The sequence below is a fragment of the Chlorocebus sabaeus genome, chromosome 9, assembly GCF_047675955.1.
Source record: "Chlorocebus sabaeus isolate Y175 chromosome 9, mChlSab1.0.hap1, whole genome shotgun sequence".
Lineage (NCBI taxonomy): Eukaryota > Metazoa > Chordata > Mammalia > Primates > Cercopithecidae > Chlorocebus > Chlorocebus sabaeus.
The window spans coordinates 62,029,673-62,101,761 of NC_132912.1; the positions used below are offsets into that span (position 1 = coordinate 62,029,673).

General features: G+C 45.2%; 1 long non-coding RNA gene across 1 annotated transcript; it reads right to left on the minus strand.

Annotated features, from left to right (window-relative positions):
* Positions 1 to 28,776: 28,776 nt before the first annotated feature.
* Positions 28,777 to 34,803, minus strand: LOC103215942 (uncharacterized). The gene is made up of 2 exons (XR_490373.3): positions 34,100 to 34,803; positions 28,777 to 30,088 (listed from the first exon to the last, which is right to left on the minus strand). It is a non-coding gene; the product is annotated as an uncharacterized lncRNA (long non-coding RNA).
* Positions 34,804 to 72,089: the final 37,286 nt, after the last annotated feature.

A 72,089-nucleotide genomic window follows, 5' to 3' on the forward strand; every position in this document is an offset into this window, starting at 1 on the left:
AGGGCTGTTCCTGAATGCCATGGCAAGGGCAGCCCAGTCTGCTGGGTCACTTGGGTTTGAGTATTAGCCATCCCCCACAGAAGTCCTCGTGGCCACATGCCTCTGAAGTCCCCCAGTGCTATCATGCTGCTCACCTCTGTTCCTTGGGATTATCCTCCCAGGCCTCTCTTCTCAGGATCCTCCAGGACTCCTGCAATTCAGCAGTCTTGCTAGCTGCTCAGGCCCAAGGGCAGCCTCTCCAGCCAGAATCACCATCCACTCTGCTGTCCCTTCAGCACTAAGCTGCTGGGGAAGCACCCTCACCACCTCCACCAATACCATCATGCCCACTACAAACACGGTGAGTTGCCAGCTAACATATAACCCAAGCAGATATATGACCACATTGGCGAACTCAAAAGCAGAAAGGAAACATTCTCCCATGCCAGAAACAAACAAACAAACAAAACTCTCAAAGCCAGAGCAGTGAGCAGGAGCTAACACCAAAGGCCCACAGAGGTATAAGAGCTGGATAAAATGCTCCCGGTTTAATATCCATGAGGAACAGGGGGCCTACACAACAGGCCCTGAGCACAAAAGTGGATAGCAGTGATCTTTCTGCTTAGAGGCAGGAGCCTGGAAAATCTGTCCCTTCAGTAAAATGAAAACAGAAAACCACCACCCACCACTCACAAAAGTGGGCCTACCTCCCCAGGCCATGAGTGAGAGAGGAGACATCAGAGAGAAACCTGGACTCTAAATCTGTACCACAAATGTACACAGGGAGAAGTGGTGAGTATATTCATGGAAGCACTCTTCATAATAGCAAAGCCATAAAAATAGTCAAAACATCAGAGGTCCCTAAAGCCACACTACTCATAGGGACCCAGGTATGAGACCCCAAAGAAAATAATTACAATAAAACCCACCTGGGTAGGGAAAACTTTCCAGCTGTGGCAGAGGTGAATGTGAAACCTGCACCTCGCAGGTGGAAAACAGTACCTTCTGAACATGACCTCGGAGTAAAAAACAACCAAGCAGTAGAGGCAAGTGGAACCCAGAACAAGGGTTTCCAACTATGTCTAACAGAAGTTCTCAAGGTAGAAATAGAGAAGGTGGAGAGAAGAGTTATTTGAAGTTATTTGAAGAGTTATCAGCTGATGGTCCTCCAGAATTGAAGAAATACATTTGCTCTTATATCAAAACTGTGGCTTGAGTTCCAAGCAAGGTAAGTATCAACAAATACTCACATTTTAAGAAGGAAATCAACATATAAGAGGCAGACAAATCAAGCAATCAATGGAAAAGAATAGTATTTAAAATATAAAAGAATAAATTATAATATACCAAATTAAGACATTGGAGAAAGGTAAAGGAAGTAAACTGACTTCCCTTTGTTCTTGGTGAGCGTCTCTTTAGTCATAATTCAATAAATAAGACATAAAAGAATATTGTATGTAGTTACAAGGCAACCACTAAAGGAACTAAAAATACTCCATAAACCTTCTTATTAGAGGGAAAACCAATACATAAAGCAAACTATGAAAATATGGACCATGAATACAGGATTTTTAAAGGAAGCATTAAAACAAAAATGCATAATGTAAAGTGTGATAGAACTGAAACCAAATCTATGCTGTTTTTATCATTAAATATAATAGGATAAACTCTATTATTTAAAAAAATATATATTCTTATTTTTGGATCAAAGAGGGAAATAACAAATATAGGCTTGTAGAAGATGCCTCTTATTTCTCAATTAAATCTTCTCATCCTTACCCCTGATTTCTACCATGCTGGCATAGATAGTTCCCTAGGGCTTGGACTAACTTCAAGGCAATGGCACCTGCATGCAACAATCATGTGCATTTTTTCCCTCCGCTCCTGGGCTCCACTGGTACAAGTGGGAGCTCTCAGGGTCCACACATGTGTGCAGCTTAGAAGTGCAGGGAAACTAACACTCCCCAGAGGAAACAACCAATGTTGAATGAAACCCATCTATGATGAGATGCTCAGCCCCATTGTGTCATTAGGGAAATGCAAACCAAGCCCCAAGTTATGATACTGATGTATACTCATTGTAGGGGCAAAAATCAGAGACAGTCTATGTAAAAGAATGGAGAGATCGTGGATCAACAAAAGCTTTTATATGTTACCAGTGGAAATACAAATTTGTAGGGCCACGATAACCACTTGGCATTATCCTACAAAATTGAACATTCCAGGCTGGAGTGCAGTGGTGCAATCTTGGCTCACTGCAACCTCAACCTCCCAAGTAGCTGGGATTACAGGCGCCCACCACCATGCCTGGCTAATTTTTGTATTTTAAATAGTAACAGAGTTTTGCCATGTTGGCCATGCTGGTCTTGAACTCCTGACCTCATGATCTGCCCGCCTCGGCCTCCCAAAGTGCTGAGAGATGGTTCGACTGTGTTGCCAGCCAAATCTCATCTTGAGTTGTAGGTCCCATAAAGACCCAGTGGGAGGTAATTGAATCATGAGTGCGGTTACCTTTGTGCTGCTGTTCTCATGATAGAGAGTGAGTTCTCAAGACATCTGATGGTTTTATAAGGGACTTTCCCCACTTTTGTTTTGCACTTCTCCTCACTGCTGCCATGTGAAGAAGGATATGTTTATTTCCCCTTCTGCCATGATTGTAAGTTTCGTGAGGCCTCCCCAGCCATGCTGAACTGCGAGTCAATTAAACGTCTTTCCTTTGTAAATTACCCAGTCTTGGTTATGTCTTTGATAGCAGCAGGAGAATGGACTAATACAATTCTCATAGCAAGTTTATGCTTCAATGTAATTCCAAGAGATATTCTTGCAAATGTACTGAGGGAGAATTGGTGAGTATATTCATGGAAGCATTCTTTATAACAGCAAAACCATAAAAACAATCAAGATATCCATAAACAAAATAAAGGCTAAATAAGTTGTAGCATGTTTATACAATGAAATATTATGTAACAGTCAAAATGAATAAACCACGATCACATCTAACAACACGGCCATATCTACAAAATGTCATATTGAGTGGAGAAAGTAAATACTAGATGATATACTGATAGAAACATAATAAATTTTTATTAAAATTATTAAAAGCAAATGCTAAAAAAAAGTTTCAGAAGAATAATGACAGATGCAACAAAACTACATTCAAAACAGACGTGGGACAGCTCAAATTATACTTAAAGGTGAAAGACTTAAGACTCAAGATTAGAAACAAGACAAGGATGTCTACTTTCAACACTTCAACACTGGAAGCCAGGCGCAGTGGCTCACACCTGTAATGCCAGCACTTTGGGAGGCTGAGGCAGGCAGACCGCTTGACGCCAAGAGTTCAAAACCAGCCTGGCAAACTTGGCGAAACACCATCTCTACAAAAAAATACAAAAATTAGCAGGGTGTGGTGGTGTGCTCCTGTAATCCAGCTACTTGGGAGGCTGAGGCAAGAGAATCACTTGAACCTGGGAGGCGGAGGTTGCAGTGAACCAAGATGGTGCCACTGCACTCCAGTCTGGGCAACAGAGTGAGACTGTCTAAAAAAATAAATAAAGTAAAATAAAGTAAAATAAAATAAAATAAAGTAAAATAAAATAAAATAAAATAAAATAAAACAAATTTCAATGTTGTACTGGAAGTGCAAGCCAGAGCAATTAAGCAAGAAAAAAAAAAAAGGCATCCAGATTGGAAAGGAAGAAGTAAAACTATCTCCATATGCAGATGACATGATCTTGTAGAGAAAAAATCCTAAAGAAGTCAGTAACAATCTATTAGAATTAACAAATGACTCTAGAAAAATTGTAGGATACAAGATCAATACAAAAATCAATCATATCTCTATAAGCTAGCAATAAACAATCTAAAAATGAGATTAGGAAAATAATTCCATTTACAATTCCACCAGAAAGAAAATATCTAACAATAAATTAAACAAAAGATATGCAAGACTTACCAACTGAAACTTCAAGACATTGTTGAAAAAAATGTAAATGGGGAGACATCTCATGTTCATGGACTGGCAGACATAATACAGTTAATATGACAATATTCTCCAAATTGGTCTAAAACTAGATGTTGGTGATGGTTGCACAACTGGTTGTGAATGTATGAAAATCATTGAATTGTACGCTTTAAATTGGTGAACTGTAGGGTATATGAATTTTATCTCAAGTTGTTTTTAAAACAGGGTTGGGGAAGTAAAGCATCAGCACAAGATTTCTAATGAGCTCAAATGAGGTGAAAAGCAACAGGGGACTGGAGTAAGACAGGATCCCAAAGATAGACTTGAGTTTCCACTGGAGTTCTAGTGACTCATTGTGTGGTAGGTTCACAGCTTTTTGTTTAGTATTAAAAGCAAACAATCAACAAATAAATACAGAATAGAAAAGCTCCATGCATGGATCAATCATGTGGTATGGCTACGCCACATCTCAGCACCTGTGGTCCAAACAAAAAAATTAACAGTGAACATCCAGGAAACAGCAACAATAAGAACACTGCCTGTGATTACTCATGGCTACAGCTAAGGCAGTGCGTGGAAGAAACTTCACAGCCTTAGTTTATCTCATTAAGTAGGAACAAATGAAAATAATTCAATTGAAAATTACACAAAGAACAATATATTAAACATAAGAAAAGCAGAAGGAAGGAATTAGTAAGGATAAAAGCAGAAGTAAATTAATTATAAAATAAGAGACAGAGGAATTAGTACATTCAAAAGCAGATCCTTCGGGGGAAAAACCCAAAATCTTATTTTCTATTAAAAAAACAAAAAAACTGAAAAACCCCAAATCTTTGGTTTTTTTGAAAAAAATAAAACTAGGCAGAGTAATACAGAAAAAAATTGGTGAAATCACAAATACACAAAAGTAGTAATGAAAATGCAGACATAATCACAAAGAAAAATAAACAAACCATAAGAGATGAAGTCAACACTGAAAATAAACCTGAAAACCTGTGTGAAACGAGTAATTTGCTATGTCAGTATAATTTATAGAGTTAGAGTTAGAAAATATAATGAGACTAATTATCAGAGAATAAATTGGGAAAATGCCAAAGAGCTATTATTCCACTCTCCAGGGTACCAAATCCAGAAGTTTCATAGGAAATTTTTAAACTTTGTAACATTAATCATTTTATTCCTGTGTTATTACTTATTTTTAAATTAAACTTTTTGAGATAACAGTGGGCTTGCCTGCAGTTGTAGAAATATAATACAGAAAGATTCCCTATACCCTTTACCCAGTTTTCCACCATAGTAACATCTTGCAAAATCTAGTACAGTATCACAATCAGGATATTAACAGTGCTACAATCAAGATACAATCAAAACAATACAGAGCATTTTCATCACTATAAAGATCCTTCTTGCTGCCCTTTAATAGACAAACCTACTCTTCTTTGCCCCCACTCCCACATTAACCCCTGAAACCACTAATCTGTTCTCCATTTCTATAATTCTGTTATCTCAATAGTGTTATATAAATGGAATCATGCCGTACGTAACTATTTGGGATTGTATTTTCTCACTCAGTGCAATTCCCTGGAGATTCATCCATGTTGTTGCATGTGTCAATAATCTATGGCTTTTATATTGGTAATAAATATTACCAATATTATATTAATTATATTATATTATATTAAATGCATCAAACTTCATTTAACCCATTAAGGAATATATGAGCTATGTCTAGTTTTTGGCTATTATGAATAAAGCTGCGAAGAACATTTATATACAGTTTTTGTGTAAACACATTTTCATTTCTCTGGAATAAATGCCCAAGAGAGCAATTTCTGGGTATTATGATAGTTGGACATTTAATTTTGTAAGAAATTGTCAAGTTGTTTTCCATTTTTCACTCCCACCAGCAATGTAGGAGTGATCTAGTTTTTCTGCGTCCTCATCAGTATTTGGTGTTTCACTATTTTTATTTTAGCCTTCTGATAGGTGTGCAGTGATAGCTCATTTTGGTTTTAACATGCATTTCCCTAATGGCTAATGACATTGAAACTCTCTCCATGGGCTTATTTGCAATTTACACATACTCTTCAGTGAAATGTATGTTCATGTCTTTCAATAAATGTTCATTAATTAAGTAGAGAGAAAACAATATGTCTCTTCATTTAATTAAGCCTTCTTTAACTTAACAACTTTTAGTGACACATTGTAATTTTGAGTATACAGATCCTGTACATGTTTTATTAAGTTTACTCCTAAGTATTTCATTTTTTGGAAGTAACTATAAATAGTATTGTGTTTTAAATTTTGGTTTTCAGATGTCCATTGCTAGTAGGCAAAAAAGTGACTGATTTTGTGTGTTCATTTTGCAGCCTAGGATCTTTTGAACTCACTTGTTATCTCTAGCAGGTTTTGGTGTTTTGTCTTTTGTTTCTGTTTTTGTTTTTTGTTTTTATATTTCTTAGGATTTTATATGTAAATTATCATATATCTACAATTAGGGACAGTTTTCTTTCTGTCTTTTATTTCTTTTTCTTGCTTTATTGCAATGAGTAGGACTTCCAGTAATATGTTGAATAAGAGTGGTGAGAGCATATATTAACTACTTCTCCCTTTCTCTTAATATTAGAGGGAAATCATTCAAGCCTTCACTGCTAAGTATGATTTTAGCTGTAGGTTTTTTGTAATGCTCTTTATCAAGTTGAGAAAGTTGTCCTTTCTTCCTGCTTTACTTCTCCACCCCCGAGTTTTTAATTTGTCATGAATGAATGTTAGATTTTTATAAACTACTTTGTATCAATTGATATGATCATCTGATTTTATTCTTCAGTCTGTTTTTATGATGGCTTACACTGATTGATCTTTAAGTATTGAACCAGCCGTACACACCTAAAACAAACCCCACTTGATTATGGTATTCACTTCTATATATACTTTTTAAGATTTAATTTGCTAAATTTTCTTTTTCTTTTTTTTTTTTTTTTTGAGATGGAGTCTCGCTCTGTTGCCCATGCTGAAATGCAGTGGCATGATCTTGGCTCACTATAACCTCAGCCTCCTGGGTTCAAGCAATTCTTGTGCCTTAGCCTCCCAAGAAGCTGAGATTACAGGCATGCACCACCACGCCTGGTTAGTTTTTGTATTTTTAGTAGAGACGGGGTTTCATCATGTTGGCCACACTGGTCTTGAACTCCTGGCCTCAAGTGATCCACCAGCCTCTGTCTCCCAAAGTGCTGGCATGAGTCACTGCACCAGCCTAATTTGTTAATATTTTGTCACAAATTTTGGGGTCTAAGTTCATGAGAGATATTGGTCTGTATTTTTTAATGTACTCTCTTTGTCTGGGTAATATATTAGTCTGACACAATGAAAAGTGTTCTCTCCTCTTCTATTTAAATATTCAGCAGAATTCACCAGTGAAGGCATCTGGACCTGGAGATATATTTTAGGAGATTTTAGGTTATATATTTAATTTTTTCTTTTATTATTTATTATTTATTATTTTGTTTGAAATAGAGTCTCACTTTGTTGCCCAGGCTGGAGTGCAGTGGCACAATCTCAGCTCACTGCAATCTCCACCTCCTGGGCTCAAGTGTTTCTCCTGCCTCAGCCTCTCGTGTAGCTCTCATTACAGGGTCCCGCCACCAGGGCTGGCTAATTTTTTGTATCTTTAGTAGAGATAGGGTTTCACTATGTTGACCAGGCTGGCCTCAAACTCCTGACCTCAAGTGATCTGCCTGCCTCGGCCTCCCAAAGTGCTGCGATTACAGGCGTGAGCCACCGCACCCAGCCATATTTAATTTTTTTAATGGTTGTAGGACTATTTGTATTATTTATTTCTTCTTGGTTCAGTGTATCAATTTGTAGTTTCAGAGGAATCAGTTCATTCAAAGTGGACAAATTTATCAGTGTGAATTTATATGTCCTCATAGTTTTAATGGTTGCAGTATTTGTGGTGATAGCCCCTGTTTTTTTCTGTATTGGTGATTTATGGCTTATCAGTATGCCTAAAGGTTTATCAATTTTATTATTTTTTTAGAAGACTAGCTTTTGGTTTTATTGATTTCTTTCTATTGTTTTTATATTTTCAGTTTCATTGCTTTCTGTTCTGATTTTTATTATTTCTTTTCTTCTGCTTGCTTTCAGTTAGTTTATATTTCTATTTTATTCTCATTTCTTGAAGTGGGAACTTAGATTATTTACTTGAGTTTTTTTTCTGTATAATTTAAGCATTTCTGTGATACAAAATTTCCCTCTAAACCCTGCTTTAGCTGCATCCTGCAGGCTTTGATATGCTTTATTTTCATTTTCATTCCATTCCATGTATTTTTTAAACTTCTTTTGAGACTTCCTCTTTGACTCATGGGTTATTTAGAAGTTTGTGGTTTAATTTCCAACTGTTTAAAGACTTTAAAAATTATCCTTCTCTTACCGATTTCTCATTAGAGTTCATTATAATCAGAAATCATATTGTATAATTTTAATTTTTTTAAATTTGTTGAGGTTTGTTTTATGTCCCAGGATATGGTCTATCTTAGTGAAGATGCCATGGGCATTTGAAATAAATGTTTATTTTTCTGTTGTTGGGTGGAGTATTTTATATATGTCAATAAAATCCTGTTGACTGATTGTGTTGAGTGTTTTTATATCATTGTTGATTTTTTGTGTAGTAGTTTTATCACTTGCTGAGCTTGGGATGTTGAAGTCCCCAACTATAATAGTGGATTTATCTATTTCTCCTTTAAGCTCTATTGGTTTTTGTCTCTGTATTTTGAAGCTCTCTTGTTTGATGCATACACTTTTATGACTGTTGTGTCTTCCTGATAGATTGATCATTTTATTATTATTTAATGTCCCTCTGTCTGTAATGCATTTTCTTGCTTTCAAGTTAATTTATCTGTATTAGTAGAGCCAGTCCTGCCTTTCAGTGAATTTTTTTATGGCATAACTTCTCAACCCTTTTACTTGCAGCCTATCTGTGTATTTGCAACAAATTTCTTGTAGGCAAGAACTCTTTGCTCATTTTCTAAATCTACTCTGTCAATTTCAATCTCTTTCTTTTATCTGGTCTATTTAGACCATTTACATTTAGGGTAACTGTAGATACATTAGAGCTTAAGTCTGCTATTTTATTAATTTGTTTTCTGTCCATTTCCTATGCTTCTCATTTCTCTCTTTCACTTTCTCAACTCCTTGTGGGTTAAATATTTTTTAGAATTCCATCTTGATTTGTTTTAGTGATTTTTAGTATATGGTTTTGTATAATCGTTTTAGTGGTTGCTCTAGGTATTTCAATATACATGCATGGTTTATCACTGTCTACTAATATTGACATTTTACTACATGAGTGAAGTTTAGAAATCTTACTTACATTTTGGTTTATTTACCATTCCTACTATTTTTGTAAGTATTTTCTCTGCATACATTGAGCACCGCATTAGATGGTGTTATAATTTCTGCTTCAACCATCACATATTATTTAAGAAACTCATGAGAAGGGGGATCATGTGTTATCTTTACTCATTACATTGTTTGTTTTTCTTTTCTGAAGTTCCAACACTTGTTCTGTTATCACTTCCTATTTAGAGCAATTTCTTAAAACATTCTTAAGGGTAAGTTTGCTGACAAAAGTTCTCTTACTTTTCCCTCATTTGAGAATTTTATTATTTCCCCCTTAATTCTTGAAGAATAGTTTCTTTGCCTATATAATTTGCAGTTGACAATTATTTTCTTACAGTTCTTGAAAAATGTTGCGATACTTCCTCCTTGCCTCTGTGATTTCTGATGAGGACATTCTCTGTTGTTTAAACTGGTGTTTTCCTAGAGATAATGTGTTGCTTCTGGATACTTTTAAGATTTTTTTTAATCTTTAGTTTTCACAAGTTTAATTATGATGTGTCTGTCATGAATTTCTTTGGCTTTATCTTATTTGGAATTCACTCTGCTTCTTGAATCTGTAGGTTTCTATCTTTTGCCAAATTTAGGAAGTTTTCAGTTTTTACTTTTTCAGTGTTGTTGGGGCCCAGTCTCTGCTTCCTCTTTCTAGAACTCCAATTATACACATGTTAATTCTTCTGTTATTGTTGCCCAGATCCTGAGACTTTGTTAAATTGCTCAGTCTACTTTCTCTCTGTTTACCAGGTTGGGTAAATTCTATTGATGTTTCTTCAAGTTCTCTAATTCTATCTTCTATCATTTCTGCTCTACTATTGCACCCATTCAGCTAGAATTTTTAGTGTTATTGTATTTTTCATTCCTATAATTTTCATTTGGTTCTTTTTTTATAAGTTCTATTTCTCTGCTGAGAGTTTCAACTTTTTTTATTTGCTTTAAGGGAATTCATAATTGCTCGTCCAAGCATCTTTATGATGACTGCTTTAAAGTCCTTGGCAGATAATTCTAACATCTGATTCATCTCAGTGTTGATTGTCTATTCTTATGCATGGTATAGTTTTCCTGGTTCTTGGTATATGAGTTATTTTTTTATTGTATGCTGGACATTTTTGACATTATGTTATAAGACTGTTTATCTCAATTAATTTTTTTCATCGTTCTTCAGGAATTAAGGAGGAAATAATAGAACTCCCTTTGAGGTGTAACAGAGGGCTGTGTGGGTGTTACGTTCAGCTTCCTGTGGGGCTTTGATGCCACAAGGAGGGCCAAAGCATAGGGCTGACTCACACTCTTTTATTGCTGCAGGTTGTGGGAGGAAGCTCATCTACCCATTGGGTCCTGCTGACACCATGATAGCAGGGAAGGGAAAGGAAGCCACTGAAGTGCCATCTAGCCCTGCCCACCTGACGTCATTCCCTCTCATGATGCTAAGTGGGGCTGGAGGCTCAGCACCTCTCCAGGACATACTACGCCAGGATAGGAGAAAAGTGAGGTGTTGGCTATTTCCCCTTGTACCACCTCATACCCCCTTGTGGGTGGAGGATCAGCTCCCCACTGGAACCTACTGATGCTATGCTGGTCAAGAACTAGAGCACTGACTGCTTCCACTGGGCAGAGAATTGATGATTGGCTTCCTACTCAGCCCAGCTAGCACTAGCTTGGCAGGAAGCGGGAGCACTGTTTAGTTCCACTGGGGAAAATGGAAGGTTACCTCTCCACTTGGCATCTCCCTGAGGGAGAAATTAAAGCACGTCTGCTTCAGTGATGTGGAGGGGGACATAAGAAGGAAGGTGCAGGCTCAATTTCTGGTTCTGTCCTGGTAAAACCCAGGACGTGGGTGGGTGAGCTGTTTCCACTGGCATTCAGCTGGAGTAAGGTGAGTATTGCCAACAAGGTTTTCTGTTGTTAGGTCGCTCCTGTCCTGGTCCTTTTCCTGGGGTAATAGGTTTTCTTGGAGCCTTTTATTTTTTTCTGTGCCTGTTGGAAGTTCTGGATTGGAGGCTTCTGCAGCACCCTGGCTGGGACATATGGGAGGCTACAAGGAAACTTGAGGAACTCACTACCAGGCTGCTCTTCAGGTGCTAAGGACCCTTCCTCTTCCCACCAGTCTGGGTCTTCCTGTGCTTGTTTGTTGTGTTTATGGCAGTTGTTCTTTAGCTGTAAGAAGGACAACCTGGGAGGAATGGAGCTACTCCATCTTAGCAGAATCGAAACTTGGAATTTTTTAAATGTATACTTCTTTTTGAAAGTATAATATACTTATGGAAAAAAGGTACAGATTGTCAATGTCTGCTTGATGATTTTTCACATACTGAACACATCTGTGTACCTAGCGCCCAGTTCCAAACTCATCATGACTGGCAGCCCCATGAGTTTGTCTTGAGCCCCTTTTAACTACCACAGTCCTCTCCTCAAGAGTGACCCCTCTTTTGACTTCTCATACAATAGATTAGTTTCACCTGAGAGAACTCACCCTTCTTCCAATGATCAATAAAGTAGTGACTGATTTTTTACTCCAATCCAGGGTAAAGGCAGGATTTCAGCTCTGGTATGGTTTGGTCTACCTCTAATTTACCCTTGTTTCTTGGGAGTAGTTAGTTCTCCAGGTGAGAGTGCTTCTCCTTAGTCAACTCTCTTGACAGCAAATATGGGGTGTCTTTCCGAACCATCAACTCTCTGATTCTCTGACACCAGCTGGATGTCCAACAATTCAGTTCATTTCTCATACAAACCACCCAGGGTTAGTAAAGACCCCAGGGATTAAGGACTTAGTCCCACAAGACTGCCCCCACTGCAAACACCAGTTGCAAGCCCTGGGTCTCCTGTAGTTTTGACAGACAAGCTATAAATTCAGAGATTTCCACAACATACCTGGTCCCAATGCAATCATTCACTAGAATGACTTACAGAATTCAGGAAAACCCTTTACTTATGTATTCCAGTTATTATAAAGGGTGTAACTCAGAAACAGCCAAATGAGAAGACATGCATAGGGCAAAGTATGAAGATAGACAGTGACACGGAGCTTCCAGGCCTTCTCCAAGTAAGCAACCCTGCCAGCACCTCCATGTGTTCACCAATTCGGAAGCTCTCTAGCCCTCTCATTCAGGGGCTTCTGTAAAGATTCCATTACAGCAGCATGACTGATAACATCATTGACCATTGGTAATTGAGCCCTATCTGTCCCTCCTTGCTTCTCCTGGAAGGTCTGAAAGTTTCAACTCTCAAATCATGCCTTGGTCTTTCTGGTGACCAGCGCCCATCCTGAAGCTCGAAATTTATTCATTAATTTATTTATATCCATATGAACTCCTGGATTCCTATTTTGTTCTAACTTGGAATTTGTAACTGTCATTATGTATCTTGTTCTTGATCTGGCCTTTGGGTTTTGTGTCCTTTAGAAAGGCCTCTTTCATTCTTTGAATCCTTTCTTATTTTCTGGCACAACAAGATGTTTCAGCCCTAGAATCAGCCATTGCTCCCAGGCCCCTTTAATGGAGAAGGGGATGGTGGGCAGAATAACAGCCTCCAAAGATGTCCACATCCTAGTCGTCAGAACCTGTGAATATGTTATCTTACATGGCAAAGGGACTTTGCAGATGTTATTAAGTTAAGAGGAGTTTATCTTGAAATGGGTAGTTTATTCTGGATTACCCAGATGGGCTCAGTGTTACCAGAGGAGTTCTTATCAGTGAAAGAAGGAGCCTGGAAAGTCAATCAGAGATGTGAGGAAGAAAGCAGACATCAGAGTGAGGCCTCTGCAGGCAGTGAAGATGGAAGGGACCACAAGCCAAGGAATGTGGTTGCCTCTAGAAGCTGAAATAAGGAAAGAAAATGGATTTTCCTAGAAAATCCATTTCTTTCATGGCTAGAACCTCCAGGTTGAACTGATGTTCCCTAGCTCTCCCAATGTCTTGATTTTTAATGCTGTGGGGCATTTTGGATTTTTAACCTCCATAACTTTGAGATAATAAATTAGTTATTTCAACTCACTTAGTGTGTGGTGATTTGTTACAGCAACAACAGGAAACTATTATGTTGGTGCATAATACAGATGCTATGTAGAAGCCAAGAACTGCTGCTAGGTGAGCTCATTGCCACTGGGGTGTCACCACGCCCAGGCTCTTTCAGTGAACAGAGCTAGAATATACTCACCTCACATGCATGCACATATACACACTTACATTTATACATTTGTACTTAACTGCTTAACCATGAGTTCACCACAAAACCTTTTGTTCCTATCCAGTATCACAAAATCCATTCTGGTTTTCTCCTTTTCCATAGTTGCAATTTTCTTCTCTCACAGCCAGAAACCTGGTTTCCATTACATTTAAGAGATTTACTTATTTGACCTGTATGTAACCAATCTCTCGTTCTGGCCACAACCTCCTCCCTGCCTGGACGTGCTCCTCTCCTGGCCTGTGCTCTGCTTCCCCATGGCAGGCCATCCCCTTGCACAGATGCCCTTCTCACTTTTTTTAAAGCTAGACAATATGATTCTATGTTATATATGGAAAACAAGAAACTTTGCAGCACAAAAATTATGAAAATAGGAGTGCTAAGAAGGAGTGACTCCAATTATCCCATAAATCTAGAATGACTAAGTATTATATATTGGCATATTAACAAGATGCAAATCAATGGGGAAAAGTTCTATTTTTTTAAGAAGTTTCCAAATAATTTAGTGCATTTAGTGTATGACAAAGGTGATATCCTAAATTAATGGGAAAATATGGGTGATTCAATAAATAATGTTGGGACAATTGACTAAGTACAGGGGAAAAAATTAAGCTCTTAAGTCCCTATGTTACTTCTTACTCCAAAGTAAATTCCAGGTAGACTAAATTAAACTAAAAATTAAACCCACAAAAGTTATACAATAAAAATAAGTGATTTAGACATATTAGGTTGGTGCAAAAGTAATTGCTGTTTTTGCCATCAAGTTATTACAAAAATCGCAATTAGACACAGCACACAAAGATAGAGATAAACATGTATCTAGCTAGCTTTAAATTTGTAGAACATATGAAAAAGAATTAACATTCTTAATAAATAAAGTATACTGGTAAATTAATAAGAAAAAGACCAACCATGGTAAGATGAATGGCTTGTGACAAATATGAAAAAATTATGCAAAACCATTTCTAAGTAAGTAAAAATCTAAATAATGAATAAAATATTTCATTAATTAACAGTAAAAATTAAAAAGTTTGATAATACCTAATGTTCGCAAGGGTGAGAGAATAAATTGGTACAAGGGTAATTTGTCAGTTTCTTTTCAAGTAAATATATAAATATCACCTTGGCAATGCTCCTTTTAGCAATTTAACCTGCTGATATACATCATCAGTGCAAAGATGAATATCAATGATGTTCATTACAACATTGTTTATAAGAAAAAAGAACACTGTAAACAATCCAAATATCCAACAAAATCTGACTACTGAATATATTGGAATATATTGTAATATTACCATGAAATCTGACACTATGTATACAATTAGGCTTTCTAATGGTATAGGCTCAGTGCCTGAATCCTAGCATGTCTTCAAAAGGCACAAGAAAACATTTGACACCTGGAAAATAGTTTCCTAAATTTAAAAAGAAAACTGCAAACTCAAAAATTAAAGAAGGTTCAATTGTCCATGAAATATAATGTGTCAACGAAGTACAACTCAACTTTGTGGTAAAATTTAAGAAATAAAATGAATTCTTGATCTATTTATTGATTTCTTATTCCTTAGGACAGAGGCTGGAGTTGATCATACTTGACCATTCCAGGGAGACTCTCCCATTCTGCCTTCTCTTGTTTTATTTATTCTTCACCATGCGTGGTTCTCAGTCCCTTTCCTCCTCCCATGGTAGGAATACTTCTAATGTGTCTGATGTATCACTCTTCTTTATATAGTAAATTTTGTGATTATATGGGTTTTAAATTTACATAAAAGCATATTACATATCTCATTCTATGATTTTTATTCACTCAACATGATTTTGTTTGGGATAATATTTCTCCATGTGCATTTTTTTTTCTTGCTTGTAACTGCTGCATAGCATTTTCTAGTGAGTCTACTCAAGGCCCCGGCATAGACCCCTACATAGCCTCTATCTCTCTACTCCCACAAACATGATTCAGTGAATGGCTTCTAGGATTGATAGGAAGATGAGAGTAGATTCTGGATCATGGAGTATCTAATCATCATCAAATTTTCGTATGTACAAGCAGACCATCTATACTTCCCACAACAGTGGATAAGCATTCCCGGTTTTCTACATTTTGGGTCAAATTTTATGTTCACCAACTTTTGACTTTTTGGCCAGCTAATGTGAATGAAGTCACACATTGGTCAAATGTGTATTGCTCTATTGCAGAGTGATCCACAATTCTTTGTCCCCTGGGTTTCTCCTTTTGTGCTCTGCCTACTCACAGTCTTTGGCCATTATTCCCTCTTGTATTTCCTATCTTTTTCTCACTCATAGGCAAAAATTTCCTTGTACAGTCTTGCTATTGATTACTTCTCAGGTTTTGTTAATTTTGTCTATGGTGACCTTTATTGAATAGAAATCCTTGATTTCGATCTGATGAGATCCACAGATTATTTTTCCCTTGAGGCTCGTGCTTTTTCAGTCTTGTTCAGAACATCTTCCTCTTCCTCAAAAGACACAAAGATATTTGCCCATCTCTTCATCCACATGTATTTATATTTTATCTTTTGCATTTAAGTTTTTAATTCATTTTGAACTCAGCTTTGTTCATGCTGTGAGATAGAGATCCAATTTTGTTTTTACTCACACAATAAATAATTTTCCCCACAGTCCTCCAGTAAACAAAAATCTGCCCTCTAATTTGTAAACAGTTTTATCATGTATAATTTCATATACATGGGTCTATTTCTGAGCCCTCTGTTCTGTTCACGCCTCTGTTCTATAATATGTCACTACCTTTTTGCTTCCTGTTACCATAGCATTATAATGTACCTACTACATGGTAGGATAAATTCTGCCTCTTTGTTTTTGGTGTTCAAAATTGCTCAAAACTTAGTTCTTTGTATAATGATACTCTTCCACATAAATTTTAGGGTAATATTACCAAGTTTCTCACAAATTTGTGATGAGTATTTTTTATTTGGAATTGCACTGAATGCATGGATTTATTTGAGGAGCATTGACATAGCTATAAAGCTGTTCAATCCATGAATATGGCTCACATATAGAATTGTGTATGTTCACTTGTGCACTCCACTAGGGTTTTAAACTTTTTCTCCATAAAGTCATCCTGCAATATTTTTAGGCATTTTGTAGTTTTCATGGCTATAGTGAAAATTGTAATATTTTCTATCATTTTGTTTCATTGTTTGTTGTTGGTATTGAAGAAGAATGCTATTTGTTTTAGTAAGTTGTGCTATTTATTTTGGTAAGCACATTCATAGATTATTTCTGAAAGTACATCCAAGAAGTTTATGAGAATTGTTGCCTCTAGGGAGGAGGACTTGGGGACCAGGCATAAAAGGGAGGCCTACTTTTGATCACATACTTTTTAGGACTATTTGAATTACTCTTTCAATAAAAACTAAAGTAGATATTATGAACACATTAGTATAAATACAGTTGACCCTTGGACAACACAGAGTTGAACTGTGCAGGTTCACTTATACATGGATTTTCTCCCACCTCTGTTACCCCTGAGACAGGAAGACAAGCCCCTCCTCTTTGCTACTCATTAAGTGGAAGTGGATCATCATAAAGGTTTTTGTCCTCGTTGTCTTCATGTTGAATAGGCTCATGTATTTTCTCTTGCTTATGACCTTTTTTTTTTTCTTTCTTTTTTTTTGAGATGTTGTCCTGCTCTGTCTCCCAGGCTGAAGTGCAGTGGCGCGATCTCGGCTCACTGCAGTCTCCACCTCCCAGATTCAAGCCGTTCTCCTGTCTCAGCCTCCCAATTTGCTGGGACTACAGGTGCATGCCACCAGGCCTGGCTAATTTTTTTGTATTTTTTTTTAGTAGAGACGGGGTTTCACTATATTGGTCAGGCTGGTCTCGAACTCCTGACCTCAGGTGATCCACCTGCCTCGGTCTCCCAAAGTGCTGGGATTACAGGTGTAAGCCACCGCACCTGGCCATGATTTTCTTAATAACATTTTCTTTTTTAAAGTTTACTGTATTGTAAGACTACAGTCTATAATACAAATAAAATGCAAAATATGTGCTAATCAACTGTTTATATTATTGGTAAGACTTCTGGTTGACAGTAGACTATTAGGAGTTAAGCTGTGTGGGAGTAAAAATTACATGCACATTTTTGACTGCACAGGGGGTTGGCACCCCCCCCCCAACCTACACAGAGAGAGACACACAGATAAACTATAGAGAGAGAGAGAGCAAAAGAGGAAGAGAAAGAGAGAGAGAAGAGATCAGAACAGGCAATGATGAAAGCCTGCATACACCACGCATGTTTCCCCCATGATGGAAAATGCCTCAACAGCTACACTTAATAACACATAGTGGCCGGGCACAGTGGCTCATGCCTGTAATCCCAGCACTTTTGGAGGCCTAAGCGGGCAGATCACGAGGTCAGGAGATCGAGATTATCCTGGCTAACACGGTGAAACCCCGTCTCTACTGAAAACACAAAAAAATTAGCTGGGTGTGGTGGCAGGCGCCTGCAGTCCCAGCTACTTGGGAGCCTGAGGCAGGAGAATGGCATGAACCTGGGAGGCAGAGCTTGCAGTGAGCCGAGATCGCGCCACTGCACTCCAGCCTGGGCGACAAAGCAAGACTCTGCCTCAAACTAATAATAATAATAATAATAATAATAATAATAATAATAATACATAGTAATGACCAGCAGCCACTGTCTACTGTCTTGTCATTTGCTTGCATTCAGAATCCTGCATCTTAGTCTAACTTGAGCAATTCTTCCTGTCACTTTCTTCATTCTTACAAATATTCCTATACCTGGCAAAACAGTGGAGCAATAAATATATGTGAATTGGAATTACTCTCAAATCTTTTCAGTCTTGGCAATCACCAAAGTATTTTTTGCACATTTTCTTTCTCTAATTGTCTGCATGTGACAGAAAAGGAGTTTTATAAAGTTTCTAACACACATGTGCTTGAGGCTTATTCACCCTTCTTACCTGTTAAAATCCCACACTGAGGAGTCCAGAATTCCAGCTAAAACATGCTGAGTGATATACATGGAGAGAATGTGACCTGAGACAAGGTCAAAGGGTTGTGAAATGCTCATGGTTCCTCTATTCCTTGGAAATGAATGTTGAAATAGCACTCTTGTCTGCTTAGCAAGGGGAGTGGATATCTTAGCAGCAAAACTGTATTTCAAAGAAGTCTTAGGGAGAACACCAATTGTGGTTGAGACTACGTAGAGTTTACCAAAAACTCCATCTAATCCTCTACATTTGACAGCTCCCTTGCAGTTAGGTAGTACCACATGACTACTTCTGGCCAAAGGACTCTGATACCAGTGGGTGTGACAGTTGTTCTGGGCTAAGTGCTAGAATAGCCAGAGTGCGAGCCCCCTCCAGCTGTTTCCTCCCCTGCCATGGTCATGGAGCATGGTCCCCACGTGCTCCAGATGCTGCAGCTTCCAGAGGGCAACATTGCTGTCAGCCTGAGTTCCAAAGTGACTACATGGAGCAGAGCCTCCCTACAACCCTCTATTGACCAGTGGCAGGAGTCTCTGCTGTGCTAACCAGCAGGTTCTTACCAGCACACCACAGTATAACCTAGCCAATTAACAAAACATGTCGATATTGTGAATTTCCGCATGCAGCAAGGTGAAGGCAGAAGTGCCACAGCCTGACCCATTCCTCTAGCCTTCAGCATCTTCTCCACCTCCCTGCAACCCTAAGGCAGCTCTGGAGAACTCTAGAAATGTGCACAGTGCATCCCAAAAACCAGTGGACTCATCCTCCTGTATTTAGAAATCAAACAATTCAGTTGTAAATAATCCATGTGTCAAGGAAGAATTCTCAAGAGAAACTTAAGGCATATTTTCAACTAAATAAAAATGAAAATACAACTTACCAAAATTTGTGGAATGCAGTGAAAGCACTGCTTAGAGGGAAATAAATGGCATTAAATGCATATATTAGAAAAGAAAAAAGATCTGAAATGAATAATCTAAGCTTCCGCCTTATAAAACTAGAGAAAGAGCAAATTTAACCTAAAGTAAGCAGAAGAAATGACATAATAAATACTAGAGCAAGAATCAATAAAATTGAAGACAGAAAAGCAATAAAGAAAATCAACAAAACCAAAAGCTGTTTCTTTGAAAATATCAGTAATATTAATAAACCTACAGCCAGGCTAACTGAGAATAAAAGACAGAAGACACGAATTACCAACATGAGAAATGAAAGAAGGTCTATCACTACTGATCCCATGGACATTAAAAGGATAATAGGAACAATTTCAAAAACACCTCTATGCCCACAAATTTAATAACTTAGATGAAATCGGCAAATTGTTTAAAGACATAAATTACCAAAATGCACATAAAGAGAAACAGATAACCTGAAGAGCCCTCTATTTATTAAAGAAATTAAATCTTTCCAAATGAGTAAGCTCCAAGCCCAGAGGGTTTTACTGGTTAATCCTACCAAACACTTAATGAAGAAGTAATACCAATTGTCTACAATCTCTTCCTGAAACTAAAAGCAGATGGAACACTTCCTAACTCATTCTACAGGCTAGCATTACTCCATTACCAAAACCAGATAAATACGTTATATGTAAAGAAAACTACAGACCAATATGTTTCACAAACATTAGGCGTAAAAATCCACATAATATTAGCAAATCAGAGCCAACAATGTATAAAAGAAGTACATGTCACTACCAAGTAATTCAAGTATGCAAGGCTGCTTCAGTATTTAAAAGACCACTCCATGTAATTTATTAACCATATCAACAGGCTAAAAAAGACCATTTATAGCATATTAATTGATACAAAAAGCATTTTACAAAATTTAACACACATTCATGATTTAAAAAAAAAAACTCGTAGCAAACTAGAAACTATAACTCCAGCAAACTAGAAATATTGGCAAAAATTTCTAAACTTCATAAATAACATCTACAAAAAACCTATAGCAAACATCATATTTAATAATGTACACTTTCTTCCTAAGATTTGGAACAAGATAAGAGTGTTCTTTGTCAGCAGTCCTACTCAATATTGTACTGGTTTATTTATTTATTGCACTGATCCTACCTGGTTTAATAAGACACGATAATAATCTGGTTTATTATTTATTTATTGTACTTGTCTATCTGGTTTAATAAGACAAGAAAAAGAAATGAGAGGTAGACACATTGGAATGTAAGAAATTAAACTGCCTTTATTCACAGATGACAAGATTGTCTGTAGAATATCCCAAATGAGCTACAAAAAACTCCCAGAACAAATAAGTGAGTACAGTAAAGTCACAGGACACAAGGTCAATATGCAAAAGTCAATTGCTGTCTTATACACCAGCAATTAATACTGAGATTTGAAATTAATAAAACACAGCGATCTCAAGAATTCCTTTGCATCGTCTAGGCTCAATACTTCATAATGTTATAGCCTAATTCTCCCCATTGCATATTCTAAGATATATGATTTGTTTGTGTCCCTGAAATCAGACGAGGTGGCCTGCTGTCCTTTGAGATCCAAATAAATTTGCCAGAAATTTTTTCACATATACAGTGTCCCATGCATTTATCTTAATATCTCTAGGAATTCTGAAGAAAGGGTGTATTAATCATGACTCTTGGGTTCACATACGAAAAAAACTTAATTCAAACATGGGCCAAATACTATGAGTACTGAGAAAGGGCCTTTGGATTTAGCAAGATCATTGGTGACCGTAACAAAGTGGTTTCAGTTGAGAGGTGTGAACAAAAGACAGAATGAAATCCTCCAGAACTCTATCCTTGGTCTCTCTTATTTTCAGTCTACTCTCGTTACCTTGAAAATCTCAGAGATGGAATTGAGAAAGGCCCTCGTCTTAGGGCTTTAGATTCCATCTATACGTTGACGATTCCCAAATTCATATTTCCACCTGAACTTTTCTCCCTAAATTCTAGACCTCTATACCAACTGCCTCCTTCACATTTCGTAACAGAAATCCTCACTGTCTCTACTGCTACTCCCATCCAACTCATCTTTAAGGGTTGCTAGAACTATAGAAGTAGTCTCCTAATTGGTCCGTTTGCTACCACCCTCACCTCCCTCACAATCTATTATCGTCCTAGGATTCAGAAAGAGCCTTGACAACTGCAGAATCAGCTCCCTCCTCTGCTCAAAATGGAGCAGCAGTTCTTCAATTCACCCTGGAACAAGTCTTGGTGAAACTACACGAAGCCCTATACCACTTGCCCCCCACCTTTTGTCCTGCCCTGACCTCATCTATTACTTACCACATAATAGTTGCTCAGTAAATATTTCTTGGAATAATTATTCAATGAATGGGCAAGCAAAAACAACAAATGCTCACCACTGGTGGCCAATATTTTTGTTAGTCATATCCGCATGGAAGATTTTGCTTCCCTTTAATTAGACTCGGCATGGATATTGCCATCTAGAGAGAAATTAAACTCCCTCCCTTGATACTTGATATACATCAGTGTGTACATGCACATGGGCATGTATGTGTGTACACACACACACATCCCCCACACATACACACAAGCCCCCTTGGGCACAAAGCAGACATGACTGAAATTAAGAGGAAAAAAGGGCACAGGATGTCAGGATATCAAACTAATGCAAAAAAAATATCAAATATTAGATACTGCTTTTAAAAGAGTGCCTTGATCTTTTCAGGAAATATATTGCTTTGCCTCCTCTCACCTTTGTTTCTTCTCGCCTCTCTTCTCTGCCCAACACTCAAATGTCTGATCATCCTTTTCCTGTGCACCAGTTTAGCTTCTTTTTCTTTCTTCCTCTCTTTCCCACTCTTGCTCTTAAGGTTTTACCTTCTTCAATCAAGCAATTTATTACTTTTTTTTTTTTTTTTTTTTTTTTTTATAACAAACACTGTTCTCTCCCTAAGATAAACTTTTGCCTCTGGTGTTAAGATGACAACTAATCCTTTCAGCTCACCATAATTTATCTCACTTTCTAAAATCAAAGTTCTAAAGCCAATGATTCTACATATTACTTCCTAACAGCATGTGTTCTAAAATGAGTGTTTTGGGGATTCTGTCTTTCCTTCCGAGTGGGACATCTGGGGTAGATGACTGAGTGTCCACAGTAGCCTTTCCCTTGCTCTGTGCAGCCTCAGGTGTCCAGGGAACTGCTTCACCTGTGAATTCTCCACAGTGTACAGGGGAGGGAGGAGCATGGGCTCTGGAGCCTGATGTCCTGGGTTTGAATTCTGGCTCCACTGTCTGCTATCTGTGTGATGTTGGGTGAGCTCCTTAACCTTGCTATACCACAGTTTCCTCATCTTTAAAGAGGAGAAAGTAACAATGACTACATCAGAGAACTGCCATGAGGACGCAATAAAATAACAAGCACAAACACCCAGGAAAGTGCCTGGTACACAGTGAGTGCCCAGTAAATGGCAACAATGGTGACCAGTAGCACTTCCTTGGACAGGGTTGGGACAATAATAGACACTCCCCACATTTGGCATTAACGGACATCAGTTCCAGGTCCTCCCACTATACCACTGTGCTTTTCTCTTGTCCAGTATGATGTGTCACTGAAATGCTGTACCGTGTCACGTGGTGTAGGCTCCAGCACTGCTGTATGATCTTGGATAAGCTGCTTTTCTTTTCTGAGGTTCAGTTTCTCCATCTCTGAGATGAACACTTGGGGCTAGATTATCTCTAAGGCTCTAGTTTTGACCTCAGATATGTATAATCTAAAAGAAATAAACAATGACCTGTGTTACACTCTAAAGAAAACACTTCCCCACCAGAGCCTTGTGGCCAACTGGATGGTTCTAAATACACAGACTTCACAGAGCTTAGAAGACATCTCCTGGAAAAGTTGACACTAAATGTCATAGTAAACATTGCAGAGTGTGGTGTAGCCCTCTGCTTCTCAAATGCAATGAGCACATGAGTCACGTGGGGAATTTCATTAAAATGCAGATTATGATTCAGCAGATCTGGGGTGGGACATGAGATTCTGCATTTCTAATGAACTTCCAGGTTTGTTGATGCTATTTGTTGGTGAGTCACACTCCGAGAAGCAAGCAGTTTAACACAGTGCTACTCCAGAACTCCAGAGAACATGTAAGACCAGAGCAGTAGGTAGCTTGGGAAAGGAGACATTCCTGTACCTCTAAAGGCAAACTCATCTCCCTGTCCCATGGTGAGCTTTGCTTGTCCCTGAGCACCATAATCTACATCCAGTGGTGTGCCATTCATTAAAGTCCCCAGTCAAGGACCTGGCCTTGCATAGACAGAGCACGATGCTCTCTTATCTTTGGGGCAGCATTGTCCAATAAGACTTGCTGTGACGATGGAATTGTTGCATTTCTTCCCCTTCCAATATGGCAGCCACTAGCTACACGTGGCTATTGAGCACTTGAGATGCAGCTGGTAAGATAGAGGAACTGAATTTGTTCTCTCATTTCATTTTAGTTACTATAATGTGACCAGCCACACCTGGCTAGGGGCTACCATATCAGCAAGCAAGTTTCATATATTCCCAAAAGAAATGAGAGGGGAAAAAAAAAGCTTTAGAGGACACTTCTATATTGTGGTTTCTGTAAAGAAAATAGACTTTAAATCTTAAAGTCAGTTAGCAATGCTTCCAATTGTTATCTTAATGGCTTTTGGCAAATCACCAGTCTTGGCATTTTGCTCATTGGTAAAATGAGGATGAGCACCCCTAAACAGCAGGACAGACTTCAGGTTTTTATATCTATGTATGAAACTCCTGGCACCATGCACAATTCATAGTGGATGTCCCCCAAATAATACTTCTTATCAGGTATGTCTTCACCACGGAGACTGTCGAGTCTCCCAGCCTAAATCTGGTACCCTATTATGAATCTTCTGTGGTCCTCTTGTGATACTGAGAGCTGTTCTGGCCCCATTTGCCAGAAAGATTCAGTGGGAAAAAACATACCCATTCCCTCCAAATTGTGGGATGTTGGTGGTGGCGGAAGTCAGAGAGGGGCAGCTGGCTACCTAAGGTCACACAATAGTCAGAAGCATGAATGCTAGTCTTCTGTGCCCCAGCTCATGTCTCTCTGTTACATTGATTTCTTCTTAAAATTAAAACATTACTATTTATTAAGTCCTGATGCTGTGCCAGGCACTGCCTGCGATCCTTCATCTAAGTTATTGCTGCCTTCACAATGGCCCTGAAGGATTGCTGTGATGAGGATCTCATTATTCCAGATAGAGAAACTGAGGCTTGGAGGAGAAAGTAATTTGGCTGAGGTCCCACAGCCATTTAGGGCTGAAATGAGGGCTGGAAGTCAAGTCCATCCAACCACACAGCCTGCCTTTCAGTATGGCTTTCTTTTCACCAGATATCTGCTGTGTGTTCTCATTCCCAGCCTGGGCTGTCTCCTCCAGCCCCACAATTCCTTGCTCTTCTCTTGCCCACTCCAATCCCACAGGCGTGCACACAGGTGCACACGCATGCACGCACACAGCAGGCATCAAGACCCATCAGCCCTTATCCTGAATGACAAGGAACCATCCACGCAAGATCTGGGAGGTATGTGACCCAGGCAGAGGGAAGAACAAGCACAGAGCCCAGGTGGGGGCATGCTGCGTGTCCCAGAACAGAGTGGCTGGAGCGTGGGGGCCAGTAGGGGTGGGACACGTTAGAACACGGATGCAAGCCCCATGGGAAGCAATCTGGACGTTCTTCCAAGTTCAACAGGAAGTTACTGAAGAGTTTAGCGGGGGATGATACAATCCAGTCCATGTATGAGCATTGAGAGCTCATACAGCCTGCTGGAGTGGAGACCCAGGGCCATGCAGGCAAGTAGGAGGCTGTGCCACCAGCTGGCTATGCGGTGACACCAGCATGAAGGGAAGAAAACCAAAGGTGGATGCACTGGGGAAAAGGAACTGACAGAGGACGGTTGGGTTTGATATGAAGGAGAAGAGAAAGCAGACCACAGGGATCTCCCAGGGTGTCTGGAGTGAGCAACTGGGAGACTGTGTTGGTGTGTGCTGTGTGATCTCCGTAAGGGCTCTAATTCTGCCCTTGTCACCGACCCCTGTGTGGTCCCCCTCAAGACTGAAGTATGTGCAGGGGTCTTCACGGCCCTGCTGGTCCTTCTATAGTCCTTGCTGTCATGAAGCCTGAGCCTGATCTGAACATGCAAATGAGGCAGCTAGCTAATGACACCCTAATGAGAGGTGTCCACTGTGCTAGTGAGACTCCAATGAGTGTTCTAACACCTGCGGATTGCAAGCTTTACTGTAGCTGTTCTACTAAACACAAACTGGGATCTCTGCTCAAGCTCCCACGTAAGGGGCTTATCTGGACCTTGCAGCAAGGCTGGATTGGCAGGAAGAGGCTGTACCGTAAGGGCCTTGTTGGGCTCCTGGACCACAGAGCCCTCCACAATTACCCTTGATCCAGGGCAGGGGCAGGAACTGGATATTCGGGGAAACCCTGAGGCTCAGATCCTATTTCAAGTTCAGCAATGTCCATGCAGCAAACATCACTGAAAGCCGAAGAGGGAATCCCCCTAAGCCCAGACATCTCTGTATGCTGGGGAATGTGGGACAGACACTCCAGGCCAGGGCACAACCTGGGCAGTCACTGAGAGTTGGGACAGCACAGCATGTCTTTGGCCTCTGAAGCGCAGAGCATTTGGATGGGGTCGGATGGAGTAGTGTGACCATTCTTCATATCTTCCAAAAGAAAACTGAGCAAGCATCGCAAGCTGTGTGGAAGAAAAGATTCCACAACCAGATCAAATTGACACAAGCTTCCAGTGCCATGCAGTTGAGTTTGGTGTTTGTTATGAAGCACCATGAGAAACCTGGAAAGCTATTTTCGTGTGTGCTTCTGATGAGAAGTAGGAGGCGGGGAGGCAGGGAGGGATGATGTCATCTGAGCTCTGCTCTGTTCTTTGAAAGGGTGCTCTGTCGAAAGCATGGAGGAGGTACATTTGGCAAATCAGTTTCCCTGTCACTGCCCACTCAGGTGAATTAATCATTTATTAGAGGCTGTCTGGGAGGAATCCTGAGACTGATGGTAAAGTCTGTAGGGGCAAGGGAGTGGTATGGTAGCCATGCCAAGCATGTGGCATTCTTGGCTCAGAATAAGGAGGGACTGGAGGAGGTGAGCTCCAGGAAGAGACCACTGCACTAGTCCTAGCAGAGGGCAGAGGGAGCGATGATGAAGGGAGGGGCATGGCTGAGGGGCCATAGCAGAAATGGGAACAGAACAGAGTTCTTCCTTCCTAGGGTTCCAGTTATTCTCTGCACTCTATTTCCCCTTCAGGTGGTCAGGGATTCTCCACACCCACCTCCGACCATGGACCAGCAGCAGTGGGCTCATCCAGCTCTCCCCCGCGATGGGGCCCAGTGGGGTGGGAGGCCTCAGGAAACTGCCAAGGCAGACGATCACCAGCGCTCAGGGAACAAGGCCATCGAGTTAACACTTCCTCCCCCATGCTAGTTTTTCCAAGAACACAGAGGTAACATTGTACCACATTTTATGAAATGGAAAATATTTGCCTGAATCCACAGAGACCTGCTCATACTAGTCACAGCTGCTGGGAGATCTTGAATGCTTTCTACAGACACTCTGTCACTCTGACTGCAGCACAGGTTATTTCATGCAGGCTCCTGCCTGCTGCCCAGGCTGGGCCAGTGCACTGTGCAAACTGTGCTCCATTAGATCAGCGGCAAGGAGGAAAGAGCACGTGGTGGGATCAGGAGACCTAGATTCTGAGGATGACCAAGCTCAGGGTTGAAGGAAACGTAGATTATTTAATTTATCAGCGTCCCTATCAAGTGCATCCAGCATTAGCTTACATGCTTCTAGGGACAAGGATCTCACTACCCCTCAAGCACCTGGCTTCCATCATTACACAGTTGAACACTTGGATGTTCTTTCTCACATCAAACAGAAATCTATCTTCATAGAGTTTCTACCGTCCATCCCAGCACTGTGCTTTAGCGAGCTCCCTCTTCGTCTGTGCTGCTTTGCAGAAAGATGGAGGGAGCTTTCCACTCCCACTCCTTCCATGCCCCTGTTCTTAAGCCAGAAGCCCAGTTCCTATAGCCACCACTCACCTGCAGAGGCTTCTCTCTGACTGACCCTTTTGGCCCCCATTTCCCTTACAGTGGGCTGTGTTGCCCATGTGCTTGGTGACATACAGCCCAGCCACCTGGCAGGGTTGTGGTGAGGATCCAATGGGACAGGGAGCCCTTAGTAGCCAGGGACCCCTCATCACACAGATGCCCCAGTGCAGCATGGGATAATCACTGACCAAATGCAATTTATGCATCATTGATGGGCTCACCAGGGCCAGGTGAAGGCATTTAAAAGCACTTTGCCTTGAAAAGATTATGTGCCTCCCATATATAATGTAAAGTGAATTAACTCTAATCTGTTAGATATGTGCAACGACATCCAACAACATTATAATTTTTCCTTTGACGAATATGTCATGTCCATGCTTTCTGTGAAACCATAAAATTCTTTCAAAGATAGTTTTTTTCTTTAAAATTGTTTTGTTTTTGGTGCCAGTGATTTGCTGGTGCTCTGTTAAGTTTTTTTTTTTTTTTTTCTTGCTGTGTCACCAGGCTGGGGTGCAAAGACACGATCTCAGTTCACTGCAACCTCTGCCTCCAAGATTCAAGCGATTCTCCTACCTCAGCCTCCTGAGCAGCTGGGACTATGGGTGCACGCCACCACACATGGCTAATTTTTTGTATTTTTAGTAGAAACGGGGTTTTGCCATGTTGACCAGGCTGGCCTTGAACTCCTGACCTCAGGGTGATCTGCCCACCTCGGCCTCCCAAAATGTTGATATTACGTAAAGGCACAAGCCACCGCACCTAGCCCTGTTAAGTTCTAAGTCTTCCACCCAGTCGAAGAATTTAAAACCCAGAATCAAAATGTGGACAACATACCTTAGAATTTGGAGCTCAGAACAAGAGGCCTCATAGGAATCCTTGGACCTGGTTGAGTTCACAGGGTTCATAAATTTACAGAAATCACACGCAGAATTATAAGTGTATTTCTGGGGCAAAATTCCACAGCTTCCATCGGATCATCCAAGGATCTATAGATTCATGGAATTGGAGGTACTGCCACATAGATCCTAAAAACCAGTAATATAAACTGGTGCAACCACTTTGGGCAACTGTTTGTCAATAGCTCCTAAAGCTGCAAGTACTTACTCATATGCAATGATTCCATGTTTCCACTCCTCGGTTTTTGCTCATCAGAAATGTGCACACAAGTACAAAAAAACCCAGCAAGTACAAGATATTCATAAACAGCTTTATTCATAATAACCAAAAACTTGAAACCCTCCAAATGTTCATCCATGATAAATGGATACCTAAATTTCACTATCTTCATACGGCGAAATATCACAGAGCAGAGAAATGAAAAATCTACAACAGTATCCAGTGATGTTGAATATCACATCATAACATCGAACAAAAGAAGCCAGACACAAAAGACTGCATAGTGTGTATGACTCCAGTCATATGAATATAAAAAGCAGCAGCATTAATCTACATTGTTTCACGTCGGGATGGCGCTCACCCTGGTTGGGAGGAGTGATTAGAAGGGAGAACAAAGGGGGCTTCCATTTCTTAGTCGGGGGCTGCTTATACGAGTGTGTTCTGTTTGAGAAAAGTCATTGAGTTGTACCGTCATGCTTTTTGTATTTTTCTGTACGTACGTGACAATTCAATGACAAGTTGAAACTGTGAGGTCTGCAATGTGATCCACATCGGATGAAATGGCCTTTGAGGCATTCCTCAAGCTGACTTCAACTTTTGAGCCCAGAGTCTCCCAAAGGCCATGCATAGCTCTTATAGTGTGGAGTTAAGATTATCTGGCCTTTCTCTATCATCTCACTGGAGGCCAGTGATTGCAAAGTCCTATCTTCTCCTTCTGACAGGTCCGGAGCCCTTCCCTGAGCAGAGCAGGTGCTCTGCCACGTCTGCTAAAAAATGTGTTGCTAATGTGATCCCTTCGAGAGGACATGGGAAAAGCAGGGCCTGGGAGCCTGAGACTGGCCTTCCCACCCCAGCTGAGAGTCAACAGGCAATTGGCCTGCTCGGATTACAGACAAAGGGGCTGGGGGGGTGGGGCGGGAGCAGGTTCACAGGGGGGTGAGGCCCAAATGAAATCACAGCTGGAAAAGCATTTTATGTGCTGTACATTGGCCTACCCATGCATAGGATTATTGGTATTGTCATTGTTTTGGATAATGATAATAATAATAATTATTATTATAAATTAAAACAGTGTATTTTGTTCCCCTAACTGGAGGGCCCATTTGGAGCCCGGGGGAATAGCATGCAGGCTACTTCCAATTTTTTTCCAATTTGGCTTTAAAAAATTCAGCATGAAGAGATAGATTGGTCTGGGCAGTGATGCAGACAACACACAAAAAAGAGAGTGGGGGGCGGGGGAGGGCTGGGAGCCCTACTGGGCTTTCAATCATCCGGCTGCTGAGTGCCCAGAGCCAGTGCCTGATTTCCGGGGGCAGCGAAACCTGCACGCTCATTAGCACAGGCCTCCACCGGCTTTCAGGTTCAGAGTGGGCGATTGTTCTCAGCTCTCTGTGGAGGAAGGAGAGGAAGCTTGTGTTTACCAGGCTCAGAAACTGGCCCCAAAGAGCCTCCCATGGGTGGGCAGGAAGCCCACAGTCGCTGGGGTTCTGGGGTGACCCGGCTGTGTGAGAGCCATTCATTTTCAGTGGGAGGGAGCTGACTTCAGTCTGCCCTGTGGGGAGGCCTGGAAGCTGCTTGTCTCCGAAGACAGATCCCAGGTGCTGCTTTCCCTCTGGAAGCGGCTAAGCGGCTCGGAGCTTCGGGGCAGGGGAGAGGCAGGGAGTGGTTGTGGGGGTGGTAGAATAGATACCAGGCCCAGACTCTGCCCCAGGCCTCAGCACAGGCCCCAAAGTGGGAGGCAGAGTGTTCACTCAGGGTGCCAGGCAGCCAGAGGCGCCAGTGGTCTGGTCAAATCAAAGAGCTTTGCAGCAGGTCCCAGGCATTTAGAGGCCTTTCAGGGGTTGGCTGGGGGAGTTGAGGGGATGAAGTGCAAGAGTTAGAGGAAGGGGGGAAAGAAGGGAGAGAGGAAGGGAGGTAAAAGTGAGAGGCAGGGAGGGAAGGGCAGGGGAGGGAGGACAAGGCTGGACCTGCAAGCATCTGGGCTGTGTCCCTCTAGACAGCTTGCTGACTCCCTCAGACCTTCATTTTTCTTCATTTTTAAAATAGGGAGGGACAGCTAATGTTTATTGAGCATTGACTGCCTTCCAGTAATGGCTCTAAGCACTCTGTACGCTTAACTTGCTCAATCCTATAAACCGGAGACCACCAACATCCCCACCAGGTGGAGGAGAAATTGAGGGCACAGCCTGGGAGGGGATGCACTCAGGGCCTGGCAGCTAGAAATTCACAGGGCTGGAATTTGTGCTCAGGAACTCTGGTCCCAGAACCCCATCTGCACATCCACACCACACTCCCTGTCAGCTCAAGGCTGGGGAGCACCTCATTCCACACCCAAGCCCCCATAATTCTCATGCCACAGAACATAAGCACAGGAAGGAGCTCCTGGAGTCCCAGGAGCAGAGGGGATAACAACACACACAGGGCCCTTCCATGCCACTATCCTCTGCACAAGCTGTGCCTTCAGCCTGGAGCGCCTTCCTCTGGCCCCCATGCCTCCACGCCTCCACCTCCTCCTCTAGGTGTCGGCTCCCCGAGGTCTCCGCAAAGCCTTTCCTGACCAGTTGGGCCCAGCCTTCCAGGCCCACCACGTGACTCCTCTGGTGTCTAGTGCCGCCCTCCACCCCACGGGGTGGCTATTTGCACATCTCCTCCCCCCGCGGACTCACTGATGCTGCAGTGATAATCCTGTCTCGTCCTCTTTAATATCTCCAGCACCTGGCATGGCAGTAAATTCATGAATAAATGCCCAAGGTCACAGAGCTGGGATCAGAACCCGAGGCCTTTGGAATGTCAATCAAACTGTCCCTTCCTGACCTCTCAAAATCACAGAAGCAAGGTCAGATTCTAGGACTGAAAGGGGAAGAAACAGAATGTAAGTCCAGTGCCCCAGGTTAACAGAAGAGGGAACAGAGGCCCAGATAGGGCAAGACCCACATCCAAGTCCACAGAAACACTTAGTTCTGGCTGAGCCAGGCCCCTGACTCCCTGCCCACCCTCCTGTAATCTTATAAAACTCATCCCTTGCTACCTGCAGGGGACTAAGCGAGTGCCTCTCTCTGGCTGCAGCTGGGTGGTTTTGTAGAGGATGTGGCTGAGAGGACATCAGCTGTGGCCCCGCTCAGACAGCTCTCTGTCCATGGGTGGCTTTGTACTGGAGTGTGCTATCAAAGGACTTGACCTGGATTGAACCAGTGGCCAGTTACGCCTTCCTGTGGTGCACCGAGCTGAGCTTACTCCAGGCTGACAGGCTGAGGAGATAAACAACAGTGGATGGGCATGCCATCCAAATGACCCTACCTATCCAAGTCTGGCACTGCAGCCAGGCATCCATTAGCTATGTTACTCGCTGGCTCTCCTTCAACCATCATTAGTCACTCTGTTGTAAGATGAGAACAAATGAAGTTCAGAGAGGAGAGGTAAGCAGGCTAAAGTTACACAGCTGGTAAGTGGATAAACTGGGATGCCAAGCCAGGCCTGCTGGAACACAAACCCATACTCTCCCTGCTTTACAGAAATCCCTACATTCTGCAAGAGAAGCACTGAGTCTCCTCATCTAGCACCTGTCTGTGGTGCCTCACTTTCCTCATCTGTGAAATGGGTAGGGTATGAGAAAAGTATTCACTGGCCAGCCAGGACAAGGCACCAGTGGCAGCCAGGCTGGGGGCTGAAAAGAATCCGAGCCAAGTCAAGAGCTCTCCCATCATTTCCAAGGGCACAGTATTAACTCCCACATTTGCTCCTCATTTGTTCAAGCAAAACCCTGTTCACCAAGGCCCGGTGAGGGTCTGGATGCCCAGAGGAGACTCTGGTCTAGAAGGAGGAAATCCTCTTTCTATACCCGTAAAACCAGTGAGCACAGAAAAACATGCCAGGTGCAATGTTCCCTGGCAATGTCTCACAGAAAATTCCAAATCCTTCAGTGCTGGGTGAAGAGAAAAGCAGATTTTGTGGATAACTCTTTTAGGAAAACCCTGAATTGAATGAAGCTCAACAGATGACTGCAGGACTTTTCAGAACCTTTAAAATGCTAACAAGCTTTACAGTTCACCAAGAGAAGTGGAATGTTTTCTAAACATACTTGATCATGCAAAGAGTTTCAGAGCCTTTCAGAAGAACAATGCCTGTGTCGTACCCTTTAGAAAACCCTGTGCTGGGGAAGAGGAAAGTAGGAGCTACAGTACATAAGTATTTAATTTACGGTAAAGAGGCAAGTAAATAAAAGGAGGACATAAATTACCAAAGGGGGGGACAGATTTTTCAGAAATGTGGCATTAAAAATGCACAGGCTATGTTCAGGAAGCAATGATGCCTCCGAACATCTCTTCCCCACACTGGCATCCCCAGGACAGCCCTGTTTGTATTTGGTTTGCATGTCTGGCTTCCAAGAAAGATTTTATTTGACAAAAGCGTTCTGCCACAGAAGGGGACATCTGTTGTTTTTCCTGCCCAACATCCATTCTCCCTGCTTCTGGTAATAGCATCTCAGTTTTCTTTAGGGAACACACCTCTTCCACATTCTGTCCATGTGGTTTAGGGCACTCCATGCCCCAACCTCCTCCACCAAGACCCAAGCCTGCCAATCAATTTATCGCACCTCTAACATCATCTAACCTCCACCTCCGTGACTGGTTCACAGGTGGACATGTCACTCACAGTGGTCCAATGAGCCTCGAGCCAGAACTTCTGCTGGGATTACTGGAAAAAAGACTCATTTATTGCCAGAGTTCCTGCAAGCTCGGAGCTGCTAGAGGCCATGTTTGCAACCTCGTGGGGAGATCTTTTGGGAAAATGAAACCATCACAAAGGCAAGCAGAGTCTAGAGACTGAAACAGATTTCTGTCAACATCTTATGGGCCCTTGCTCCCAGCCATGCCTGAAGTTGGCTGTACCTCCAGAACCTAGACATTTTAGTTACTCAAAATAATAAATTCTCTTGTGTCCGAAACCAATTTGAGTTAGGATTCTGTCACTGGCAACTGACAGAATCAGCTGCCTAACAACAGTTATAAAACATGGCCCCATACAGGATTTTTGTTGTTGTTCTTCATGTACATTATTTACTCATTCAAATTAATACATACTGGACATATATCATGTCCATGTAACCTATACAGGTAAGGCTGCCAGGTACAGATGTTCAAGTTGTGCACTACACAACTCCAGGGGATTGCCCTTCATGAAGTGGCCCTCTTGGGTTACACAGTGTAGCACCCTTGGGCCATGGGAATACAGGAATATATAAATCAGCCCACCACACAGAAAGGTTCCATGTCTCACTACACCCTCTTAACCCTGCCATTCTCTGGAGTGGTAAGGAAATGAAGAGACTCATAGTAGGAAAAACATAAGGTACGGTATTAGGACACCTGGCTTGGCATCTTCAATGTATTATGTACTTACCAAGTGACCTTGGATAAGCCAGTGAAGCTTTCTTAGCTGTAGCTTCTTATCTGTAAAATAGGAATGATAATATTACCATCCCTGTTGAAATCCTTTCTATCCTTCAAAGGCCAACACAATCACCACCTCCTCCAAGAAGCCTTGCCTGATTGTCTAACTGGCCACAAAGTGGTGACTCTGGAGGAAAACAGAGAAGTAAAGGCGCATCACGGGTGAGGAAATGACCTGGGAACTTGAAATCCCAGCCCAGCCCGAGCAGCCTGTTTTTCTTAGTCCTCCACGCAGCAGAGCTGAGGAGAAACCGGCTGTGGGCACTCAGTGGGATGATTTGCAGATCGCCTCCTGGACACCTCAGAGCGCTGCCTTGAGTGAAGGGAGAACAGCTGTCCTCTCATCTCATCACCCAGAGTAAGAGAGGCCTGTGTGTCACCTGCTTCACCAAAGCTTGAGTGCTGTCAATTTGGGAAGAAGTGGCTGTAGTCATCATCCAGACCACACTTAACTCCCCAGGGAAGCAGGCTCCATTATTCTCACCTCTACCTGTCTTTCCCATGGGTTGGGGGTGGGGATAAACTGTGGCAGGCAGAAATGACACCCCGGCTTGTCATTGTCCCCCAGATTTCAGGGTAGAGGGACTCTCCCAGTCACCCAACCTGCCTGCTCTCTGGGGCTGACCTGTCTTCCCACTAGGACCCCTCCCTCCCATCCAGGCCCTTCGGCTGGCCCCTGAGCAGGAGGAAAACACCCTCCAGCCCATAGGATTTGTTGTTTTCTCTCCCTTTCCACGGGGACCTGATAGGCCTCCAGTCCAGCTCTGTTCCAAAGCCTTCCAGACTCCCTGATGTCTGTATTTGCATGGAATCCAATCTTCTACACACCCCCCTCACCTCCACCCCAGCCCTTTCTTCAGCCCCCTAGCCTAGGTAAATAGCAAATAACCCTCATTAACATTTCCTAGACGTTGTATTCTGCTCTCTTCCGTTGTATAAAACACGATACAAAAGACAGCCCAAAAAGAAACAAAATGTCCTGTTTGTGTGTTATTTACAGCAGGCCTCTTATAATCTAATCATCTTTCTTCTTCCCCCCATCCTCTCCCCAGCCCACTGCAACTTTGCAGGGTTTTATGAAAATGAACACGTTGCTCATGCAGCCCGTCTCCCTCCCTCGCAGGCCTCAGCATAAATAATTTATCTGAAAGCTGATTTGGTTGGCTACGCTTCTATAATTGAAGGCCGTCCCACACACTTTATTGGCGAGCACGGGGGCTCGGGTGCGCTGACCCCGGATGGAGGGATTCAAAAGCCCACCATGGGCCCCTTCAAAGCCCCGGAGGCCCTTCTTCTTGATGTCCACTCCCCCCCTCTCCCTCTTCAGCAGGCCCAGCCCCCTCAGCCCTCAGTCTGTCAGGAGACTGAGCTGCCAGGCTCTTCCAACCATCCTCAGCTGGTTACAGGCCGGTCCCTACCTGATGAACTCCCACCACCCTGCACAGCCCTGCCTCTGCGCCATCCCACCTGTCTGGCATCCTCTGAGCCCAGGGTGGCCCCGGGTGTCTCCCAGGGCTGGCCCATGACGGAATCTGAGACTAGCCCTGGGGCACAGGATAGGCCTGGACACCTCCCATTTTAAACATTAAGGAGAGGCTGGAGTAAAGTGGTCTACACCCTGTCTCATGCCCTTGAGCTTCAAGGGGTCCCATGCTCCTGGCAATGCCCCAGTGTCTTCTTGACTCACCGATCATCTCCCTTGCAGACCACCAGCACCTCTTTGCCCCACTTCATTTAGTGGAGGGCCTTGCTGATCTTGGGAACTTGCATGCCAGCCCGCAGCACCGTGCATCATACACTGTCCCTCCTTCTGGCTGGACACAAGTCCTCTGCTTGCCCACTCCACCCCATTTCATCTTGCCTTCCCCAAAGAAAAAAATCTCCGGGAATCCTCTTGCAGTTAGCCTGCATCATCAGTTTTCCTCTCTTTGAATTTTTGTCAGGTATAAAGATGCAGATAGCATGGTGGTTAAAGCATGACCTCAGAGCCATGTGACTGAGGTTCAAATCCTAGCTCTGTTCCTTAACTACAGTGTGACCTTAGGCAAGTTACTCAACCTCTCTGTGCCTTAATTTCTTCATCTGTAAATGGGTAAGCAAAATAGTAACTACCTCATAGAGTGCTTGATGGATTAAATGAGTTAATACATACAAGGCACCTAGAACAATGTCTATCCATAGAAAGTGTACAAAATGCTTCCTATCGATATTACGCTGAAAATAAAACTTTTTACCCCACCTTCCTCTCCAGCTATCATCCCGATTTTCCTGCTGCTCATTTGTAGCAAAGTTCCTACAAAGGGATGTCTACATGCCCTGTCTCCAGTTATTCTCCCCTGCTTCTCCCTTGATCCCCCTCCCATCAGGCTTTCTCACCCTCATCACTGCTCCAAAGCACTTCTCATCAAGATCACGGTGGCCTTCACAGTGCACAATGTCATACTCAGTTTTGAGTCCATTCTGTACCAGACCAGTAGCAGGTATTTGATACAGAGAGTCAGTCTCCTCTTCATACATGGTCTTCACTTGGTCGAGGACACCGCTTCCTCCTGATGGCTTCTCCTGCACCTCCTCTTTCTCCTCCTTCTCCCTGGCTTCTCATTCTCAGTCTCTTCTGCTAGATCTCCCTGAATCCCAGCCTCTACATGTTGGATGCCACAAGGGCTCGATGCTATGACGTCTCCACTCCCTGGGCCAGTGCTTTTCAGTGGAGATACAACACAAGCCACGGATATAACTTTGAATTGTCCAATAGCTACATTTAAAAAGTACCAAGGAATAGGTAAAATTAGTTTTGATAATAGATTTCATCTAACCCAATGTAATCAAAATAGTTTTGCAACATGTAAGCAATATAAAAATTATCAATGGGCTATTTTACTTTTTTTTCTCTAAATCTTCCAAATCTGCTGTGCATGTTACCCTTTCATGTAACATGACCCCTGCAGAACAGCCACATCTCCAGTGCTCAGTAGCCAAGTGTGGCTGGTGGCTTCCAGATTGGACAAGACAGCCCTAGGGGATCCCCTCCATCCTCACTGTGTGAATGTCATCTGTATCACCAGGACACAGAAATATTTTTCACCAGTCTGGATCTCTCTTTTGAACTCCAGATTCTTGTATACAGTTGGTGCCCCAGAGATACATTGAACTTCAAGTGTCCAAAAAGAACTCCTCAGTCAGAGGCCACTGGAACCTGACCATTCTTTAAGACAAGGACTTCAGAATCACTCTGACTCCTCTGGTTCTCTCAAAGCCCACACCCAATTCTTCAGCAATCCCCATGGCCTGCATCTTACAAACAGATCTGGCCTCCAAGCCTAGGTGTCTTCCTTCATCCACGGCATTGTCCACACTTCCAGCACCTCTCCCAGAGCAACTGCAACAGCCTCCTGCCTTACCTTCCTGCTTCCATTCTTGGCCCTCTGGTTGTTTCTTTACCCTGAACCTGAGCATCATTTTAGAATAGACATCAGAGCTTGCCATTCCTCCACCCTTACTCCCTTGACTTCCCCGACTCACACAGACCAAGAGTAAACGCCTCGACACTCTCTCCCAGCTCAGCCCCCTCCCTCCTATTCTTGGGACATGCCATGCTTGCTCCTGGCTCAAGATGGGTGTCCTTACCCTTTTACCCACCCATCAGGCTTTCCCCAAGACGGCTGCAGAGCGCATTCCCTCCCTGCCTTCAGGTCCCTGTTCAAATATCATTTCCACCCAGGGTCCTTCCCTGGCCATGCTGTATGAACTTGCAAACCCAGCCCACCCCACGGTATTCCCTATTTCCTTTCCTTTTAAAAATATTTTGTCATGGTATTTAGCACCAGCTCACCTACTGTACGCTTTGTTGCCTGCTTTTCCTGTTAAAATAGAAGCCCTTTTGGAGGAAATTCTGTTTTGTCACTACTATTTTTCCTTGCACAGAATAGTCACAGTCACATAAAATGTACTTGATAAAATGTTTTGGATAGATTAATAAATGGTTGGGAAAATCAGCCATTTTCATAACAATATCAAGAGGTAGAAAAGAGTTAGAGACCTTGTTAGCCCTGGAATAAGACCACAAGTAAGCTTTGTTCCACATGTAAGGTGCACCCCTCCTAAATGTGTTAGGAGCCCCAACAGCATATTAAAATAGGTGGCTGATAAATGCACCCCCTGAGGTGTTAAACCCTGTCCTGCCCAGCTCACCCCACTGCATGGAATAATAGTAATTATTGTAACCACCAACAGAGAGATGCTTACTGCAGGCTGAGCACTTTACATGTGTCACTTCATTTGAATTCAGCACATTTCCATCGTGACCAGGCCAGGAGCAGGGAAGAGTCTGAACCACTCCCAAGTCCCCCTCCCCCGGATAGAGGGGTCTGGACTCACCCTGTGCCTCAGCGATGAAGCCCTCTGCCCAGCCTTGGTGTGCAGTCCTTGGGCCAGCTACATGGAGGGAACAATAAATACTCCTTTTACTTGCTCATTCCCAGCCCTCCCCAGAGTACTCCACCCAGCTTGTATGGAACCCTGCTTAGTCCTCACTGCTCCCTGCTATTCCCTGAGGGGCTGATCCTGTTCCCAGCCTCCTGGAAGCTGTTTGGGATCTGATTTGAACTTAACCTGAACTCCATCTGTCTCTTCATTTCAGAATCAGGATGCGGTTTCCAGTTTCATGATGGCATTCGTCACTGTCCAAGACTTCCTGGTAATGGGACTTACCCTGTAGCACCATGATGGGTGTTACCGCCCATGTCCCCCTTCCCAGAAGGGTTCTTTGCCTCTCTTCAGAGAGCCGTCTTGCCCAAGGTCATGACCTTCTTTGGATGGCTTACACCCAATGACTGAGGGAGGTAAGATGCAGAGGCCTGGCTGCCTGAGCCCCACTTGAAATGATGCTGAGGGGCTAGATGAGTTCCAGCAACTCCGTGGTGTCAGTCAAGCCGCATCACAGCTCCACCTCTCCCCTGCCCCATCCTGCCTTCCCCCCTGTTTCCCACAGGTGTTTGTCTCAAGGCATTCCTCTTAAGCGTCCTGCTTCATAAACTCCTTCTGAGAGTCTGCTTCCTGGAGAGCTCAACCTTCACCACCCACCCCCAACAAGATCCAACTCATAAATTCTCCTGGACACAGTGATGGGGCAGCTGGCTTTTCTCCCTGGCACCAGCCCCGAGGAAGCCAGGCTTTGCCTATAATTGATTTCTGACTCTGGCCCCCTCCTCCTGCCAGAGGCCCATGCAGCGCAGAGGCTCCAGTGGCAATGACCACGTAGAGATGCTTAAATCCAGCCATTTTGATCTTTTCTATTATTTAAACCTTGGGGGCCATGGTGTCCAAGACCCATAGACCCTGGGTGCCCAGTGATAACAGCTCCCTGTCACTCTGCCCCATGAACAACTCATACCAGCCCTGGGCAGCCCTTCTTTCCCCTACAGAGGCCCTTGCTCCCTTTTGCCTTGGCAAGAGGCCCCACCTCATCCCAAGAGGTGCAGGAGGCCAGACTTTGCAGAGTAGCTGGCCAGAATCAAGAGACCACGATTAATTTGTTTCTAATGATCACTCCTTTCTGCTTAACCTGAGTTTGCCAGTAGAAGGGTCTGCTAAGACCAATCTGAGTGAGTCATTGCATCTGGGAACCTGTACTGTCTCCTGAATGTTCTCAGGTGATAGCCCAAACCTGTGCTGAGGAAAGAAAGAAAGACAAGAAAGTTAGACAGGGCCCTCACTGTACAGAGGATGACTGGCCAGTCCAACACTCCAGATTTCAATTTCCATTGAGACTAAAGGGCCACAGCATAGGAGAAATAGGCAGCTGGGCCAGAGTGGCCTCAGTGAGTCAATGCAGGGATATTCACTGAGCATGTAGCTTGGGCCAGGGACTGCTTAAGAGGAAGCTGGGCTGGGGGAACACAGACCATGGTCCTCAGCACAGCAGGAAGCTGTGATCACAGGAGCCATGGCAAACTCCGGATGAGAGGTGAGTACAGACTTGCAGAACAGACAAAGAGTGAGGGAGCAGGGACTAGGTCAAAAAGCTGAGAGTGAAGCAGGCTTCTGTCCTTCAAGGCCCAGCCCAGGAGACCCTACGCCCAGTGATATGAGGTTCTCATCACTCTGCCCCAGGAACAACTGGTATGATCCCTGAGCAGTGCTGGGCAGGGCAAATACCTGGGCTTTGAGTACTGAAGGAGGTGTGATGCAAAGTCCCTAAGAATCATGATGGTATCCTTAGAGTGTCACCTTAAGGTAGCCCTATTTAGTCCTTGCCTCTCATCCACCCTCTACACAGAACAATCAGTTTAAAAAATGGCTTGGCTCAGGAACCCCTCAAGAGCAAAAACCTGCCTCCCCCACTGCAGCCCAGCAACTTGTAGGGTTTTCCTGCGGTTGAACAAGTGTAGCTGGAATTGCATTCACCTACTTTTTCCTGAGTTCTCCTGGGACACAATGTTGGATTGGTGGACACTAGGATATTCTTTTCACAAGTGCTGGAATATCACTATTTCAAACAGCTTAATGATCATTGTACATGTGCCCTGAGCAAGGCTGCATGAATAACTAAAATGTCAAATGTCTTTGTTTTAGCTGCGATTCTATCAACTCTGCAGGTCTCATAAGCATGAGCCACATGCCAATTAGAATCTCTGATGGTCAAGTATAAATGTCTTTGTTTCATAAAAATGAAAGAATGAGTTCATTATCACTTAACTCCCTCTAGAAGAAATAATCTTTTAAAAACTTAAGATCCATAAGGAGGAGGGATGGATTGTTAAAGCAGGTCCTCCCTAAAGATTGCTTCCTTGCCTGTGAACAGAATGAATCCAATGGCATCGTTTCCTAGGGCCAAACTTGAATTTCCTACTGGAACCAGAATTCCAGAAAGCCCTGGACATCACTGTATATGTCAAGGCTGCAGACACACGCACATCAATTCTGAGAGAGGGAGGACCTCAAGAGTGATGGTGCCTGCAGGCCTTCTGAGATAAGAGGAGGAGTCTTTCTGGTTTCCAAGGGGAGGAATCCAAGCTACAGTCTCACTGGCACCAAGGATTAGAGAGGTTAGTGGTTGAGGGCCCAGGGAGGCAGCTATTCTCTGAAGACTTCCCTAGTGGAGCTATACCTCAGCTACAAAAAGGCAACCACAAATCTGTGTCCAGCACAGCTCCAATTCCAGGAAATTTCGTTCTCTTTCACCAAGGAAAGTCTATACACATACACATGTATATACACACTTGTGTGTATATGTGATTATATATGTGTGCATGCATATATATACATATGCATGTGTATAAAAATGGTATTTGAATTATAGACTTAGACCTGTCTTTTCATCAAAATAAATAAACATGAATTTACCCATCAGAAAACTTCAGTTGTCAGGACCTGTGTCTGATATTTACCCGGGGAAATTTCCCCTGTCACTGGGGTAATGGATGTTGTCCCAGAGCTGAGCCCTGGGCTGGGGGGGTCATCAGGGGATGATGAGGATGGATCAAGGCTGTTCCACCACTTTGTCCAGGGCTGTGCTCTGGGACCATATGTGTGTGTGTGTGTGTGTGTGTGTGTGTGTGTGTGTGTGTGGCTGAGAGGAGTCATGGGTCCCAAGACACGGGTCCCTCAGAGACTGAAGCTCTCCAGGGCAGCCTGAGAGACCTGGCAGGGCTCTAGGGGTCTGCCTCAGGTTTATGAATCACTGCCATATGGTGCCTTTGGGGTTAGATAGCTCTGCCTCCTAACCCCATCCCTTCACTCACTAGATGTGTACCTGGGTTTCAGTTTCCCCCATCTGTCATTGAGGGCAGTCATACTGACCTCAGTGAGGGATCAGGTGAGATCAGTGTGATGATGGCCAAAATGAAAGACAATTACTGATCATGCGCAGAGGAAGTCTAGAAAGGGGGGAGTTGGTCCACAGAACACTGTGGGTCAATGAAGGACTTAGAATCAAAACTCAAGTCTTGGGTTCCCAGGCCAGACCTCCTTTTACTGCACCAAGGATTTCACAGATGTACTGTCAGGGGCCCTTGAGTGATATGAGAGTCTTTTCTAATCTGATAATTTAATTTCAAAAATTGAAAAATATTAATGAGACCCTATTGGGGTTGTGTGTGGATGATCATATTATCACCAACTAATGCTTCAGGAATGCAGAGCTCACATTTGCATTTGGGTTTGCTATCATGTTTTTGCAAAATGAAGCCCAAATGACTTCATGGACTGCAGTACAAACAAAGGTTTAGCAATTGTTCAAATAGAGATAAGTGGAGGGAGGATTGAGTCATCAAACAGAACAGGGGACACAGACAAGCCACAAATAAGCTGCTCTGCATTGAAACTGGTAGAATCGTAGTCACTGCTTTGCAAGCAGGTGACTGAGTGAATGCCACCTTGGTTTGCAACAGCTTGCAAGACAGCATTAGCAGCCGGAAATGATAAATGGTATACAGTCTTACTAAATGGTACATATTTGTATGTATTTTAAGTTGTTATAATTTGGGGTGCTCTATTAAGTTGATCGCTCCATCAAAATTCTAGGTCTGTGTTTAGAAGTGTGTCCATTGTAATACATGAAAAATATAGTAATATTGATAACAACTCTAATGATGGCCCAGCATGTCCAAACATCAAAACGATCTAGTTGATAACAAGCAGAACTTAAACGGGAATGCATCCTTCTATTATTAAACCCAACATTGGTTGTTTTACTTTCAGCAAAACATCATCTGTCACATTAAATTAATGCCATTAATTTGAATTTTAATGGTTTTGTAGCTTTATTTGCATTTAATTTGTAATCGTGTTTTGGTTTTATAGCTGTGTAAGAGCTAAAAGCATAAGGGATTTATACTTACTTTTATGTTTGTATATATTTAAGTAACAATATGATCAAAATAATTGTCATCAACACTGGGGGTCTGCAATGATAGCTTTCCCTTTAGAAGGCATGTATTAGTCAACTTTAGGAATCACTGAGACTGCGCCACAGCACACTGCTCATTGCACAAGAGGGATTGCATTTGAACAGTCCTAGGTGGGATTGGATCCTGCCCAGAGTGTTGTGGGAAGGACATGTGGGGACAAAATTCCCCTGGGAATTTGGGTCCAGGCTTTTCAAAGTGCTGGGTTACTTCGTCACCATCTCAGATGACTCAGGGACCCCAATCGGCTACCAAAATCTTTTGGGTCTCTTTCCGCTGTTCCTTTACTAAACAATTCTGTGTAATTCGGTGATAAACCACTGAGAGTCCAAACAGAGATTCTTAACCTGAATCCTGTAACAAACTTCGCTGGAGGAGAAACCCACAGTGTTCACCAGAGTGTCACCCCCATGCTTTCAGTATCCTCAGAGGGTGGGCCAGCCCCAAAATGCTGTAAGCAATGACTGGTGTGTCCCTGGACCTGACTCTGCAGCAGGCACTTTTTTCCTTGCCTTCCACTCCCACATAAAAGTCAGTAGAGGAAACAGGCTGGAAAAGGCTGGGTCACTTCCCTGAGACGCACAGCTGAGTAAGTAGCTGAGCAGGAACTTGAACTTGGGTCCACAGGACTCCAGAGCCTGGGCTCTCTCTGGTCCAGTGGCTGTAGGTGAAGGGAGAGGAAAACAGAGCCCATGCCTCTTGTGCTCAGGGAGTTTCCAATCTCTTACATCTAGGACTTGTTCTCCTAAGGGACTGGATGGGAGTGGGACTCCTTCCACTGAAACCCCAAAGCCCAGGACAATAGGTGTCAAATACCCCTATAGTTCAAGGGGTATAGCTACCAGGTTCCTTCCTCCTGGATTTGTTAAGAGGCTTCTACACTGCCTGCTCCTCACCTCCTCAGCCCACATCCCCTGTTTAAGCAGAAGAAAGGGAATTGATGTGAATGTGGAGGAAACTTTACGTAAAATACTGTGACTTGGCTGCTCCGTGCACTCCTGTAAGTTACTAGCAGGGGCTCCAGAGAACCTCTTGCAGAGACTGGGGTGCCTGCAGAGAGAGAAGACTCAAGTTTCCTTCCCCAGTTGGAGGCCCACTGCACTGCAGAAACTCCAAGCCCACCCTGAGGCACAGTAATTTCCAGAAGAGTTTATCACATGTCCCCTGGGTTGCGGGGGGAGGGGATGGGGACTCAGTGAGAGTAGGAACTGAATCTGTCCCACCTTAGAACTCAGGACAGGAGGTTGGCTGGAGTGGGGTGAGGCCAAGGGCAGCTGCAGCAGCCTACAGTCCCACCTTTGCCCTGGAAAGAGAATGTGAGCTTCTCCAGGGCCAAAAGGAGGCCATAGAAGGCGAGCAGTTTCTGGCACTGTGATGGGAACCCACCCCCGGGGGTCACAGAGGAAGGTTCACAGAACACCCAGCACTGGGGCACCTGCCTTGACGGAGACCTTGAAAGCCTCTCCTTGAACTGAGGCAGCAGCAGTGGCCATCCGAAAAGAGAGAGTCTGCTTTTCTCCAGCCCCTTACTTTGCCTGGCACCAGGGAAAGCAGGAGGAAGGTGGATGCATTCATTTCCTAGAGCTGTCAAACAAACCCCGCAGACTCAGAGGCTTAAGACAACCGAATTTGTTGGCTCACAGTTCTAGAGGCCGGAAGTCCTAAGTCAGGGTGTGGGCAGGGCCATGCTTCCCCTAACGGGCCCAGGGGATGATCTTCCTGTCCCATTCCACCTACCAGCTCAGAGATGCGTGCTCCAGTCCCATGGTTGGTTGCTCCCCACTCATCTCCACGTTGCCTCCCTCTCTGCTTATCAGTCTCCCTGTCCAAATTGGCCCCAGCACCCCCGTTTTTTTTGTTTGTTTGTTGTTTGTTTTTTGAGACGAAGTCTTACTCTGTAGCCCAGGCTGGAGTGCAGTGGCACGATCTTGGCTTACTGCAACCTCATCCTCCCAAGTTCAAGAGATTCTCCTGCCTCAGCCTCTTGAGTAGCTGGGATTATAGGTGCGTACCACCACACCTGGCTAATTTTTGTATTTTTAGTAGAGACGGGGTTTCACCATGTTGTCCAGGCTGGTCTCGAACTCCTGACTTCGTGATCCACCCGTCTCAGCCTCCCAAAGTGCTGGGATTACAGGTGTGAGCCACCTCGCCCGGCTCAAATTTTCCCTTTTTATAAGGAAACATCATATTGGATTAGCACCTCATTCTAATTGGATCGCTTCTGTAAAGACTGTTTCCAAATAAGGTCACACTCTGAGTCCCTGGGGGTTAGGACTTTAGCATCTATTTTTGGAGAGGACATAAAGGAAGAGTAAGAAAGAACTGACCACAACCCATCCCCGGGCCACCGCAGGCCTCTGCCCACCAAGCTGCCGGGAGGGAGAAACTTTGAACTGGATGTCTGTGGAGGCTGTGCATGGGCCGGATAGGACCTGTTTAATATCTGAGAGGGAAATTCTTTCTATTCCTGAATGTGACTGGGAGGCTCTGGTACATGCCTGCAATGCCATCAAGGGGGTGGGGAAGATCCAGCCGGGCATGTTTGAAAGCATCCAAGGGAGAGAAATAAAGCCATTTCCTGTTCGTGCCCCGTTGAGTTCAGCCCATTCAATATATGGTTATGTATACAAGAGGCAGCTAGGGACTGAGGCAGCATAGTATAACATCAAGTGAACTAAATCAACTGTCGGGGGAGAGAAAGTACCAAGACAGTCAGGGAGGAAAGACTCAGTGAGGGCCCCTGCAAGAGAGGGGTCTGGGTGGTCCTCCAAGGATGGGTGGATTCTGCTGAGTGGGCAGAGGGAGAAGGTGAGAGTGGACAGGACGTGTGTGAGCAGAAGTGCAGAAGCCTGCCCCAGTGCCCAGCTGGAGACAGCCTGGATTCTATCCTGCGAAGGCCTACGACCCTCTTAAAGAACTTTTATGTCCCCCATCCTGGGCGGCGGATGCAGATTTTATGGTATCTGCAGGAGGCTAAAACTGTCTTCAAACACGAAATTATAATGATCAGATGTCTGTCTGAGGGATGGGAGTGTTTCCTCTAGCTGAAAGAACATAGGCAGACAGTGCCAGAAGTGGAGTATAAATAACCCACTACCACTCCGCTCCTTCCCATTGCGAGGCTCCTGGCCCCAAGTCTCTTTCTCCCACTTGGCAAGATCCCAGGTTGGTTTTAATGAACAGTTTTGCTTTCTCGGCTACACGCATCTAGGTTTTCCAGGATCTGGAAGATATACTATTCTTTTTCTTCTCTTCTGGCTTTTGAACAAAGCAGAGGCTCTCCGGGCTCTTAGGATGGTGAAGAGAATAGAAAGGTGCCACTCTCCTGTCAGAAAGGAGTGGTCAGAGGGAAACTGCCCACAAAAAAACAAGAGGCCAAGAGCCTGATGTTTTGCAAAGAGGTTCTTTCTCTGCCAGGTTTCTATCCTCATCTTTGAACTCAGTGGGCCATAGGAAATCAGTCAAGAGGTGTCTGTAAATAGGGGACCCTTTGCAGAGACCATGTATTCTGCTGTGATCACACCCTAACCTATGAGAACAGATCTAGCCTCTTTTTCTAACCTGATGTGCCTCTTCTCCCTCTTAAGTACATAGCCAAATTGGACACCACGTGCTGTTCACACCCACTACCCTCAAATGCCTCCAATGCTGGCACCGGCTTTTCTGCAAGATCCTTCTCCCCCACGTCCCTACCTCCAAAGCCTCGCCCTCCCTTAGAGCCCAGGACACACATGCCCTTGCCATAAGCTGCCTCCCTGGGTCCCCACAGATCCAGCATCCTTTGTCTGTTCATCCTTCTCAGGGATTATTTTCTAATGAGCATCAGAGCCTTGCTTTCCAGAAGGGTGTTGAGGAAGCCAAGTGATGCTCGCCATACTTCAGATAAAGGGCCAGTTAAGACCAAATTAAGTTAGAGGACCCTGGATTCTGCAGCCTTCTAGGAGAGTAAACAAGATACGGCATATTTACAGCTAAAGATTCCTATAATAACGAAACATGCTCGACCTCCTTTGACTCAGCATTTCCCAGGCTCTCTGACCACAGAACCCTTTGTTCCCATAACATCTATTAATGGTCCCCAGGCGTGGTGGGTGGTGTGTCAGGGACCCGCTTTTGAAGAACTCTATGAGGCTCTGGTGTGCTGCACATCCACCCTCCCCTGGCCGGTCCTTGGGGTTCAGGTAGGGGTGGATCCAGGTCTCACATCTGGTCTGATTGGCCTTTTCCTTGACACCTTGACCTGCGTGTTGTTGATGACAGCAGTAACTGGGGTCACTTTCACTCACTCATGCAGAACAGACTCGGGGAGATGGCAGACTGTGTGCTGACATAGAAAGAAGACAGGAGCTCACCCTCTGTGATTTAAACACACTCCCCACTAACCCACTGCGTGTCTCCTCCCTTCTCCAAAATGGGAGGGATGCAGTGAACTTCTCCAGGGGGAGGACAGACTTTAGTAGCCACACAAAACCTCCCAGACATTGAGGTATATTGGGAATCTTGTGGGCTTTGGGGGCAGACAGATGAGATCCTACTTTCCTATTTCAGTGGGTGATATGGACAAACTACTTCTCCCCTAAGCCTGGCACAAGAGGAAACCAAAACATTGTGGTTCTGAATCGTGTCTCGTGGCAGAATTCCTTTTGGTGACCCACAGCGCGTACATTTGGGTCTTCCATATTCCCCCTATAGTCTTGATTAAATTACTAACAGATTTGGCAGGAGCAGGGCTGATTGGAGGGCTCCGTGGCAGGGGTCCTGGTGGCTTTCTAGGGGGCTCCTTCTGTTTGTGGAGCCTGCTGGAATGGATAGATCAGAGCTGTGGTGGGAGGATGTCTGAGCCTTCACTAGGAGGGCTGGACTGGCAGGTTACCCTGCTGGGGGCGTCCCACAGCCCTGGGATGGAGACCTGGAGGATACCTTGGCTCTGTTTCCTAATCTGTGGGCCTGGTGTGACTCTACCCCTGAAACCTCTGCCTCTGTCTTTGTAAACACAGAGTTTTAGCTAGGTCCTCCCTTTCTCACCAAGGCCCATATTCCTAAAGAACCTGGAGGTCTCTCTAACTACCCGGGGGAGGGGATGGAGCTGCAGGAAGCAGAGAAACTAGACATCTATTTCCAGAAAGTCATTCCTACTGGGACTGCTGGTCTCTGATAAAAGATGTGGAGGATACAGAGTGAGTAACAGCAAGTGTCCCTGCTCCTATGTCTGGGTTTCCCTGAGGATTACCAGTGCAAAGGAATTGGAAGAAGAGGTATGAATGGAGTTGTCAGTATGTCCTAGTGAAATGAGCCCTGAACACCCCCTCCGGGAAAGCTCCATAACTCCCAAATAGATTGGTGAAATCAACAAGAGGAAGGCCCATATTCCCCACGGCCCGGAAGGCGCTAGGGAGGAAGCAAAATTCTGGAAAGGGAACTGCAGGATATTTCTAGGCACAAGGGGCAACTCAGACAGCTTCGCAGCATTTCATGCCCCAATGGGTAGCTGAGGCAGCAGCAGGATTGTGTGGGTGGCCCAGCCTGGTGTGGAGGGGCAGAGAATGCTCCCAGGCTTCAGGGGACTTACAGACATGTGAGGAGTGCCCTGCCTCACCTACAGGATCACACCTGAGGTCCAGGTGCCTGAAGGACATGCCTGTGGAAGCCAGGGCACACGAGGACCCAGCACCCCACCCACCCCTACACTTGTATAAGCTCCCAGAACTCACACATCTGAGCAAGGAGAGGTCATCCATGTACGGGGTCCTGGGTCTAGCACCTTGGTGGAATGGGGACCAGAAACAGAAATTGAATTGTACAGGAAAAGTGAGAAAATTCCATTTTTCTTGCACACCTGAGCTTTTCATCAACATTCTCAGCCACTGAACCTAGTGAAGTTTCAGGACCATGTTAACATGACTATCTAAAATACCCTCATCCAGAACAAATCTGCTGCAGACCCTCTGGGACCATGGTGTATTGTCTCCATCATCTTCTACCTCATTTTGCACTGGAAACTAACTTCACCTTGAGTCCCTGAGGCTTGGGGCTTTGTCCCCATTGGGTTACATGTCCTTGATATTAAGGATTAAGTGAGATGCCATATAACATAAAGCTCTTAGTAACGTGCTGTTGTAGACTAAGCAAGCCCTCAATATGTGGGGTTCTTGTTTTTATTATACCCCTTTCTGTCTTTCCCTTCTCCTTGGAATGCCTCTGGCTCCTACCCTTCCCCCTACCCTCCCACATGGGCCACCACTAGTCATTTCAGTTTGTGCTTTGGCAGGTGGTAACTGACACTTCACATTTCTCCTGGCCGTCATTTTCCACTGAGGACAAGTCAGGGTTGTTATACTCCCTGTCCACCATGCTGGGCATCAGGGCGGAGGAGGGAACAGTAAACAGATGGGGGGAGTGAGTCCCACAGGCCCACTCAGAGATGGAGCTGGGTCTGCCTCTGGTCACACATCGGAGGACGCCAGAGCTAGAAGGGTTTTCAGACAAAAGGGTACTCGCTTTGCAGATGGGGAAGGACAGCCCAGAAGGGATGGGGAGTGCCCCAGGCTTCACTCTGGGTGAAAAGCAGAGCCCAGGCTGGAAGCCAGGCCTGGCCCGCCTAGCCCATTGCCTCCTCCTGAGGCTGGACTCTGTGCACAGGAGGCTCATGGAGGAGGAGTGGCAGGATTAGTGACTCCTTACGCCTAATGATGGGATCACTCACTTCCTTGGATTGAGTCCCAAAGGGGTGGTCCTGGGAAGTCAGGAGGCGGCAAAGCAGCCGGATAATCCCTCTGCGTGCTCCCTAGAGAACAGCACCGAGCTAATGGACTCAACTCTGCCTCCTTCCCGGGGCCCTGCAGAGCAGCAGCCAAATCCCTGCAGCTGCCTGACAGCTGGTAGAGCCCTGGAGACCTGATGAAGCCTGATCAGGTGGGGAGGCAGGAGGGATATGGTCCCTGTCTCACCTGCAGATCCTGCCGTGGAATATCCTGACCAAGAGGGCCCTTAATTAGTGCCACTTGTGGGCCTGCCCTGTGCCAGGCATGGGAGGGCTACAGGGAAGAAGGAGAGAGGGCCCTTTCCCCAGAAGCCCACAGCCTGCTCCGACCCCCATCCAGGAGCCCCTACTTCTGTGGATGGCTGAACCTCAGCCATTCCCCTTCCTGCTCCTTCTCTTTGCCTTCCCATCCTGTTCATGCACAAGTCTGAACCATCTGACGGCCTCAGTGTCCCTGCTGCCATCTGCACACTCAAGGCCACAGTATCTATTGCCTGCAGGTAAGAGCCTATCTGCCCCTGCCCCTGCTTAGTCGCTCCTGCACACACCTGCCTTGCCAGGTGGCCAGAAATCTGACATCCAGGTGATATCTCTCCTGCACCATCACAGTTACTCTAATGAGCCCTAGTCACCTGCCTTTGTGGTGGTGATAGAGCCCACATGGGCTTGTTCCAGACCTGAGGGCAGCACATCCTCCCGCTAACACTCTGCTTCACTCCCCATCCCCACTGGGTGTTGCTGATTTGGTTTCAGATCAAGGCGAGGGATCTGGCTGCTGCCTCCTTCCTCTGACAGTTTTTGCACTTGTGACAGATCCTGCTCAGGCCAACTGTGAGCTTGGTTATGCAACAGAAATTAGAAGCTCATCACAACAGGGCAGCAAGAAACTACTGCACTGGTGATAGGGAGAACCTTGAATGCTGATGCAATCTAAGGCATAAGAGGCAGTGATGCACAATGGAATGCTACACAACAATGAGGAGAAACAGCACAGCTACACTCAACAGTGTGGCGACGTCTCACAACTTAATACTGAGAGAAACAAGCTAGATGCAAAGGCATCCCAAGGTCTGTGGAATGCTGGACGTGTTCTGTTTCTTGATTACAGTACTGGTCACACAGATGTATTCCCTTTGGGAAATTCCATCAAACTGGACACTTACTATTCATGACCTGTTCTGTATGTATATTATACTTCAATTGGAAGTTTACAGAAAACACCATTGAGCCTACAGCACCCGTCTCTTCTGGCCTGGCAGATCCCCCACTTTGTGCAGGAGTAGTTGAGTCCTGAACTTCAGACACACTTTGAAAGTCAAGATGTACAGAGACCCATATTTACTGGCTTGCAGCCCTGCTTGTTTGCTGTTCAACAGCAAATTGAATTGGAAGCAACCACAAACGAAGTCCAAGTTATTGTCACTAGTCCTTTAATCTAGACTAGACCTGATTGTCTGGTTCCACTCACCAACAGGGCAGCCTTGAGACCTCAAGGGCAGGACCATTTCCTATGAGGACAAAGGGGGTGCAACTCAGCTTCTCTGTAACCATCAAACCAACAAACTACATTCATCGCCCAGTATTTCATGCTCACTCTTGTATAAAACAGGATCTATCAGAACCCCTTCCGTTTTAATAAATGAGGAAACTGAGGCTAAAGAGTGAAGGAGCCTGCCCGCGGTCCTTTTGTAACTGTCATCCCAGTGGCCTCCACTGTGACCAGCACAATAGCCCCTCAATAATTGTGAGTAGGTTTATTTAGAGGCTTCCTTCTTTTAAAATAAGACTTCTTAACAGCCAAAGCTTAAACCAAAAGAGGGTCCTCATCAGGTGGATTTGGGCACACTGGAGAAGTGAGGTGGGCTTTAAGCAGGCGGGGGGCGGGTCTCTGCTGCTTCCGAGAGGATCACAATGTGCTAACAGCCTTCAAGCCCTCTCTGCATGAGACAGGCACAGACGTAGACCCAGAATATGTTCACAAAGCTCTTCAATACAGGGCAGTGCTGTCAGAGGGAAAGGACTGTCCCTTCCTGGCCCTGTGTTGCAGCCCCAGTGGCCTCTAGAGAGACACCTCTGCAGTAACCATTTAGGGACTGCTGGTTGGTGCAATTCTTGGATTGCAGCTGCATCTGGCTGGAGGTGGCAGTGGGGAGAATAAGGGGAGTGCTTTGCTTGTTACCCTTCCAAAGCAAAGGAAGCTCAATGGCCTCTCTCCTTAGCTCATCCTTTCTCACCTCTTACTATTCATTCATTCACATCCTACACACTCTGCTTCATCCTTCAGGCCACACTCATCCTTCATTACTTCTTTATTCATTCATTTATTCACTTGTTTACTTACCCTTTCATTTACTCCTTCACCCTTTGATTCTCTCTTCCTTCATTCTCTTCTCCCTTCTTTCAGTCATTCCATTGATCCATCTCTTTTTCCCGCCATTCATTCATTTTCTTTTTCATATACTGTGGTAGGTATTAGCACTATTCAAGTATTTTCAGCTGTCCACCTACTATGCAGTGGCTGACTTTTACTTCCTGGACTCCTTCCTGGACTCTCACTTCCTGGACCCTGGGGTCACATGATCAGATCTGGCCAATGGTCACCAGTGGAGTTGACACACATCTCTTCTGGACTAGAGCCTTTAATTACCAGTGTAAGATCCTCCAGGTTGTCTTTTTCCTCTGTCATGGTGACCAGCAGCATTCTAGACAGTGGGTTCTCTAAAAAGCCTGGATTCCCGAATGAGGAGTGCCTGCAGTCGAGCTCCCAGCCAACCACAGCAGACATGGAGGCATCCCTCTCAGAGGCGGCTTCCAGAGAGCCTCCCTCTAGGCAGAGCTGACCCACAGCCGCCAGCTGTTCCCTGTGAATCTCCCTCTGTCCTCCTCCCAGGCCACACTGGCTTCCCTTGGCTGTTCCCTGCAAATGGCTGGTATCCATGACTTGAATACTAGAACTCGCAATCCTGCTTGATGTGGGATTCTGCTAATGAGCAACTTTGGTTTAGGGACTTGCCATCAGCCTGGTCCAGGACTCCACAGAACCATGATGCAATCCAAGGCTTTTCCTTCCCCATCTTTCCTTCTCTCTCCTTTCCCAGGTGTCAGACCTGCACTGTGGTTAAAGCTTCTCTCTGCCCTCTCCTGTTCCCCCACCCTTTAGCCTTCGTAGGCATCTCCCCTAATAAAGCCACAGCTACTCCCATGTGGGAGCCTGTTTCTCAGACGACTTAACCTGGCACCCAACTCACAAAGGTCAGGCAGCACAAGCACAAACTAACCCTTTGTCATTTGGTTTTGCCCAGTATAACCTAGCCTCACTCTCTCATTCATTTTCTCACCCAGCTACTCAATCTATACTCGCCAGCAGCTGTTTGTCCCCACTTGTCACCTATTCATGACTGCAGTTCCACACCTGCACACACCTGTCACATGCACAGCTCTGGCCCTTGGTGCAGAGGTTCCCTTGGCAGCCTAGGTTCCTGACCCATGTGAGCCCCTATGTCTGCTCCACCCCGAAACTTTTCTGGTGTCTATGGGACTATGTAGAAAGTGGAGTGCATGCCTGACCCAGCTGATTGGAGTGCAGGACATCAATCCTCCCAGGAAAAAAAAAAAACAAAAACAAAAAAACAAAAAAAACACCCAAGTGCAAATTTAATCAATGCCAACCCAGTCCCGGAAAGGAAGGGGCCCTGCCACACGCTGGAGATGGAACAAACAGATGTTGGTGCAGACGGCCGAGCAGTTTCAGAAATAAGACACAGCAGGAATCAATACCATTAAATCAGTCCCTCATTCCCCTCTTCCTCCCTCTAACGGGTGGGCTCGTTCACAGTTCCACCACACACCTCTGGCTTCATTCCCCTCCTCATTAGCTCATGAGGTGAGCCTTTTATAGGATGGAGTATTTGGGCATCCAGCCATCTTCCCAAGACTCATGGGACCTTACTCCCCACTCTTTCTGCCTCCCTTTCCTGGGGATGCTAATTGAGGTTGGAAAGAAGATCAAAGAATCAGATGATTGAATCCCCTTGCCCCAATCCACCCTCCACGGGGCCTCCAGAGTGTCCCCCGAACAGATCTATTCATATCCCATCAAGAACCCTTAATAGCTCTCATCACCTTAAGAAGAAAGCTTGAACTGCTCAGCATATTTCATGGCCTTCCTCAGCCTAACTCCAGCAAGCACACCTCCTCCCACCTCCCCTTGCCTCCCCTGACACACACACACACACACACACACACACACCTGTCTATGCATATCCAATTGCCCTGGCTGCTTTCTTGCACTGAGGGAGCTATGAACTTGATTGGCCTTCACTCTTTTGACTTGTTTGTTTCTTCCATCTGCCTGAAGCACCTTCCTTGTTGCTTCTCCACCTAACAAAGCCCCCTTGTTCCCAAGAACACCGTTCAAAGGCTGACTTGCTTGTGACCTTTATTCAGCTATCCTAAAACATGTGCATAGGTCTCTGGCTCCTGTGAGGTTTGGTTAATGCTGGAACAATCCATTATTTACCTACCTGGCTCCCTCATGGACATGGGTGTGGAGAAAGAGCTTTCGACTTGATGTCAGCTGAATTCAGCATTGAGTCATGGTCCTGCCACCTTGACAAAGTTACTCAGCCTCTTTGAGTCTCTGTGTCTGCATATATAAAGTAAAAATACTACTACTAACTGACTCATAGAAAGATTGTGAGGACTGAAAAAAAAAAAAAAAGCACTATGATCCTGTTTTGTTCCTATACTTAAGTATGAGTGTCCCTAGTCATAGGAAATGGTCCGGAAGAAAATCCAAGTGCTAACCGTGGTTGTCTCTGAGTGGGTGAGATTTATGGGGATCATTTTTCTGTCTTTGTTTTCCTTGGCTGTGTTTTCTGTATATATATTTTAAATAATAAGCATGAGCAGCTTTCATAATGAGAAAAAAGTAAATGTATTTCAGGCGAGAAAAATGAGCAAGTGAACAAGCCTGGCTTGTAGCAGGCTACCTGGCTCCAGGAGGGCTGTGGGCTTGTCTTGGTGTCTTTGTGCATCTTCAGCACCTGAGGCTGGCACATGGTGGCTGGTACCCAGTGACTTTGATGAAGTAATCTGGTCCAGCTCCCTCATTTAGGAGATGGGGAGCCTAAGAACAGAGAGGCTAGCCCAAAGTCACATATGAAATGGGTCTCTTTGGAGGGGCCAAATCCAGACCTCCAGCCTCCCAGGCCAGGCTCTGTCCCACTGGTGGGAGACCAGGTGGAGAGAGAAGATTGCCTGGAGCCCATCAGCGCATCCTCTGCTCCCCAGGTTGAGTACCAGGCCTCAGTCCCACGCCCTGGCTCTGCCCATCCTGCTCCAGGTTGGATTGGTACTAGCTCTAGAATGGTGACGACCATTGCCCCTGAATTTTATGGCAAATATCATAAGATCCATCAAGGTATAGGGGCACATCCATGGGGGAAAAATTGCCGAGACATGCTCAGGCTATCGTCTTAGAATTGGAGACTCCAGAGAAGTAGTGCCACCACACCGCAGGGCAGGACAAGAGGGAATCGAACTCTTAGACTCAGCCCTGCTTTCTCATGCCACTATAACTCTTCCTCTTCACCCTCCTCCTCCTCCCTTCTCCTCTTTCTCCTCCTTCTCTTCTTCATGTTTGGATTACCCTCAGGAGGACTCATTTAAAATAAATGCCAATTTCACAAAAATTACAGGACATTCCACACTTGAAAGTAACATTGAATTTTCAAGGGCAGCAGAACAGTCTCTCCAGTTTCATTGAATCAGGGGCAGTGAGGAGCTCTCACTCCTCCTTTCTTGACAAAATCCTAATAAAACATCAAGAATTCCTGGCCTTCAGGAGGCTAGGACCTGCTTGGATCCTCTACGTTTTCAACCCTAAGGAAATGGATCTGTTTCAATACCAATAACCATCCCCTGACCACACCATTGACCCCATATAATTGACAGTGCTGGGATGAGGGGGATAGTGCTGGAGCAGGTGGGGAAGGGTTGCCCTGGCACCTGGTCTTTGGGGAGCTATGAAGCCCACATGCTTGGACATCACATATAAATAACCATCCCCCAGTGACCGCCTGAATTACATCTCGAATGTAGCTAAACTGAGTTATAATATCCAGAGGCAGGGGGATGACCAGAGTCCACCCACAGCACTAGTGGCGTCTTGGATTCCTTCTGGCATCCTCAACTTGTCCAGGTCAGCACTGGACAGCATCTGACCCGCAGCCCAACAGAAAGAACCAGGGAGCCTGGGCAAGCTTCCCATCTGAAGCTCTATCAAGCAGAAAGCATTTTAGGTAGGATCCTTCTCTTTCTCTGGAAGAAAAAGAGATGAGAAGGGAAAGGCAGTTACAAAGAAAAAGCATGAACTTACGCAAGAAGATCTGTTAAGGGATGAACTGTGTCCCCCCCAAATTCATGTTAAAGCCCTAACGCTCAGTACTATATTTGGACATAGAGGCTTTAAAGAATTCGTGAAGTCAAGATGATACCATTAGCGTGAACCCTAATCCAATATGATTAGCATCCATATAAGAAGTGGAGACTAGGGGCTGGACATGGTAGCTCATGCCTGTAATCCCAGCACTTTGGGAGGCCGAGGTAGGTGGATCACCTGAGGTCAGGAGTTTGAGACCAGCCTGGTCAACACGGTGAAACCCCGTCTCTACAAAAATAAAAAATTAGCGGGCATGGTGGTGCACGCCTGTAATCCCAGCTCCTCGGGAGGCTGAGGCAGGAGAATAGCTTGAACCCAGGAGATGGAGGTTGCAGTGAGCCAAGATCGCACCATTACACTCCAGCCTGGGCAAAAAGAGTGAAACTCCATCAGGAAAAAAAAAAAAGAAGAAGAAGAAGGAGAAGGAGAAGGAGAAAAGAAGAAAGAAAAAGAAAGAAGAAGAGACTAGGACATAGATATGTCCAGAGAGAAGACGATGGGAAGACACAGGAGGAACACGGCCATCTGGGAGCCAACAAGAGAGGCCTTGGAAAAAGCCCGCCCTGCAAACTCCTTGATGTTGGACTTCCAGCCTCCAGAACTGTGAGAAAATAATTTCTGTCATTTAAGCCACCCAGTCTGTGGTATTATTACAGCAGCCCAAGCTAATACAAGGTCTGCAGTTTGCTGTCATTTACTTAGGGACACATTATAACTTCATCAGAACTTCGGCAGGCACTTTTCCCTTCATGGAAAAAAATATGTAATTCTTATGTTAAATATGTACCCCCATAAATATGTAATTCTTGTTTTAAAACTGCATTGGTGTAAAGACAAATACATAAATATGATATATTGAAAGATTTTCTTCAACCTGAAAATTTATTTTTTTCTTCTGATTTTAAAAGAAATAAAAACATTTTTGAGAGTACCTGCAAGTATTCTGGGCAGTGGGCACCGTGCCCACTGTGCCTGATGGTGCAGTCAGCCCTGCACATGCCTCGCCGGGCTCCTACTGCCAAATGCACACCTCTGAGCCCAGGGAGTCTGGCTCAGGCAGTTCTGAGGGTCCAGAGCTGAACTGAGCTCTTATGCAAAGGTGCCTGGCCTGGCCAGGGTGTCAGCATCAGCTTCTAAACCTTGGCTGAGAAAATAAAATGCATTCCAGCTCCGAGGCTGCACTTCTCTGCCTGCCTCCTGCTTCCTCACCAGTGACCCAGAGTTTGAGAAGCATGCCTTGTGGGTCTGCCTGACTGCTCTCTGATGGTTTCAAAGCACTTTTTCTCCTACGTAATGGCAGGCAAAGCCAACGGGAGGAACAAACTCCTGCCTTCGCAGGCCGTCTCCTCCATTCCTCTGCCCTGACCCCATTTGACTTTCCCACAAATCTCCAGGGATTCCACAGCATAGAGAGGAGGCCCCAGTCCTTCCTGCAAAAATGCAGTACTGGTCAATATCATGACTTTGGAAATATTTTTTTCTGCCACAAAAACTGTTCTTCCAATAAAATACTCTGTGGAAACCCAGTGGATTAAAAGGATGAGCAGAAAGCTGCCCTGGTTGAATCAGGGGCAGCAGCTAGGACCCTCCTCACCCCGGCACATACCCTACAGTTCCTCTTTGGAAACCAAAGGTCTCCAGGGGACAATTTTGGAAAATCACAGGGTGGATACTCTCTGGGCTCCAAAGTAGAGAGGGATGGCCTAAGTCATACAGAAAGTGGTCAACAGAGTTCTGTCCTTCTCTTGGGTCAGGGAGGCCAAGACTGGGGGATAGGAGGAGGCATGACCAGGAGCCAAGGAAAGATACACAGAGTACTGCCTTTTTGGGTGGCAGGACTGACAACAGCTACAGTAGGGCCCTGTCCTAGCAGCTACAGAGGGACTGAGCCCAAAAGTACACAGTACTCTTGAACACGGTAATCCCACACACACAGTAGCAATGGACACACAGTCACAGGCACAGTGGTCATAGGTGTGGTGGTCAGGGACACAGAGACCACAAACATGGCAGCCACAGACACAGCGGTCATGGGCACAGTGGTCACAGACACAGTGGTCACAGAGTCCAGTGTCATGGACACAGCAGTCAGACACACAGTGGTCATGGACACAGCAGTCAGGGGCATAGTGGTCAGGGACACGGTGGTCACGGATACAGTGGTCACAAACACAATGGTCACAGACACAGTGGTCACTGACGCAGCAGTAAGGGCACGGTGGTCATGGACACAGTGGTCACAAACACAATGGTCACAGACACAGTGATCACAAACACAGCAGTAAGGGACATGGTGGTCATGGGCACAGCCATCATGCACACAGCAGTCATGCACTTTGGTCATGTAAAGCCTACAGGGGCGCTCCTGCTGAATCCATTAGCAGGCTGGTGAGCCAGGCCCCACTCCTCCATGGGGGCTTTCTGGCAGCTAATCCCTGGATGACTGGAACATGGCATCATTACTTCCTCTGCCTGTGGGCTGCCCAGGTACATCTGGCTTTGGTTAGTCTTCCCCATTGAATAGAAACATATGTGGGCCCTGGCACTCTGCTGAGGTGGGCGTCTGTGCGTACAGGCTTCTGAGGTGGGTGGCGACTGAGGGGCCGTGAGGAGGGATCTAAGGCATCCTTTCAAACCTGTGTTTTTTGACTGGGCGCAGTTGCTCACGCTTGTAATCCCAGCACTTTGGGAGGCCAAGGCGGGCAGATCACGAGGTCAGGAGTTCGAGACCAGCCTAGCCAAGATGGTGAAACCCTGTCCCTACTAAAAACATAAAACTTAGCTAGGCGTGGTAGCGCATGCCTGTAGTCCCAGCCACTCGGGAGACTGAGGCAGGAGAATCACTTGAACCCAGGAAGCGGAGGTTGCAGTGAGCTGAGATGGCACCAATGTACTCCAGCCTGGGTGACAGAGTGAGACTTCATCTCAAAAAAATAAAAAATGTGGTTTTTGGCACACAAATGTTCTGCGAGGTGTAATTAGGTTCCACAGAAAAAAAGGTTTTCTCAGTTAAGTAAATTTGGCAAACTGTACTGAACCAAAGTAAATAGAGGATTATGGGATTTCTCAGAGACTTTAATAAGTGACCCTAATGGAGAATAGAAAGTGTGGTGTTCCCAAACATTCTTTGCAGTGTATCCGGAAGGGTCCTTTTTGCTGCTGGTGAGCAGGAAATCCAGCTCTAAATAGGTTACATTTTCCAGGGCAGCATTAGCTTACAAAATAGCAAGCCCAGATATGGGCACTTCCATGCTTCAGCAGCCAAACAATGTCACCAAAGCCACATTCCCTCCATCCCCTTCGCCATCAAGTGTCTTCTCCCGGGGGCAGTGGCCCTCTGGGTCCAAGAAGGCGGCTGCGGGTCCAGGTTCCCTACACAGACTCTGCAACAGCCCGCAGCAGAAGGCATCCTCCCCGATAGCTTTGATAGGGGGAGGAGACCCTTTTCTAGAAATCTCTCAAAAGACTTCTCTCCACATTTCATCAGCCAGAACTGCATCACAGTCTCTTACCTAAACTGATGATCAATGGTTTCGAGTCCACTCTATCCCAAACTAAGGGCTGAGGCATCCCAGATTGCCACAACAAATTCAGGGGTGCCAGGGAATATTTTAAGCTTTCAAGGAAAACTCAGTAATGCCAGAATCTGTTGGACACCACTTGAACTACTTTCTTTTTATATATACATGTTTTCCAAGACGGAGTCTCGCTCTGTCGCCAGGTTGGAGTGCAGTGGCATGATCTCGGCTCACTGCAATCTCCACCTCCCAGATTCAAGTGATTCCCCTCCCTCAACCTCTCGAGTAGCTGGGACTGCAGGCATGTACCACCATGCCTGGCTAATTTTTTGTATTTTAGTAGAGATGGGGATTTCACCATATTGGCCAGGATGGTCTCAGTCTCCTGACCTCGTGATCTGCTCACCTTGGCCTTCCAAAGTGCTGGGATCACAGGCGTGAGTCACTGCGCCCAGCCCCCTTGAACTACTTTATTCAATAGCTCAGGTTATTCATGGTTTCAACATTAATCATGCTACAGACATTTGATGATATCGTATCTTTCAGAAGTTTTGGTGATTGCTGAAATAAAACGAGTATGGAATGAAAATCAGTGTGGAATGTGAAATGGGGGTGTTGGTGTCCAATCCAAATACACAGTGTGAGAAGTTGTGCAGTGCCCAACAGATGCATCCATTCCACTAGTAAGCGATTGTAGTAGAATAAAGTAGATATGTTGTATAACATGGTGACATAGTTCATAACAACGGAGTATATACTCGAAAGTTTCTAAGACAGTATATTTAAGTGTTCTCACCACAAGAAAATACGTATGTGAATAATGAATGTGTTATTTAACTTGACTAAGCAATTCCACAATGTACACATATATCAAAATATGATGTTGTGTACCATAAAAACATATGTTTTTTGCCAAATTAAATAAAATAAAGTTCCACTTGCTTACAAAAATTTTTTTAACAAGTTTCTAAAATTAAAAAAAGAATAAATTAATTAAAAATATACCTTTTTTCTTCCAGTTCGTGTATAGTGCCTTTACAATTGGCTAGTTGCAGTAGGCTAGGATGTTAGGACCTAAATACTTACTAAGTTGTTTGGGTCTAACTCAGCAGAAGGGTTAACTATTTCTTTTAGCTTAGGGGCACAGTGAGAAAAATTGCTGAGACTAAGGGCCCCACACGCATAGGAAACTGGAGAACTTCTAGCTGAGGCTGATCATGGTTCTTCCTTGATCAGTCTTGGGGCAGGAGCTGGGACTGGGGCCTGCCTCACCTGAAGCCCACGAAGAGTGTAAACCTGAATAAACTCTTATAAAGAAAGGAGGGGAATGCATTAGGAATACCACTACAGTGATATGGTTTGGATCTGTGTTCCCATCCACATCTCATGTTGAATTGTAATCCCCACTGCTGAAGGTGGGACCTAGCGGGAGGTGATTGGATCACAGGGGCAGATTTTCCCCTTGGTACTGTCATGATCGTGAGTGAGTTCTCACAAGATCTGGCTGTTTAAAAGTGTGTGGCACCTCCCCCTCTCTCTTCCTCCTGCTCCAGCCAGGTGAAGTGCCAGCGCCCCCTTTGCCTTCCACCATGATTGGAAGCTTCCTGAGGCCTCCCCAGAAGAAGCAGCCAGTCTGCTCCCTGTACAGTCTGCAGAACCATGAGCAAATTAAACCTCTTTTCTAGCAAGGCATGGTGACTCATGCCTGTAATCCCAGCACTTTGGGAGGCCGAGGCAGGTGGGTCACCTGAAGTCGGGAGTTCGAGGCCAGCCTGGCCAACATGGCAAAAACTCATCTCTGCTTAAAAAAAAAAAAAAAAAAATTAGCTGGGCATGGTTGCCCAGACCTGTAATCCCAGCTATTCAGGAGGCTGAGGCAGGAGAATCGCTTGAACCTGGAAGGTGAAGATTGCAGTGAGCCAAGATCACACCACTGCACTCCAGCCTTGGCGACAGAGCAAGATTCCATCTCAAAAATAAAATAAAATAAAAACCTCTTTCCTTTATAAATTACTTGCATTTCTTCATAACAATGTGAGAACAGACTAATAGACTAGGGAACTAGTGTTCTGCAGAGCACACTTGGAACTGCAGATCCAAACAAGCAGTCTGCTCTGTAGGTTTCTCTCTTCCTGTTCTGTGTCTCCACTCCGACCTCCCCTCAGAATGCCTATGTTATCTGGGAAGGCTCCAAAAGTAGGTGATTTCAGCAATTTACATACCCTGTCCTTTGACTTCACCCTCTCTGCTCTCAGCACACCAGAGGCAGATGGAAACCTTTCAGACACGCTGTGACATCGATGTCCACTTTCCCACCAGGCCTGGGTCAGGCACCTGTGCCCCAAGAGAGCCCACATATCAGCCTGTGCTGCCCAGATTCCTGCCTGGGCTCACAAAGTGTGGGGCATCTGTGGAGGCTGCCCCCGGACTCCTGCACGGCATCCAGCCTGAACGTGATGGAGCATCCAGCACTGGTGCGCCCGGCTCAGCCTCACAGCAGGCCCTGCTACTTCCCCGTGACATCCCCTCCCCACTCCCACCATACTCAAGATCTTGGCACTTGTGGTTTCCACAACCTGGCAGGTGCTATCCACCCCTGCCTCCCTCTCATCCTCAAACAGTTCCCAGCCCAACCCACACCATTCACTTGCCCTCACACTGCACTGTTTATTATTATCTCCACGTGAAAATGATCCTGCGTGTTTCTTTTGCTTGTCACATGGCTGCCTGCCCCGCTAGAGAGGGAGAAGTGTGTGCACAGAGCTCCTACCCAGCTCTCTCATGTTTCCCAGCTCCAGGAATAGTGCCTGGCACTTAGGGAATCAATACCCATGAGTATTTGTTTGATGAATGACTAATGTTCACCAGTGGTCCTGGGAGGTAGGAGTCATGCCCTCATTTCACAGATAGGCAGATGATACCCATAGAGTCAAGCCCCATGCACCATGCCACAACCTGGTTAGGGACAGAGCTGGGTCTCTTTCCCCTCTCTCTACCCGTCCATTTGACTTCAGTGCTGGTCTCTTTTGTAGGGAAATACAGAAGACAGGCCCGGGTGGCAACACATTCTGGATTCCTACAGACATGCCCAGGCTTTGTGCCCTCAGGGGTGCACAGCTCCCCAAGGGGTTTGCTAGGACAGGCACAGTCCAGCATGGGTGGCAGGAGTCCAGCATGGGTGGCAGGAGCCTGGCTCAGCAGCTTCCCTTTCTGTGACCTCAGGAAGACACCCACATTCTATGGGCCTCATTTTCCCTATCTACGTAATAGGGGTGCTAGCTAGACTTCACACATCATTTGTCCTTCTCTCCTGATGCCAGACCAAAAGTCCCAGAGAATACAATGCATTCACACCAGGAAGAAATGAGAGGAACCTACCACCACTGGCCCCTCTAATCCTGCATTGTCCTTTCTCATCCAGGGACCTTCCCTCATCCTGTCTGGACTCCAGAACCAGCTGCACTTTGTTCCTACCTGGCATGCTGTAACTTTTCTGTGGACAAGGTCATACATGATCAGCCCCATTTACAGATGAGGGCCCCAAAGCCCAGAGGGTGCTCACCTCTCCTAAAGTCACACTGCCAGCAGGTGGCAGGGCCGGTGTTTGAGCCCAGATGTGCAGAGGGCCAGCCCCATGTTCTGACAGCCACTAACTGTGAGCTGTGCGGTCCCCACCAACCCCCCACACAGCCTCACTGCCGCATTCCCCTCTCGGAGCCTCTCACCATGCCAGGCTGCCAGCGTATTGGACCGTTTTCTCTGTAGGTGGTGAGTATGAGACGAAGATGTTTCTCAGCGAGTTATTTCTAGAGCTCCTGGCAAAGGCAGACCTCTGAAGCATTGTGTGTGTGTGTTTTCAATGAACTTCCATTGAGGGTGGCGGGCTACAAATGAAAGGGGCCATGAAGCTCAGGAAATGTTGCTCCTGTGAAGCCGGAGGGGCTTGCAGCCCCACCCACAGGTGTCTCTGTCCTTCTCCAGACCACATGTTTCCTGGGAAGGGCAACCTTATTGGAAATTCAGAATATTCTGGCATCTGCTTTTCTGAATGATTTGGACTTCCTCTGGGGGTTGGGGAGTCGAGAGAGCTGTGCATGCTTTTCCTCTCTTTCCCCTGCTCTCAGACATGTTGTGCTGGGCTGCAGGGCCTTCAGATGAGCTGATTTCCAGATCCATGTTGGACTCTGGGCAGGTGGACAGAAGCCCAGTGTGTCTGTAGCCCTGGAAAGGTCTGATGGTCTTTCTGTAGTTTCTGTTTTCTCAACACAGACACCTACAATAGACATAGCACTGAATCTTGTCGACTGCTGTCAGTTACAGGTCCTCCCCAGCCTGAGGAGCCAAACTGGTTACCACAGAGTTTCTCGAGGAAGGAACCCAGGCCAGGAGGTCAGAGTCTTGGTTTCCCATGATGGCCGGTCTACTGAGTTGCTGTGTGATCTTACACAAGTGATTTGGGCTCTCTGAATCTTCAAGGTAATTTCCTGGTTTGATTGAAGAGGAAATAAATGTGTCTTCCTACTTAAGAATACATCAGCCCCACTGTAGTCTGGGAATCAGGAAGCTGGGGTTACAGAAATGAAAGAGATTGTGTTTTTGCTCTTGGATTGGGCACTCTCAGACGTGGCCAGGCTTCAGCATGGGTTTCCTGCCAAGGAAAGAGGCCTGTTGTCATGGAGCTGAGTCCTGGAGGAGAGAGACCAGAGACAGGCAAGGGGAGGGCAGCAGGCAAGCAGAGACCCTCCAACGAAGACCACAGAGGGAGCAGGAATGCAGACTGAGGGCAGAACTGACCTGTGGGCCCAAGATCTGTCTTCAATCCCCTGGGGGACTTGTCCCTAAGCAGGGGGACAGATTGGCCTGGGAGTCTCTGTGGGGCAAAAGCAAGGTAAATGTGCAGTAGCTAAAGGAGACAGATGATCTATCCATAGAAGGAAGAACTTTCTGGCATCTGAGCAGTGTGGAGTTGGGGGAAGTGAACTTGGGGTTTCTGTGGCAGCTGGGCTGGGCGTGCTGATTTACATGAGGTCTTTAGCGAAGTAGCCTCAGTGTGCAAAGCCGCCATGGCTGAGGTTTCTATTGTGGACACCGGTGCTGTCGTTGGACACTGCAGAACTGCAGCAATTCACATTTATGTCCCAGGCAGGTCCCTGGAATGAAACACCTCAATCTTTAGAGCCTCTCCTGGGCCCTCAGAAGACATTCAGCAAGTACATTTTATGTTCCCACTCGGATTCCTGACACAGGATCTGTCTGGAGGGAGAGAGGCACTGTCCCTGACCACAGGAGCTCCCCTGGTGCAACCTAGAGACTATCTTTAGGCCGAATCCATGCTGGGTCAGGGGAGGAAGTCTTCATCCCAGTGGGCAAATGAGGTGACAGTTGTCAGTGCCTGCCCCCTGGGCTAGTGAGCCCTTTGATGGCTATGCAAGGCAGGAAGGATCAACTCGTTTCCCAGGGAGGCCAGGAGGGATGTGGCTCCTCACTCTGCCTCCCCCAGCTACTCAGAAGTGAAAGCAGCACTTGAGCTCCAGTCTGCCAGACTCCAAAACTCATGGCTTTCCACTGGCCAGGCTGCCCCGTCTCAGAGGCTAAGGCCCCAACTCATCAGCTGTGGGCTGGGCAGCAAGGGAAAAAAAGGTGAGGTGAACACACACATTGCCCATCGGCTGGGGACAGCTAATGCCCCAGCCCTCCTCAACAGAAGAGAAGTGCTAGTCTGCTGGGACTGCTACAAGGATATGCCAGCTGAGCCACTCCTCTAAGCCTAGGAAAGACTCCCTCAGCCCCCTTCTACCATGGACTCAAATCCCTCCACACCGTCTCCACTGGGCAATCTCTGCTGGGGCAGCAGAGTGTCCCAGAAAGAACGAGGATTTGCACTCTGGCTTGAGCACTCATTCAAGGTTTGCTCAGCCTCCCCTCTGTAAGATGAGTGTTCAATACCCACAAGGAGGAGCTAGCTGCAGAAAAGCTTAGTTGAGGTCACAGCTACAGTGAGAACTTGCCTGGGATCCAGCACACATTCAGTAAGGGCACAATAAATGCCACACTCATACCCACACACACTGCCACCTGTCCAATGACAGGAAACTTGCTCCCATTACAGGGCCGCCATTCCAACTTTTCACCCTGTTCTGACATGGGTGACATCATCTGAGCATAAAAAGAAGCCTCATCTTTGTCTTTTGGCACAGTGTATGCCTTTGGAGTCACAGGTTTCCCCCCTGCCCCATGACAACCCTTCAAAGGCTCAAAGACAGGGTAGGACTGAAATTGGCACCCACACCTGTGCCTCCCCAGGCTTCAGCTCCTGGATCCTGCAATCGTCTTTCAGAGGAGGTGGTTTCTAGAGCCTACATCAGTTTGACTACCTTCTTTTGGATTGGCATCTGCATGCCCCCTCCACTGCTGGCCACCAGAATGTAAGGGAGGCTCTCAGCCCTGACCCCAGCTCCATGCACAGCCTGCCCAGGTCTAAGGAGAGACCAGAGGGTGCCCCAAGCAGGACTGGGGAATGTTCGCAGGGGCAGCTGGGAGATTTCACTGCAGCACCAGTTGCTGGAGAGGATGGAATCACTGTGTGCTCTGAGACCCCCACTCACACCCCTGTGTCTGGAGCCAGGGCCCCAAATCCTCTGTGCAGCCATTTTTCCAAGAAGCCAGATGCTGTGCCGCCTGCCTGCCTGTGCTTTATCAGAATGCAGCAAAAGGACATAAATAAATAAACCAAACTCTGCTGAGCTCTTTCCCCCTAACGACCGCCAACGTGCAGATGCTTTAAAGAGCATTTTTCCAGAGAACAATGGATGAGAGGTGTCCAGACCGTGGAAGAATTTTGTGTCAGATATTATTGTTAGTTGTATTTTTTTAACAAACCCAAGCAGACAGGACCTCATTGAGATTTCTATCAGGCCCAGGAGGTTTCCTGCATTTCAACTTTTGATTATTTGTTTGTTTTTGTCAATATGTTAGTGTCTGAAATTTGTAAGGAACTCACTTGTAGCTAGAAAAATTCCTCTGTTGGGGGGCAGTGTTTGAAAACACAATCTTTTTAATTTTCTTCAGCTGGACCTCTATCACTGGATCTTTCGTTAATATAGATCCTTATTTGTGACCGACCCCTTCCCTTCTCTCTGTGGCTAATTAGCCCATTGGACATATGGAATTGTTCATGCTTAAGTGGTTAGCAAGGCCAGACTGGCTGCAAGAAATGTAACACTTTTTGGGCAACCCCCTCTAAGCCCTATTGGGCTCCATTGGGCAGAACCCCCATGGTCCCAAGGATAACCCTCCTCTGCTCAGGGAACACTGTGCAGGGCCAGACAGGTATTTTCCCAAAGGACACAGGGCAGGGAGTTGGGTGGGTGGAGGTTGCTTCTGGCTTCATTACTACATGCTGTGTGGCCTTAGCAATCCTCTTCCCCTCTCTGGCCTCCTTCTGCAGTTGTCAAGAACAGGGTTAGATGAGAAGCAGGACAAGTCCTGAAATAGGCAGACAGCACAGGACCCGTTGATAGGGCATGCTCATGACCCAGGATAGTCCCTGAGCTGGTCCTCTCGTGCAACGGTGCCAGCGGTTCACTCAGGCTGACGCATTCCATGAGAGGGAGAGGAAATTGGGGATTCTGTGAGAGCAGGTCTGACTCATTGATCCCCCGACACGTCTCCATGGACTCTGGAGGTGCCTGCCCTGCCCTGCCCATCACGGGACAATGGGCCTGATATGAAACAGGAAGAATCCACCCCCATGGACATAGTGGGTCCTCCTCTGTCCCTGGCCCTACCCGTCATCTTCGTGATGCTGGCAGGCAACAAAGGCCCACAGAGGGTCCACCACCCCCCACACCCAGGGCACAGGATTGCTGGATAAAATACAGGGTGCCCAGGCAAGTCTGCATTTCAGTTAAAGAACCAATAATTTTTTAGCATGTCCTAATATTGCAATGAGACATGCTTATCTTAAACAATTTTCATGGTTTATCTGAAATGAAAATTTAACTGTGATTTCCACTTGTTTTTGCGAAATCTGGCAATCTGGCCGGGACACGGAGTATGTAGGCACGCAAGCTGGGACCAGAGTTAGTTCCCATCCCCAGCTCTCACCTCCTGCCCCAGAACCTCTTACCTCCCTCCCTTCCTGTATCCTCCACTCCCAAAACTCTAGAAGAAGCAGGGTTGCTGCAGTGATGTTTGAGAGGAACTGTCCTCATCCTCCCCAACACTGAACTTTTAAAATTCTGAAGCCGGAAGTGTTGTGCCCTGAGCCCCCTGCAGATCAGTCCATAATGTGTCTCTGACCTGGCCCTGTCTCTCCTTTGCAGAGTCGGTAGAGCCACTGAAGCGGAGAAGGGGTGGGGGAGGAGAAGTCTGCAAGTGTGCACTGGACCATGTCCTAAAGTGCCAGCCAGATGGCCATCTGTACGCTTTGGCCTCCCCAGTCCTGCCAGGGAAGGAAGTATGAAGCCAAAGCCAGATGAGAATGAAGACCTGGCCAACAGCCTCTCTGCAGACCCTGCCAAGCACATGCCACCCCTTCGGTCATGTGCACACACGCACCTGCACACACGCATTCTGCTCAGTCCTCTAGCTGCTCCCTGTTCCCAGGCCTGCAGAAATCTGCTCTCTGGGAGCACCTCCACCAGACCTGGCTGACCGTGTCCCTGAGCCAGAAGGGGATTAGAGGCCCCCACTGAGCTGGAGCTGGGGATTTGGAACCGAATATCCCCTCCCTCTCAGCTCGGCAAAAAAGAGAAGGAGCAGAGCCAACAGCCCCAGGGCTTCCTGAAGAAACTTTGCACCAGGAGCCTCCCATTTCCTGGGCTTCTGCTGACGGAACAAACTTTCCTTGGTCCTCAGTGGCCCAGATTCTGGCACAGGCTACTCTGCAGTCAGGCACCATGTGGGGGCAGGGGTGTCAGCCGGGGATGGCAAGGACAAGGCCCCAGCCCATGCTGCTCCCCAGTCTCTCCTTCCACCCAACTTGCTCTGTGGCCTCCCGCAAGGCCCTTCTCTTCCTGGGGCCTTAATTTCCTTAGCTGTAGAATGAGCCAGGGAAATAAGATTGGTCCGGTGAAATGTCACAGCTGCATGGGTCTTAGAGAAGCAGATTCTACATGGAGAAGGGGTGTGGGGCACCACGATCTTTTCTGATTCCACTCTCACTTCCCAGCTCTTGCGGCCTTAAAGCAAACTGCGGCTGCCCAGACCTCCACTGTGTGCCCTGGGCCCTGGACCTTGGCTGATCTGGTAAATGCTGCCCCCATACACCAAAGGACAAGAAAATAACTAAGAGAGCCCCCAAGGCCCAAGGCTAGAACAATTTGAGCAACAAAATACATCATGAGAGTATCAAATGATAACTCCTAGAATAAAATAAAAATCCATGAGTCCACATGGTTATAAATAAGTAACTGAATAAATAAATAAATGAAGGCAGCTCTTCCTTACAGAAGAGTTCCAATTAATAAATGTGACATGAACAAGGGAAATAAAAAAATACCATTAGAACACCACAGTAATAATTACTGCAGACAAGATGCACTGATGTACGCTAAAATTAATGGGTGAAAATTTGAGGAGAAGCAGCATGTTCGAATTGTCTCAAAGTATCTCCCCCAAGAGATTTACTAATTATAAAGGGGAAAGAAAATACAGTAATCTGCAGTGGAGAAGCTCAGTAGGTGCCACCTTAATCAAGTGACCAAGTTAATATCACCAGTAATAAGACACAGCGACTCACTACATGCCCGATAGGATGCACAGAGAAGACACTTCATTTAAATAGTATCCTTGCCAAAAAATGCGTAACATCAATTTCATCATGGGGGGAAAATCAGACTGAGGGACAATCTACAAAATCACCCATCAGTACCCTTTCAAATGTCAAGGTCATGGACGGCAAGGATGCTCTGAGGAACCATCACAGATTGGAGGGGATTAAGGAGAATGACAGCTAAATGCAACATGAGAGCCTGGATTGGATCCTGGAACAGTGGAAGGATATTAAGAGAAAAACTGGTGAAATCTGAATCAAGTCTGTATTTTAGTAATAGTACTGCCCAATGTTAATGTAATGGTTTTGATAAATTATATAAGATGCTAACATTAGGGAAAGCTAGATGAAGGTATACAGACACCCTCTGTGCTATATTTGTAACTTTTTAATTTTAAATAAAAAGTAAAAAATAAAACTGTTTCATTGCATTTTCTAGGGCTCTTCATTGATGCCAATCAACAGTTTGCAGTGTTTCTTCCCCTATGTCCACCCTTGAATAAGTGGTGGGCCCTCTGGGCCAGGCACTTTACATACACAATTTCATTTGAATCCTCATAATGGCTCTCTGAAAGAGGTATCAGCAACCCCATTTTATAGATGAGAAAACTGAGATCCAGGGGCACACATTAGAACATAGAGGCTCTAAATTCAGACTCTGTCTGAATGCAGAGACTATGACAACTGATGCTTTTACTCAGTTGTGGTAGCTTATGGAAGAGGTCTCAGGCATATGGCTGGCAGCAAGGACAATGCCTTTTGGTCCTTTGGAGCATGACTTTGAGATGCTACAATGCTTAATCCAAATGCAGGGCTGATCCTTTAACAGTAGAGTAAAAGTAAGGCTCTAGACTGCTTGGGCACAAATCCCAGATCTGCTACTTATTTATTGTGTGTTCCTACAAAAGTTACTTAATCTCTCTATACCTGGGTCTCCTCTCATATAAAATAAAGGTAATATTTAATACCTGTCTAAAGCCTGGCTCTGAGAGTCAAGCACTCAGATCAGTTTTACACACTCCATAAGTGTTAACCATTGATTTTGTCTTCGCCTTCTGCATCTTTCCCCAGCCACCTACAAAGTGCCAGCTTGCTGGCTAGGATTTCCTAAACTAAACAGCGAGTTGAGGTCCAAGAAAAGCTCAGAACGCACTGCAGAAAGAGAAGCAGAGGGGCACTATCTGACCATCAACAGAAAGGTGCAAGATGTTATCAGCCTAAAATCCTAAGCTGGGTAGCAGCTAAGAACCATATAGAGACACTGTGGAATTAGAAAAGTATCAAGGCAGTCAAGGTGCCCTGGAATGATCCAACTCTTTGTTAACTTGAATGTGCTCCACTGGTGGAGGCACCTACCTGCCCAAATGTGACCAATCTAAGGTTAACTTTAAAAAGGGAGAAAACAGAAGGGAAAGAAAGGGAAGGGGAGGAAAAGTAACGGGAAGAAGAAAGAAAGGAGAAACATTTTCACCAAACGAGCTCCTGAAGGAATGAATTTTAAAATCTCTTAAATTTTGAACATGAATCAATAAATCTCAGAACACTACTGAATACCAAAATCTAGGCAATGTTTAGCTCCTGCTGGCTTGGTGAAAATACTGTTTTTTTAAATGCATGGAATGATTGAAACCTGAGAGCCACCCTTGCCATGTAAACCTGAAGGAATTGATATGAGCATTGGCAGAATGCACCCTGTGGTTCTCCAGAGTGCTGAGGTCTGTTAAATAGCAGAATTCTCATCAACTTGATCAAAACCAACCAATGACTCACACCAGGTCTATAGGTGGGCACTTCTGTAGTAATAAGGCTGATTGAACTGATTTTAGGGCTGCAGAAATCCACAGTTTTGCAAAGCTATTGGGTTGGTCTTTGCTCCTGTATTTTTGAGGATGTACACCATGCATCCAAGTTCATTGCAGGCCTCCTGCCACAGTTGTAAATGCCTGAATGCCAAAAGACAGCCTCCTGGGAGAACATATATCCTACCCTCCTTCCTCTATGCAGAGTCTTTTGCAACAGACTGAAATTTCACTCGCATTTGCCTTTAACTCTCTTCACTTCAGTGGCCTCAGCTGTAAATTGACAGGGTTGGACTAGGTCAGTGGTTTTCAACCTTGGGTGCTCATTAGAACAATAAGAAAATTTTTAAAAATCTTAATGCCCCTGTTCTGACCAAATCAAAATATGTGTAGTGGGTCTCAAGTATTGATCTTTTTCTTAAAGAAAAACAAACAAAAATAAAAATATTAAATGTCTCCTCTCAGTCATGATAGAGTGATAGTACCAGAACAGCTCTCCTACTTGTATTAGTTTCCTATTCCTGCTGCACGTAAACAATATACATTTATTATCTGATAGATCTGGAGATGAGAAGTCAAAAAGAGTCTCAGTGGGCTGAAATCAAGGTGTCAGCAGGCTGTATTCCTTCTGGAAGCTGCAGGAGAATCCATTTCATTGCCTGTTCCAGCTTCTGCTTCCCTTGGCTCATGTTTTCTTCCTTCTATCTTCAAAGCCAGCAAGGTTGGGCCAAATCCTT